Here is a 72,089-nt window from a genome sequence, read left to right as displayed (position 1 = left end):
CATTATACCAAGATTCTTAATAACCCCGAACCCAAACTGAAAATGAGAATTCTACGGCTGGTAGAAACTGCCATTGAACGGGGTGAAATATGCCACCAAGAAGCAGAATACCTCACCCCAACATTCACTAGGTTCCCCATTATCTATGGAGTACCTAAGACACATAAAAATCAAACTGATCCTCCCCTTAGACCAATTGTCTCCACTATTGGGTCAGCGACAGAACCACTGTCGAAATACATTGACAAATTCCTACAACCTATAGTGACCAATTTGGAATCTTATGTCAAAGACACTGGACATTTTATATCTAAGATTGAGGGCCTTCACTTTAACCACCAAAGGGAATTCCTAGTGTCAATGGATATCGAATCCTTATATTCGAATATCCCGCAGAAAGATGCCCTCACTGTCATCAGAGACATTCTGGAAACCCAGACGACACTACACAACAGCAAGTTCCTCATTGACTGCCTTAGAACGGTGCTAGAGGAAAATTATTTTGAATTTGATGGAGACATCTATCATCAAATTAAAGGAGTTAGCATGGGGGCCGCGTGTGCCCCAAGTGTAGCTTGTCTATACATGGGGCACTTTGAAAAAAAGAATATCTACAATGAAGTGGCCCCATACTATGAGAATATCCGACACTGGGCACGTTTTATTGACGATATCTTTTTCGTGTGGCAGGGCGAAAGAGATATCTTAGATCAATTTCTATCCTGGATCAATCTAGCAGATCCCAATCTGAGATTTACTGCCCAGATTAGCAACATAAGTCTGGAATTCCTAGACGTGGAAGTTAAACATGAAAATGCCCAACTCAATGTCACACTTTTCACCAAACCCACATCTAGGAACACTCTCCTTCACTTTGACAGTTTCCATCCGTCCAGTCAAAAAAACAGCATTCCATTTGGTCAGTTTTTACGGTTGCGCAGAAATTGTACTTCTGTTCAAGATTATCTTCATCACTCAGAAGCCATGAAACTTAAATTTATCCAAAGAGGATACCCTAAAAAAGTAGTACGCGATGCCTTCAAACGAGCGCGCTACTACAACCGAGACACTCTGTTTACCCCCAAAGAGAAAAAACAAACAGAACAACTGATCTGTATCACCAAACACTCGGTATTCAACAACAAAATCCGACATATTGTAAATTCCCAATGGCATTTACTCAACCTTGATGCCAACTCACCCAGGATTCCCAAACCTCTATTTGCCTTTAGACGCAACAAAAATTTGAGGAATCTGTTGGTCAAGGCCAAATACAACAGCCCTAAGCCATTACTTGTACAGCAATCCATTACGGGCAACAAACCAGTCCGTGGCCACCACAAATGTGGAACATGCCATGCATGTGCGAATACCATGGTAGGCGAGAGGATCAACTTCCGCCATCGTTCAGTTGAATTGGGAGAAATGACCAACTGCCGTACCACCAATTGTATTTACGTTATCCTGTGCCCGTGCGAATTACCCTATGTTGGGGAAACGGGTAGGGAATGCAGGATACGTATTGGAGAGCACAAATCAAACATCAGACGGAACAATCTCTCAGCCCCACTCGTCCCCCATTGGAAAGAGGCCAATCACAATGAAAGCGATTTACGCTATGCCATTCTGGAAAAAATACAATGCCATAAGGGCGCTAACATCACCAATATTCGCAAGAAACGGGAGGTTTTTTGGATTTTTCTTCTAGACTCCCAGAAAAACGGCCTGAATGAATCCCTTCCATGGGAAAACGCAATTTTATAATTCCATCCTCCTGTTTTCCTCTAGCGATGTAACTCTTTGCAGTCTTGGTTTTTTCCACCCCTCGATTTAACAGGGTTTGTGCTTGAACTTATATTAGGTTTTTATTCACAATTACAGAGGCAGGTCTATTGGTCTCATGGAAGTTTTTCGTTGTTCTAAACCGTTTTTTTATCCTTTTCCTCACTTCTGCCTTTGCCTGCGTAGAAACAGATTTATCGGCGTTTTTTCTGAAAGATCTACTGTCTTGTTTTTACCTCCCTAAGTAGGGATATTACTTACATTCGTGAATCCGTTCAAAACACCTTCTTTTTTGTTATTTGTATTTCTCTCGACCTAGTTAAAGTTTCCATCTTTATCGTCATTGTTACGTTATCCTCCTATTGGCCCATGCACGTCATTGCTCTGCTGTCTTGTGATTGGCCCACGGGCATTTTTAAAGATCTGACGTTGTGATCTGCGGCTCCCGCGGTTCCCTGCTACAGTAACCTTTCTATTTGAACCTCGGCCCGTGTGCCCCTCGTCGGCTCTGGACATCATGAAGCTCACATCCAGGTACACGATTAGAAGCGTAGAAGTTTTCTTTGTCCTCTTGGACCTTTTTGAACCCTGCATCTTGCTATTTAGTCCATCTCCTTACCTGTTTACACCCATACGCCCACGTAGTAGTCTTTCCCGCCAACGAGGCTCCTTTCAATTATGTTTCTTTTCTATCTCTTTCTTCCCATTTTCAGTTACAGTTTCACCGTTTTTGACATTTAACTCCATCCTCTACTGAGTGGCCGGTCCCAGGTTTTATCATGCATCGATCCTACAGCGACCCGAACATGATTATTGCTGGTCTTTGAACATCGTACCTCCTTCCACAAGGTACAACGAAACTGTTTAATTATTCATCATAGCGTTTTGGCAATTTACCAGCATTGTTAGCTACCTCCAACCCGTAATTCTTCTTTTTTCTTGAATATAATTATTCTTTTTCTTTGTTGGTGTAACCTTCTAGCCATTACCGGAATTCACTGTGTCGACTTCCAAACACGGGGGGGGATTCCCTTCAGGACTTAAGAGTTTTATCATCGAGCATCCAGCCGCCCCTTAACCCTTGCAATATCTACCTTTAGGTAAGACTGATTGGTCTCATTATTCTTTTAAACCATCAGCACTCAGTGAATTTCCTTAGCTTATCACCTCTTCCTACTGATCTACACTCCATTTAATTCACTCTCTTTATTTTTAACTGTGAATTAACGCTCTGCATTCTTTCACCTTCAGCCGGCATTCTCATTGGCACTATCTTGTTTCTGTTCTTAATCTCGCAGGTATCTACGAAGCCGATTACCGCTTTCCACTTACATTGTGGCATTTCTATGAACCCCGAAGATTCTATTTATGATAAACTCTGCCGCTTAATTTGAAAGGCAAGCGTAATTTTTCATTGGTCCTACGACTCTGCTTTTAAGACCCTACATTAAGCAAGCTCTACAACGACTCATTTGTCCCACTGTTGAATTGTTTTTCACCATTTAGGATACCTATCGCAAGCGGAACTATCCTTCTCATCTATTGCTACTGATCCTCACCGTCGTTGAGGTTCCGTTCAAATTCGAGCTGGGTGAGACTTCAAAACTCACTAAAAAATTTTCTTTTTATTAAATTATCATATTTCTTTCAAGCATGGATTGTTACCTACCTGTATGTTTTCGGGTATATTTTGTGTGTTCAGTTTCTTAGATTTCTGTCTTTGGTTTGCTCATGGGCGACCCATCCCATGAGAGATGACCAACTTGGTGCATTTTTACTCCAGATTTAAGCTGTCTACCAAATTGTGGTCTAAATGTTTAGCATCCATCTATTCTGCTTCATACCCAATGTGAGTGTCTGCATGCCACTAAAACTGCGGTCTATCGGTGACCTGTGAACTAACGTGTATCATCAAGAAATATGATTTACCCTAACATTGCTCAAGTTTTATGTATAAATTTAGATTTCTTACAATGTGAGTTTTTAATGTGATTTGTTTTTGTTTATATATCCCCTTTTCCTTTGTTATATTTTACTTTTTCTATTTTCACTAATTTGCAGGCCCCCTGAAACTAGAGAAAACGCCCTGAAGAAGGTGGCACCCTATTAAGTGGGTGATTGCACCGAAACGCGCGTCGGCGTGTCCTGTTGTTTCTGATCTGGCGCATCCCCCTTAATTACCTAGCGGTGTCTAACTCTGAGACACCCTCACACTGCGAGGAGATTTTCCCTCCGCTCACCTTTTTTTCTCTTATTTTTTAATGAAGAGTAAATGTATGTTTTACACTTTGAGATTGACTGTGTACGAATGTATGGTGTGCCTGACAATATGATTGTTATTTAATTGTACATATACTCTCTCTATTCCCTGATGGGGGCCCATTTTTGATTATCTTGTGTATATATCACTATCAAAAATAATTTTTTTTGTGTTGTTTATCTCTAACTTATGAGTTATTTGTAGATTCACTAGTTGAACCTTTGTATCAAAAAATAAAGATATAAAAAATATTATCTTCAACCCCAGATTTCTATCCATGTGTTTGTGTTCTCCTCCTAATGGTGGCTGCTGTCAATCAGATTTGGTTGATATATCAGAGAGATCTTTTTGATCCATCTATACACGTTAAGGTAGAGCTATTTTACTTGAGTTATTGACGTTCTTTTTCCCCTTTTGCTCTCCTTATTATCCAAATTGGGGTACCCCTGTTTCTAGAGCACGTGTGAGCAAGTCTGATAGCCAGCAGAGACTATGGTGCCGATTACGATCCTGGAAAAAACGGGTACGAACTGTCGGTTGGAGTGTTTTCTCCGTCCGACTCGTACCCGGTTGTAAAACTTTACAAACATGGAAGTACGATTCGCACGGAAACACCATTTCCGTACGAATCGTAAAAAACACAGTCCGACTAAAATATACATACGAATGTGATCCGGGAATGCCCCGACGTGACGTCGGACGCTGTCAGGCAGCGTTTCACTACCCAGGAAGTACGATTCGAACTGACAGCAGTCAGGACGGCAATATTTGTATGGCACCGAAAAAGTGCCGGAAAAGCGAAGTACGCTGCAAAGTGACCAGAATAGGGGGCCCGGTACGCGCCGTCCCCCCCCCCCCAGCCCCCGTGAGTACGCGCCTTACCCCCCCCAGCCCCCGTGAGTACGCGCCGTACCCCCCAGCCTCCGTGAGTACGCGCCGTAACCCACCCAGCCCCCGTGAGTACGCGCCGTACCCCCCCAGCCCCTGTGAGTACGCGCCGTACCCCCCCCAGCCCCCGTGAGTACATGCCGTACCCCCCCAGCCCCCGTGAGTACGCGCCAAACCCCCGTGTATGTACCCCCTGTACGTGTCGAACCCCCCGTGTATGTACCCCCTGTACGTGTCGAACCCCCCGTGTATGTACACCCCTGTACGTGTCGAACCCCCCGTGTATGTACACCCCTGTACGTTCGAGTCGTACCCCCACCCGTGTATGTACACCCCTGTACGTTCGAGTCGTACCCCCACCCGTGTATGTACACCCCTGTACGTGTCGAACCCCCCGTGTATGTACACCCCTGTACGTGTCGAACCCCCGTGAATGTACACCCCTGTACGTTCGAGTCGTACCCCCGTGTATGTACACCCCTGTACGTTCGAGTCGTACCCCCACCCGTGTATGTACACCCCTGTACGTGTCGAACCCCCCGTGTATGTACACCCCTGTACGTGTCGAACCCCCGTGTATGTACACCCCTGTACGTTTGAGTCGTACCCCCACCCATGTATGTACACCCCTGTACGTGTCGAACCCCCCGTGTATGTACACCCCTGTACGTGTTGAACCCCCCGTGTATGTACACCCCTGTACGTTCGAGTCGTACCCCCACCCGTGTATGTACACCCGTGTACGTGTCGAACCCCCCATGTATGTACACCCCTGTACGTTCGAGTCGTACCCCCACCCGTGTATGTACACCCCTGTACGTGTCGAACCCCCCGTGTATGTACACCCCTGTACGTTCGAGTCGTACCCCCACCCGTGTATGTACACCCCTGTACGTGTCGAACCCCCTGTGTGTGTACACCCCTGTACGTGTCGAACCCCCATGTATGTACACCCCTGTACGTTCGAGTCGTACCCCCACCCGTGTATGTACACCCCTGTACGTGTCGAACCCCCCGTGTATGTACACCCCTGTACATGTCGAACCCCCGTGTATGTACACCCCTGTACGTTCGAGTCGTACCCCCACCCGTGTATGTACACCCCTGTACGTGTCGAACCCCCGTGTATGTACACCCCTGTATGTGTCGAACCCCCCGTGTATGTACACCCCTGTACGTGTCGAACCCCCCGTGTATATACACCCCTGTAGGTTCGACACGTACAGGGGTGTACATACACGGGTGGGGGTACGACTCGAACGTACAGGGGTGTACATACACGGGGGGTTCGACACGTACAGGGGTGTACATACACGGGGGGGTACGACTCGAACGTACAGGGGTGTACATACACGGGGGGTTCAACACGTACAGGGGGTACATACACGGGGGTTTGGCGCGTACTCACGGGGGCTGGGGGGGTACGGCGTGTACTCACGGGGGGCTGGGGGGGTACGGCACGTATGTGGGCACATGTCTCCATGGTTGCAAAGGGAGTTCGGTGCAGACGGTGTTTTTACCATACGGTTGTGACATCGGACGCACGGGATGGATTGTACTTGCGCGGTCGGACTTCACTTTTCACGTTTGTACGGAAATCCTCCGGGGAGGTGTCGGACACATTTTCCGACCCGAGGACGTGTGGGGAATTATTCCCAATCCGACTCGTATGGACTTTTTCCCATGCGAATCGTACTTGGCAGTTTGTACGGCACTTGTACGATTCGTACGGTAAAAAGACCGGATACGAGTCGTACGGGGAATTTTTTTACAGGATCGTAATCGGCACCTATATATCACAAAGCAAGCCTGAGATACGTAAGAAGGCAGTTCAGCTACAAAGGAATCACACAGGAGTCATATTTAGCAAAATCCTATCATAACCTCTCCTGCTCCACTGCCCCCCTGAGCAAAATTGTGGTCGCAGACCACTGATGCGTTAAGGTGCTTTGAGTTGGAGTGGTAACTGGAAAGATGCAAAGGGGAAAGTATCATCTTGTGAACTTTATCAGCAGTCATGGGGGTGAAGGGGAGGCAGTGGTCCTGGGCACCACTGATACTCCCTACCCCCGTCTTTACTAATGGGATATTGTTGTTTGCAGCACCTGTTCTATTCAAATAAATGGGCTTCTTAAAAAAAAACACAATTTGGGAATGCAAACACAGGAATGTGGTCAGCTGTTCCTTGTAGATCACTATCAATATGTTTTTAGGCAGACAGAGGGCCACAATGAGTAATCTGCCTAATTAATATTCATTAGGAAGGCTGTTCTGCGGCCACAGCCACAAGAGTTATTGTGACTTTACCTATTAGTACAACAGATAAAGATAACAATTGGTCCCAGACAAAAATTGCTTACAGTTGAGTTGTAGATGGTTTGGTTATTTGAGAAGATATACATCAAAATGCGATTTAATTTGCATATGTGCATACAAGGCATATATCAGTTACCTCAGAAAAGTGTATATGCGCATTCTATAGTATGACACCAAACAGAAGGCACCCAAACTGAATTGAATTGCAGAGAATAACAACATTTCCATGGAAACGCCTAACTAAAGCATTGCAAGTGGTTTTTTTTAATTGCACACCACCAAGTTTAATGATTACTCCATGTAAAATGTTAAATTTAGCACCAAAGCAACACAAGGGTGCCCTCGGGAGCATCTAAACAGTATAAAAATGTGATCTCTTTAATAGCCCTTAAATCAAATTTTTATGTGTTTTTTTTCTGCAAAGGGATGTCATCACCCATATGAACCCGACTAATGTTCTGTCAATCTCAGGCGCATCAACACTGAACACGCCTGAGACATTCTTGAATGGGTTCACAATCACGACCTAAAGGGTCCACACATGGAGCATCCATTGCCATTCTGCAGCAATGACATTTAGAGACTTTCCACAGGGGTAGAGATTCAGGAGTCTAGTTCAATGTGTTTAGAAGTCATAACACAGTGGGCTCGTGCATTTGCTGCAGAAACGTGCACCGAGTCCAACTAAGTTATGTCAGATCAACCTTCTATCCTTTCAATAGTGATCAATCGATTGAGGTTTGGTGGGTTAATAAACCAATACTCAGTAATAGTGTGGTGGAGCCACAATCCAGTGTCAGCTAACGATAGCTATTGTTTTAACGTAACCCTCTCAAAAGTAAATCTTGTAAAGATCGTGCAAAAATACTTCCAACCTATTTAAAGAGCATTTTATAGGATGTACACATCAGAGACACAAGAAAAAGTGCAATTTGTATTGGACATTGGTGCTAATTTTTCCCTCTGAAGTAGGTAGATCTGCAACTCTCTGTTCCTTTTTTACATGTAATTAGAGAATTTAGACCAACAAAAAATGTATATTAGCATAGGCGCAGAGTAGACCCATTTCTCGCTAAAATAAAACAGCTCGCTCTAACTTGTGTGCAAACACTGAAATTGCAAATGTAGTGATTGGTTAACAATTTGTTAGATCAGGAGTCCTACTGGATATTTTTTATAAGGGTCATGGGCCCAGAGAGGGTTAGGATACCTCCGCTCCTCAACAGACTGTGGTATGTGAAGGATGTTACTGCTTTATTAGCACTTTATGTAGAAATTTTCTTCAAGCACTGTATAAGAGGTTCAGAAAATCTCACTCGTTGAGCAACAGGAGCCTGTGGAAGTGTTGTTGCATGGTTTATTTGGTGGGTCTGCATATGCAAGAAGAAACATTCAATACATCTAGAATGCTCTTTCTCATGGGTACTCTATGTAATTCCAAATTAGTCATATTCAAAATATTTCCTGGTGCCAGTCTGGATCTGGAGAACTTCCTTAGCTGTGCCACTTTACAGAATGGGGAGGTGGAAGAGCAGTGAGGAATTTGCAATTAGATAGAGTTTCAACAAGAAAGAGTATTACTGGAGGTAATTAGAGTCTTCTTCTGATGGATACTTCTAACTACAGATTCCTCACCTTTAGAATAAATTAAGTACCTTCAAATGGTGGATGGTCTGGGGAGTGGATTTGGACCAAAAGTAATGCAGGTTTGAGCGGGCAAATTGACTTTCCGTCCAAACATGAATGTCAGTGTCTTGTGCATGAATATAATGGTGCCCATGTCAATGATTGATAGATATAAGAATTCCTTATGTGCAGTATTAGCAACCTTTGTCCCAATGTAATTGTTTTTCGTTGTCTCTGGGAGCTGCATTTTTGCCAGTGCCTATTAGAGTATGGTGCAGAGGACTATCCACTTTGGTAGGGTCCTCTTTTGAACCACTCAACATATTTCTACACCTGAAAAACAAATAAAGAGCTGATAGTCTACCCAATGATCTTTCACCTGGTCAGTGGGCGTTTCCAAGCAAGATGGCCAACTAGATGCTTCTACAAGATCTCCTGTAGACATCAGTATAATCCTACCTTAACCCTACTGTCTATGTGGCCATCCTCCCCACTTACACTCCTCCAATTGACTACAGTTTTGGGGGTCAGTGGGGAGACCCTGAGGCCCTTGAGGACTGCCGAGCACTGAAGTCAGGTGAGCCACGCATCGGACCATGCATAGCCATCTTGTGTCTGGGCCTGTATACAGCCTTGGCCCATAACTTTACAAGGAGAAACTGGCAGCATACCTGCAATTGTCAAGTGTCTTTCTGTGGGAGCCCCCCCATGCTGGTGTGACATTTTCTGGGGCCCGACCTGTCTGATGGTAGAGAAGGACGGCTGCAGGCTCACTGATAGACGCCGCCCATAGCCCATGACAAGTAACGCTGTGCAGTGACTGGAGGTGACAAGTAATGCTGGGTATCTCTGGCACGCTTGAGGTCCTGAGAGTGAGTGTACGAGTCATCCCGTGATCGGCAACTAAGCAATGAGCCTCCGCCCCCGAGGAAGAGCCAGCGATGCACTGCCTGTGACCCCAGAAAGTGGCCCAAGGAACGAAGCCTACTGAGGAGGGAGAAAGGGCATAGGAGGACACTGAGGCTCTGCGATGGGCCCATACTGAAGCCCTGGGCTGACAGCTCCTTCTTGAGGCCTGAACTGTTTGCAGAGATGACAGAGCGGCTGCGTGGCCTGCAGCGGATGTAAGCTCTGGCCCTCAAAAAGTGAAAGCGCTCCAAGGCTGAAGCATATGGGCCCGCTGCATGCCTGTACTGCACAGAGGGCCCTGCCGGTGCTCACGGGGTGGCCGGTTGGCTGAGAGAAAGTGTGGGAAGCCCCGATCCCCAAGCACGGGCACTGTCTGGTTGAATTGGAGCCTGTTGGAGGAAAGCACCTTACACTGCCCGCGTGACAGAACCGATCGCAGAATGACTATCTGATGTTCTGAGTAGGGGCGGGCGGAATTTGCGTAGTCGCATTACGCAAATCTCCGCGAAATGGTTTAAAATCTCCGCGAACACGCAGAAATTCCGCGAACACGCGGAATTGCTTGTTCGCGATGCTTTTTTCCTGTTCACGACCGCTGTTTGCGTGCTCGGGGGGAAATATCTCGCAAACACGCATTTTGAGATCACGAACAAGCAAAAATTCCGCAGAGCTGCGGAAAGCAGAATTTTGGGCAATTTCGCGTTCTCCGCGGAACGCGAAATTACCTAAATTCCGCAAATTCCGCGAGCGGAACGGAATTTGCTGCCCAGGCCTAGTTCTGAGATGGGCCACATGAACCTACTGCCTAGAGACAACAGTTTGGTTTGTCTGTTCTGTACCCTAGATGGTGCTATGAAAGCTGAGAGCCAGTGGGACTGCTTAGTCTGTCGACAACCTCCCTTGCAGGTACTGTGCTTTTGGCTGGGGATTTTCAATTTGGAGGGACTGCGGTACCCCCAGAGTCCCACTCCTGGTTAACGGTGAGGACAGTATTGGACACGTAAATGATCCACAGGGAGCCTAGGGGCAGACCTTAATGGTAATGCTTTAAGGAGTGCTTGCCTTTGCCTGCAGGAGAGTCAATTCTGGCTTTGTATTCCTCAGAGCTTGCCCGCTGACTAAAAGGATCCACCTTCAGGCACCACCAAGTCTGAATGCCACAACAGCCCAGACTATTGGAGTGTCCAGGTGAGGGAAAGGGTTTGGGGGAGGGACCTGTGGGGAGGGAGACCTGTAAGAATAAGAATAATGTTATGTTAATTAATTTCTAAAGCACACAAATGCCCATAGGTGTCCTGGCGCTGATTAGGTACAGCAGTATAGGTGCAGCAAGAGAGGACTAAGAATTGAAAAACCACGTTTTTAAGTTTCCTAAAAATCACTAAGATGGGAGCTGCTTTGATATTTATAGGCATAATGTTCCAAAGTGAGGGGGCTTCAGAGGAGAAGCAACCGCCCCCCCCCCCCCATTTGAGTCTCTTAAAGCTGTGGTGGGAGACCATCATGGTGTTTTTAGATCATGGGTCTCTGCTGGGTATGTACCAGGTAAGGGACTGTTTGAGGTAACCAGGACCTGAGTCATGCAAAGCCTTATAGTTCAGGTACAGCTCCTTGAATTTAATTTGGTCACTCACAGAAAGCCAGTGGAGTCCCTTAATGGGGGCTGAGACAGGATGGAACTTATGAAGATCAAGTATAAGTTTCACCGCCACATTCTGCGTGCTCTGTAGCTTTTTCACATACTGCTTTTGGAGCTTGACATAAAATCCATTACAGTAGTCCAATTTCTTGAGAAATAGTAAGGAGATGACTGTTTTTCTTGAAGTTAGAGGAATGAAAGGAAGAATCTTCCTGATAATTCTCAAAGTGTTGAAACTGGAAGAGACGACTGAGGTGATATGCTTATTGAAGTTCAGCTTCTCATCTATAGTTATACCTAGATTTTTGGACCAGAATTGGGAGAGTTTCTAACTCTGATGGCCAACACAGTGGGCTGCAGAAATGTGGACAGTTACCGAAAAGTATGACCTCCGTTTTTTCCTGAGTTCAATTTGAGGCAATGCTTGCCCATCCAGTTGCTGATGGCTCTCATACAGTTGTGAAACTGGGAAATGGTGACTTCCACATTATTATAGGCCGACTCAACAATCTGCGTATCGTATGCATACAAATTGGGGGAGAACCTAAAGGATCTGATCAGGGAAGCCAGTTTGGTAACATATATATTGAAGTGCAGGGGGCACAGAGAAGATCCCTAAGGGACACCGCATGGAAGAAAGAAGAGCTTAGATAAGAAATTCTCCAACAAGAGTGCGCTCTTTCCATTAAAAAAGATTGAAGTAAAGCAAGAGCTTTGTTGGTGATGCTCAGTTTTTTAAGGCAACCAAAGAGAGTGGCACGATCAACCGTGTCGAAAGCCTGGAGGATAAGTGCTGAAGAGGCTCCTTTATCCAAAATGTATCTTAATTCATCTGTGGTCTTTATTAATGCCTTCTCTGTGCGGTGTCTGGCCTCAACGCCAAATTGGAAGGAATTCAGTTATTGATTTTCCTAAATGAACAGTGTCAATTGTGAATGTATAAGTTTTTCCTCTATTTTTGCTGGAAATGGTAACCTAGAGATAGGACAATAGTTGGCTGTATTATCTGGCTCTACGTTAGGTTTCTTGAGGAGTGGCAGAATGGAAGCCTTTTTCCACAAATGATATAGAAGGGGGACAAGGGTCATAAGGCGTCATAAGGCGACCCCAATTTTGTGGAATTGACCAAGTCAAGGACTTCTGCTACAGTGGTGATTGAAAATTGGCTAGATTTAGGTGGAGAGCATTTGTCAAGAGAATTGGGGTCATTAGTAGAAGCTTGAGCTGTAGGGGAACTAACGCTGAGGTTGATGGTTATAGAAGTGAATCAATTGTAAATGTGTTCAACTTTGTCGCAGAAGAGAGAGTCTATTTTATCACAAAAGGATTGATTGTTGTTGCAGCCTTTATTCTCTGGGGCTTTGTTAAGTTTGTTTATAACCTGAAAAAGTTCTCTAGCAGAGTGCTTGGATGCTTCAATTTGCTGCATGTAATAGGTAGATTTTTTGATAATGGCTGCCTTATACTTGGACAGAGAGCGTTTGTAAATTACTTTGTCAGAGGAATTGTAGCTTGTTCTCAATTTCCTTTCGAGCCTTCTACAATTTTGTTTTTCAAAACAAAGAGTTTCTGTGAACCAAGGTGCATATTGTTTAGATTTATTTTGTCCACTGCATTTTTTTAGGAACCACTTTGGAGATGGCATTGTTAAGCCAGTTAGTGTAATCTGCTACAGCCTGACTTGGGTTGAGTAACAGGGCAGGATAGACCTGAGAAAGGTATTGTCGCAGAATATCAAAATTGGTTTTAGACCAGAGATAGTGCGGTGAGGGGTTAGAGTCTACTTTTCTGCTTTGAGTAGGGGAGGAGACAGTTAATTCAAATATAATAGCTTTATAGTCAGACCATGTAAATAGAGTGGTAGTTAGAAAAATAGCATCTTAGATATGACCAGCACTGTGGGTAGGCTGATGTAATAGTTGGGGACGGTTGAAGGCTTTTATAATATCAAGAATAGCCTCCGTATCTTTATCCTCCACACAGTCCATATGAAAGTTGATATCCCCAATTGCTGTAAAATCCCTGTTGCAGGCCCCCCCTCAACAAGAGTGTAAATAGAATATAAAAAGTCACGTCTTGAGCCCGGTGGACGGTAAATGAGTACGCCTTTAAATTAGTCGTTTTTTGTTAACTCCAGGCGCAATTCGAATAGATTCAGTTTCACATTTGAAGTGGCTTTTATAAATTATCCCTAGACCTCCACCTCTTTTTACCAATCTATCTACTCTTGTCATTGAGTAACCTTGTGGGGTTGCCATTGGAAGATGTGGGCTGGAATGATTATTGGCCCATGTTTCTGTAATAAATATGACATCCAGTTGATGACTCTCAATAAATTCAGCATGCTCATGAGCATGTTTTACTAGAGACCGTGCACTGATCAGAGCATTGATCAGAACAAGTTGGAATCTAGGGGAGATGTGATACTGAGCCTTTTCAAAGGGAGCGTGTTTGGCATTAGACAACGACTCATCGACGGGGAAATGATATCCACAGTTATTACACAGAGATCTTAAAGGATCCTGACTGAGATCAACTCGTATGAAGCGGTGATCAGGTTTATTGAGGGATTAAAGGACCTAATCCTGGTCTCCTTTTCTGGGGCAAAATGGGCCACATTTCCGGCCCTCTGCGCTATCTGGGCGCAGACAGGCTTGCCTTTGGAGCGCCTTGGGCGTGCCGGTGGAGTGCTCGCTGCACGCGTCCGGCCCAGCATGTAGTTTTGTAGCTGGCCGAGAGCTGACCTGTGACCCCTGCCGGAAGTTTGTTAGGCAAAGGGGGAGGGACTACTACTTTCTGCACAAACGGCGATGCCACGGCAGACCAGGGAAGCATAGAAAGTACAGGAGCAGGTAAAACAATTTAAAAGAAGTTTAAAAAGTGATTTAAGACACTATAAAAGTTTAAAAACTACAAGGAATCGTTACAAGCACGCAGATATGATTTTAACTGATGCGATGTACAAGCGAAGTGCTGCTTCCAAATACCAGACGGCACTACGCTTAACGGGTTCCTCTCACCAACTGCACTGGTGACTAGTAAGTAGTTCAACACACATTCGCCACTTGTTCGTATGGAATTGCATTGGGTAATCACCTGACTACTGTGGATGTAGTCTTAGTGTTGCACTTGCTAGATTGCGTGATGGGCTTTGGAAAGAATAGAATACACATATAGGTCAGTTCTGGGAAGAGCTAGCACCATGTTCATATACGGTAGGAGTAAGTACACATTGCCTCCCACTGCATACTAAACGTACCAAGCTACAACTTTGTTCCTACTGTGTCTTTTATCTTTTCCAGGAGTCTGCAATAAAGGTGAGCAGGTTTAATTGTAACAGCAGTTGAGTTTTCCCCTCTCCTTTGTTCAAGGAATAAACATTGTGGGACCAACCTCTCTATTTACATGTAGTCTAGTTTCTTTGTATCTTTCCTCTGGATTGCGGTTGAAAATCACACTGAAGTGCAGTTGCGCTGACTCTAATTGCGCACATGTGCTCTATTGAGTAGCCCAAAAATGCGCACCTTCCTCACTGAAGGCAATTGTTCTGACTCTAATAGCGCACATGCGCTCTCTTGATTATTTGAAAAATGAGCACCTTCCTGTTACCTCATAACAATTAGTAAAGAAGCGTCATCATGCTCTTACCAGGAGGCCTAACCAACTTCGTATTTATGTTCTCTGCAACATCGGATTGCAACAGCTGGAGGCTTCCTGAAGCTTCTTTGCTTAGCTTCCCCAAAACACCGGCAGAGTGTAGGATTCTTCGCGTTCCTCCTTGGTTCAGCGTGATGCACCTGAATGCTGCAGAATAGCGAGTGAGGAGGAAAGGGCGTGGCTCCCTTTATAGTCCGAGCTATACCGAAGATGGCCACCACTAGAGCGTGTTGAGAAATGTCCCCGATGCTCTAACACCATGGTGGAGGCCAGCACCTGAAAGCAAAGCATAGGCAAATGCAAGGGCAAACAGAAATCAAGAAAACAATACCATAGGTAGTCTTTTATCCAGACAGGGAATGCTGACAGCATAGATAGTCTTATACTCAGACAGGCAGGGGATGCTGACAGCACAGAAAGCCTTTTAATCAGACATAACATGCTGACATCATGCAGCATAACAACGAAGCCAGGGCTCACATCTGGCATAATGCCAGTGGGGTTTCCCGCAGGTGATCAAAGCTATACTATATGAGGGTGAGGGTAAGTCGCTCAAGTCCCAAGTGCCGCCAGCCATGGCCCTGACAAGGAGAGTGTTTATAGCCACTGCAGGACAGGGAATAACTCCCATTGAGACTACAGTGCTCCAGACCCATGTCGTAATAAACTGGTGCATTACTCCTTCTGGGGGAGCGGGCCCCTCTATAGGCAATGATGATGAGGATGGGTGCCAATGGCCCCCTAGGTGATTGCTGAGAATCATGTATGCCTTGCCCTTGACCGCGGTGTCAGTGCACCTACCCCCCGCGTGACGCAGTCTCCGTATGAGGACCTGAACTGTAAAGGGTTTGCTAATATAGGCTAACTTCTGCCGCTCCCTTGTGGTGAGTGCTGGGGGCCCCATAGGTGCTGCTGAATCTCGACCAGTTCCTGAATTATCAGATTGACATTTTTGACCCCTGCCATCATGGCTAATGGTAGGTGAACCAAGCCTGCACAGAATCATCAATTACACTCACATGTTAAAGCCTGCCGAACCAGTCAAAGAGAGAGAAGGGCAAGGTCTGGAGGAGCATGCTGGAGGGGCTATATACTCAGTCCTGTCTCTTGTGGATTTGATGGTGGCAATCCAAGGCTCATGTGCCTAGTTGGTTAACAAGATTGATGCAGTTGTCATAGACTTGAACTTGCTTCAGGCATCCCCGCGAATGGTGTCAGACCTAGTGACCACTACAGAACAGACCGTCGACACCCTACAACAAGAGGTTCGCAATCTGCACACCACATTATCTGGCTTCCAGGAGCTAATAGTCCTCCTAGATGAATGGATAGAGGACTCTGAGGGATGATCCTGGAGAAACAACCTTTGCTTCGTGGGCTTTCCAGAAAGAGTGGAAGGTCAATCAGCTGAGCTTTTCCTTGAGGAATGGATTACTACAGCCCTGCTTTCAAAAAGACTCTCAAGGTTCTTCACGGTCGAAAGCAGCCACACAGCACTTGCTCCCCTGCCAAACCTCCACCCCAAAGAGTCACAATTACCTGCCTGTTTAAATTTCGTGACTGTGACACTATCCTTCAACGGGTCTGAGTGTGGAGCCCTCCACAGTTTATGGGGAGACCCATCTCTATATGCACTACACAAAGAGTACAGGAACAAAGAAAAACTTTTATTGCCATCAAGACACGAGTGAGAGACATGAACTTGAAATACAGCCTGATCTTCAAAGCCAAGCTCTGGGTCCAACATGAAGAATGTTTTTCTTTAGTTCTGGGGAAGGCAGTGACTGGTTGGTCAGTGCAGGCCTCTGGCCAGAGGACGGGATGACAGGATCGGTGTCTTCCAAGCACACAGAGACAATCTGCCCACCTCTAGGTGGAATGGACGGCGGTGGAGTCTTAACGACAGTCGGAGAAAATCGTAGTTTGTCCTAATGGTACACTCCAGGCCACGGATGTGGTCCCAGACTCGAGGGACTCTTTTCAGAGATGCCACAGTGACCCTAGCACTACTAGTGACAGCACTGGCATGGGATGATTCCAATGTTTGGTACGACTAACTGTAAGCACTGTGAGGCCCTGTGGAAGGACACCAAGTGGTGTGACTTCTGAATTCCCTGATGTGAATCCAGCTGGTACTGACTCAACCTGTAAGGTAAAACTACTTGTGGGCAGAGATTATTATTGCAATGTGAATGTGGGAGGGTAGATAGAAAATTATGATACATTATGGTAAAGAAATCTGAAGATTTATTATTATGACGGGTAGATTTAGGAGAGAGATAGGAGTAGACATGGAGAGGGAGATTGAGCATGTTTGGTCCTGCACCCTCTCCTGCATCCTCACCGCTAGCATATGCAAAAAGAACAATTGATGGACAGAATGCTGAACAATGTCAAACATTCACCCCAGTACAAAGATATGGGCCTAAATACATCATTTTTCTGCATACATGCCATACCAGTTTGGATCTAGCCATATGCAAATCATTTTTGACACTGCTCCCCATGGGAACACTCCAGCCTGAACTGCCTGGCCTGGTCCTCCCCAGACTGCAAACAAACATCCTGGGACTGGTTTTGGGGTATCACCCCTCATCAGCCAGTCTAGCTTGACTCCAGTGGCATGGTGAGCATGGGACCCATGTCAGGGCATACCCGTTCCACTATGGGTGACAAATGCAAAAAAAAACAAGTGATGGGTGGAATGCTAAATATTATCAAACAATCATGCCAAGCACAGAGATCAGGGCCTAAATTCATCTTTTTTTGTTCGCCATTCCTGTTTGGACCCTGCCATATGCAAATCAGTCTTGACCCCGCTTCCCATGGGAACAGTCCTGCATGAACTGCCTGGCCAGGTCCTCCCCAGACCTGAAACAAGCATCCTGGGACCAGTTTCAAATTATCATCCCTCATCAGCCAGGCTATCTTGACTCCAGTTGCATGGTGAGCATGGGTCCCACTTCTGGGCATACCTGTCCCACTAGGGGTGACAAATGCAAAAAGAACAATTGATGGATGGAATTTTGAACAATGTTGAACATTCACCCCAGTGCAGAGATCTGGGCCTAAATCCATCGTTATTTTGCTCACCATGCCATTCCACTTTGGACGCAACCATTTGTACATTAGCCTTGACCCTGCTCCGCATGGGTACAGTCCAGCCTGAACTGCCTGGCCAGGTCATCTCAGGACCGGAAACAAGCAGGATGCTTGTTTTCAGTCCTTGGAGAACCTGCCTTGGCAGTTCGGGATGGACTGTTCCCAAGGGAGGCAGGGTCAAGGCTGATTTGCATATAGCTGGGTCCAAACTGGGGTGGCTTGGTGAACAAAAGAACAGTGGATTTAAGCCCAGATCTCCTGACAGGGGTTGAATTTTTGATTTGTTCAGCATTCTGTCATCCATTTGTTTGTGCAGCATTCTTCACCCTACGTGGGAAGGGTATTCCCAGGCGTGGGTCACTTGCTCACTGTGCCACTGGATTCAAGCTATTTTTATTTATTTATTTATTTATTTAACTTGTATGGCGCAACAGCTACCCAAAAAGGGTTTCCCGGCGCCTGGACGAAACTACTGAAAGGAAAGAATTTATTGGTTGAAAAGCCAAGTTTTAAGAGCACAACGAAAGTGGGAATAAGACGGCTCTCTGCGCAAGGCGAGAGGAATCGAGTTCCAAAGAGAAGGACCCAAGACAGAGAAGGATTTACCTCCCATTCTTGAGAGTTTGAACCGAGGCACATCGAATTTTTCGAGTGAGGAGGAGCGAAGGGGACGAGTTGGGACATACTGACAGACAAGAGTCTGTAAGTAGTCAGGTGCTAGGCCCCACTTGATTTTGTGCATAAAGGAAAGAGCTTTGAACTCAACCCGCTTGTCAATACGGAGCCAGTGCAGATCCCGAAGATGGGGAGAGATAGAGGAGCATCTAGGGACTCCGCATAGGAGACGAGCAGCGGACTTTTGCACAAGTTGCAGCCTACGGGAAACCGCCTTGTTAGCACCTAGAAACAAAACATTACCATAGTCCAAACGTGACGTAATAAGGGCATGGACTACGGTTTTTTGGGTGTCTTTAGGCAGCATCCAAATGATTTTATGCAACCACTTCAAAATAGTAAAACAAGTGCCCGAAACTTTAATAGCTTGATGGTGCATTTTCAAGGAATCATCGATGAAAAATCCCAAGTTCCGGACATGGTCAGCGGGACGAGGGAGAATACCCAGCTCGTTCGGCCAGTGACGAGCACCCCAAAGATCTTTCTGCTTACCCAGAATAAGGACTTCAGTTTTGTTTGCGTTAAGCTTTAGATAGTTGTTATTCATCCAAACCGCAATTTGACGTAGGCCCGACTGGAGAACAGAAACAGGAGAGGAAGAATCAGATTTGGAGAGTGAGAAGATAATTTGGGAATCATCAGCGTAGGTGAAAAGGGATAGGCCAGCGTTAACAGCAATGTCCGACAGAGGCCTAACATATAGATTAAAAAGCAAAGGACTTAAAATGGAGCCCTGAGGGACTCCAAAAGGTGAAGGAAAGATGTTAGAGCTGTCTGACGCAGAAAACACTTGAAAGGTGCGATCAGTGAGAAAGGAAGATAGCCAGTCCAGGGCTGAGCCACATATACCAAAGGATTCAAGAATGTTAATTAGGATAGGGTGAGAGATAGTGTCGAAAGCCGCGCTCAGATCTAACAAAATGAGCGCTACTGTCTCACCAGAATCCAATAGGTGGCGCAGTCTTTAAGTCACGCCTAAAAGTGTGGTTTCAGTCGAGAAACCAGCACGGAAGTCGGACTGGGAAGAATGAAGGAGATTATTAGTATCCACAAATTTGGCAAGGTTAGTGTGGATGTGTTTTTCTAAAAGCTTAGAAAAGATGGGAATGAGAGATATGGGACGAAAATTAGACAGGACTTTAGGGTCGGCAGCAGGCTTTTTTAACAAGGGGACTACCATGGAGTGCTTCCAGATTGGAGGAACGATAGAAGATGTAAGGGAAGAATTTAGAACTTCCATGATCACCTGGAGGTGGGCGGGATCAAGTTGTTTCATTATGGAAGCAGGTAAAGGGTCATTGGGAGAACCCGATTTAATAGTACCAAGAGTGGAGATAAAAGTTTCCAGTTTCAAAGAAGGCCAACAGGACAATTTAGGAGAGACACTAAAGTGTTCTTGAAGGGTATCGATCAGAATTGAAGGGGACCTCGGGCAGTTAAGGGGGGAGTTAGCAATTTCAGAATGGATAAATTCAATTTTATCCGAAAAGAATTTAGCAAGATCATCACAAGATTGCTTGTTAAGAGGCAAAGGTTTAGCTATGGTCTGAGCGCCAGCCACATTTTTCACTAAGCTAAACAAAGTCTTAGGGCGATTTGTAGCAGTGTTAATGGTGTCACAGGTGTAAGCAGCACGTGAGGATTTGCATAGATCATGGTACATTTTTAGAGAGTTTTTGTAAGCTACTTTCAGATCTGGGGCATAATTTCGCCGCCATTTTCTTTCTAGTGCTTTGCATTTGGATTTTTCGACCTTAAGGCTATCAGTAAACCAAGGTGCAGGCGGATGGTGATAAGTTGATTTTTTCTTAACAAGGGGGAGACATGCTTCAACAGTTTGGGATAGCCAATTTTGAATGATTTCAGCAGAGACAGGTACCTGCATAGTAACAGGGGGTGTAGATTCCTTTAGCAAGCTAGCCTGGCTGATGGGAGGTGATACCACAAAACCGGTCCCAGGATGCTTGTTTCTGGTCCAGGTAGAGCTTGGCTTGACAGTTGAGGCTGGACTGTTCCCACGAGGAGCAGGGTCAAGACTGATTCGCATATGGCTGGTCTAAACTGGGGTGGCATGGTGAGCAAATGAATGATGGATTTAACCAAGATCTCTTGACTGGGGGTGAATGTTTGATTTGTTCAGCATTCCATCCATCATTTATTTGCGCAGCACTCACCTCTAGAAAGCATAGAGTTTGACGGCATTTAACTGCTTCTTGGTTTTCTTTTGCTTTCCCATCCAGGAAAATGGGGCGGTCTATGCAGCCCCTCGACTGCCAAATTGAAAGGGGGGAGGATTTAGCGCAGCTGCCCAAGGGGAGGGGTAGTTGAGTAACAGTTCTGTTTTTAGAGTTTTGAATGGTTGGGGAATTGCACATCTGCTGCTTCTGGCCCACCTTTTCTAGCTAAGCTGGAAACAAGGCTGTTCCACTAAGAAGGATGGGAGCGATTACTACTTTTGACAGATGGAGGAACATGTAACTAAGCTTATGTCATGGAATGCCTGAAGTATAGCCCAATCTGAAAACCATATAGGGGTCCATGCATATCTGAAATGCTACAAGGTGTCACTCGCATTTTAACAAGAAACTCTCATATGGGGTTACTGCATACCATACCTCCGAAAGCTTTGGAGAGGGTAACTATATGGCACTTTCTACTCCGGATATGCCTGAGGGGTGCTCATTTGGGTGATTCTAGGGGTGCTATTTCTTCATAGGGATCACATCCTGCATACAGGGGGTCGATGCATACTATTACAGGAACCCTGGATGGCTGAGAAGCCTGCCTAGCAAATATTTATACACACAGTAACGATTGCCACAACTTCTACACAAGGGTCACAATGGCTGCCTCGCCCTATCTTGCCGATGACAATATCATGGCGGGTGACTGCAATTGTAACCTGAACAGTTCCCTGCACTGAGACCCACCCAAATGCATACTAAACCCCACCTGACTAGGGCAGTTGAGAATATGATGTGAGAACTGCGTCTTCTCAATATTTGGAGGGACAGACATCCACAAGAAAAACAGTTCTCTTGTTACACCCGGCCACAGGAACCCACAGCCAGCTGGACAATTGTCTGGTCTCTGGCAATATAGAGCAAACAGTGTTAGGAATTTCTTACCGGACCCAATTTCTGTCATACCAGCCCCCAGTCCTTTTCATTTTTGGGAGGACGTGTAGGTATCCAGTGATACAACTCTAGTGCCTTCCATTCTTCCATTTTAAGGCCGAAATGGAGCACCTTGTGAAGTAGGGACACTGCTGGGAAGCGATGAAGTTGGTCCTCGATGAGGTATGTTTCAAGACAAGCTAAGGGGTCAATCAACAACTAGAAAGAGACATTCAGGCGCATGAGCGAGATCTGGCAGACATAGATGGAGCGACTCCTGCACAACCCAAAAGATTAGATGACTGGCGAGAGGCCCTTAAGGATCTTCTAGATGACTGGCCTAGACTTGAAAACCACATTTATACAGCACATCACTAACGACTCCACACAGAAGATGATAAAACTGGAGTGATGATGGCCCCCTTGGTCAGACAGGAGAATTCCCAGGCCCCAATCTTGACTACACATGATCATGCAGGACAACTAGTCTCTATGTAATATGCCATTAATTATGTCTTTAAGTCTCATTTGACTAAAACCTACTCTAAACGGTGTCATGCCAGTTGAGTGACGCTGAGGACTACATAGTAGAGGTCCCGCTCCCATGCCTCACCTCTGATGACTATAACACCCTAGATAGATCCATCACGAGGGAGGAGATTCTCACTGTGATCTGCTTTAAAAACGGCAGAAAACACTGGCTAGTGACAGTCTTCCCATCGAGTTCTACCACAGGTACGCGGATACACTAGCCAATAAACTCCTGGATGCTAATAAGGATGCTCTCCAGAGGGGCAGCCTCTCGTCCACAATGTCCGAGGCCCTGATTGTGATGTTCCAAAAGTCTGGAAAGCAGTGCCCTCTGCATACAGACCTATCTCCCTCTGAAACGTTGAGATCAAACTCCTTAGTAGTATATTAGCTGCTTGCCTCCTCTCTTGTCTCGTGTACCTCATACATACAGATCAATCGGGATTCATCCCAAAGAGAAGCACTCTACAAAACTTGAGATGGCTGACCCACATCTAGAATGCCTGGCAGGATCTAAATGACAGATTTGCCTTAGCATTGTTAGAGATTGAGCATGTGTTTGTCTCCTTAAGCTGTACATACCTCTGGCATGTGCTGAGGAAAGTAAGGATAGGACCTAAATTTATACAAGTGGGCTGGATGGTATATACTGACCATTTTGCAAAGGTGTGCTCAGGATGGGAGGTCTCAGACCAGTTCATCCTTTATAGAGGAAACAGCCAGGGATGCCCTCTGTCACTGTTTCTGTTCATGCTTGCGATGGATCCACTAGCTGAAAGATTGTGCAGGATGATGGACCCCCTGGAGGATTACAATCGGGGAGACCACTCATGTGGTCTCCCTTTATGTGGATGATGCCTTGCTGTACATCAGACAATCAATATACTCTGTACCCATATTTCTGCAAGTGATGGAGGAGTTTGGGGAAATCTCTGGGCTCCGCGATAATCTGACAAAATCCAAATTGTACCTGTTAGGTTCCCTGGCTGGCGTGTCGATTGAGGGGCTCCCAATAGTAGGGCTTTCTTGGGAACTGAGTGATGTCCGATATCTAGGTATCCGACTGGCACTCACTGCAGGATCATTTTTGGAGCTTAGTATTAGAAGGGTGGTGAATGGACTGCATGCATCCATGAGGTTCTTGAGAGATCTACCTCATGGGGAGAGTCGTACTTGTAAAAATGAGAATGCTCCCTAGATGTCTTTATGTGTTCCAAAGTATGCTGTACAAGACTCCTAGGCAGTGCTTTAAGAAGATCAATAGACTTTTTGTCGATCTGCTGTGGGCTACTAAACGGAAATGTGTGGGGCTCTCCATTTTGAAAAGGACATGTAGCCTGGAGGGGTCTGGAGGTTCCCAATGTAGACCTCTACTATATTGTGGCGCACCTACAACACACAATTCACTGGCTCGACCCTGAGGACTTGTGGGAGGAAAACCCTTCTGAGGTCCTCTCATGCAGACACTATGCTTCCTGTGTTGTTAATATGTGAGTCTCGGGTTCCCCCCAAAACACTTTATCTGATATGACATGTGTCAGAGATATGGGAGGGAGCGATTATAAGAGTGATTAGATAAACCCCTTATGGCCTGGATTTGCCGCTAAGGATTCTGCAGTCATTTTGAAGGATAGCAGAGTCCATGTCAGTACTGAGATTGAAATATCAGGGGTGTAATACTTTAGGAGACCTATACCCTGAAGGGGGATTCATCGCACAAGATGATGCCGTGGAGTCCGTTACCCTCAGTAAAGGACAATATTTACAATATGCCAGAATTTGGGCCACAGCACATGAGACTTGGCCCACCTTTCTGGACACCCCACAGAGTTCCAATACCATAGTAAAACTGTTGGAAACGGCAGGAGGAAACTGCCTGATTTCACATCCCTAAAGGGAGCTGTACAGTGACCTTCCAGAGGTGCCCCTACTCATCCAGAATAAATGGGCTGGGTTACTAAATGAACCAGTGATGACGAAGGAATGGATACATATACATGAAAGGATGTGCATACTAGCTCCAATGCTAGATTTAAATTAATCCAATATAACTTTATTCACCAAACATATCTTTCCCCAAAAAACCTTGCATGCTATTTACTCTGCCTGATTTGATATCTGCCCCTGATGCAGGAGTCTGGCGGCTGACTTTATGCACATGGTCTAGTATTGCGCTGTCCTAATTTAAACCCCTATCAGCAGGCGGTATTAGACAATCTGAACAGGACTGCTGGGAGGAAAATACAACTGAAAATGTGACACGTAATATTCGGTCTGATCCCTTCCCCCTCCTGAAAAAATCTTTGTAGGAAGCTTGCTCTACTGGGATTAGTACAGGCAAAACACTGAATAGCTATAAAGTGGATGCGTGCAGAGCCCCAAAGAAATACGGTTTGGCTCAGAGACATCTTTGAATGCATACAGCTGAAGAAATCCGTATGAAACATGTCTGCAGAGATGAAAAACTAGAGGATAACTTAAGAGCGTGGGCTGCCATGTTAGCTGATTTGAGGGAGCCTCCTTTGGAGGCTTCCCCGTGTGAACCGAATGAGTGTGAACACGTCTGAATATTGGGTGAAATATTTTAATGCCACTGACTGAATAGTCTTTCTGCACTGATGTTCAGTTTACTGTCTGGGAATATTTGCGTAAGAGTGAGGCAGTTAGGTACATTTATTTGATCTTATTGATGGTTTATTCATATTACCTGTAAAATGACTTTGATGCCTAACGCCATTATTGCTTGTATCTTTTGAAACCACAATAAAGATCATTTAAAAAAAAAATGTTCACCTGCCCAGTTTAAAAGTTCAACACTCTCTTTGGAAGAAGTAGATGGAGCCTTTCCTTTTTTAAGTGTTGAGGTGGAAAAAAGAATGCAAACAAAGTGATCGATTGGCCAACTTGAAAGAGTGTCATGACCTTTGGAAGGAAAGCCACCTAGGTCCTTTACATCAGCTTGTCCAAAAAGTAGGTAGTACAGGGCAGTTGTACCAGCAGCACCTGTAGTTAACTTTCAAAGCATGCTACCTTGAAGGTGAAAAGGAAGGGCATTTTCAATGAGCTTAAATGAGAAGCTGTGCATAGGCTCTAAAGGTGTGCACCAGGTTAAAGTCCAACAGCGGGGGGGCGTGGCTAGCGCCCGGAAAAGATGGCAGCGAGTCCCTGAATCTGCGGGGACAGTGGTGTTTATCGGCAGACCCAATGTGGTTTCCAGCTCCCAGGTGAACCTCTAACTGAAGGATTATCCACATAAAGAAAAGCGGCATGCGTTGAAGACTTTCATTCTCCTGCACTCCCTGTAAGCGGCATTTTTCTTCGCTATGCGATGTGAAACGGCTCCATCATACTTGCGGCCGCCATTTTGTTTTATTTGCGCTGAAGAAAATATCTGCATGACGCCTCAGGAAATGTGCGTATACAGCGTTTTATTGCCGTTTTTCACCTCGCTTTGTATGGTTTCAATAGTACAGGCTCCATTCTCTAGTCACTTCCTGCTTGTTAATAAAGTCACCAAGGATGGTGTCTTTTTGCATTCACTTTATTTTCATTTTGCTTTCTCAACTAAGAAAGTCATTTTGCCTGCCAACTTAAAATTTCTACTTTTTATGAATGCTTTCAGCTTCTTTATTTCAATATTGGAGCATACATGTGGAATCAATTCCTCCTTCTATACTCTATCATTGGGAAACATCATTTACACTTTCTCTATGAGATGATTCTCATTAATTCCATGGTGGTTTACCCTGGTCTGTCGTTTCATGCTATGTACCAATGAAGAACTCTTTTTGGACTTCCACAACCTGCAAATACTGTTACTGATAAGATCGCTTGCTAATGAGATTCTTGGTTGTCATCTAATGCTCATAAGTGTTTTTGAGACATTCGCTGAGTTTTACCACACCTTTTATGGGGAGGTTAAGGACTCTTGAACATACGGCATCCTCTAGGGTTTCCACGGTATCTGCGTGTTCAGACTCTGACTCAAACCCTAACGGTACTGAAATGGAGGACCTTCCTTCTCAAAAACCTGATATAGCATCAGGTGCTATTTCAAAAATGCGCTCTCTGGTAAGTTACCTGCAATCTCTACCAAAAGACCCAAAAAAGACCCTCCTTCCCCTGATAAATCTTCTACATCAGCCATGGCAGTTATTCTTGAAGAGATCCAAGCTCTAAAACCCTTCATAGAGGAAACCAATAAAACTTTGCAAATCTTAAACGATAAATGGTCCTCTTTGGAGTCATGAGTCCTCATTGTGGAACAACGTACAGAATCTTTTGACTCTTCATGCTCACATATCTCATCTCTGGAATCTGAGTTATCCCTTCTTAAAAGGCAGGCAGAAGATTTGGAAAATAGGAATCGTAGAAACAACCTCATACTTTATGGACTTCCTGAAAACATCGAAGGCTCCAATCCCACTATCTTTTTTCAAACCTTCTTGCCCAAACTCCTGGACCTACCTGCTACCACTTCGCTTAATATTCAAAGGGCTCACAGACTTGGTCTGAAAATCTCAGCGAAACTTTGTGGTGTCATTATGCTTTTTCTACAATATACTGATCTTCTTGAAGTCCTTTCAGCGGTTAAGACTAAGAAACAGTTTTTTTGGGAAAGTCACCGTCTCTTCGTTTCCCAAGATGTAGCCAAGATCACAGCAGACCGGCGGAAATCATTTCTTGATCTGCGTCCTCAACTATGTTTACACAATGCCAAATATGGCCTCCTACATCTGTGTCTCTTCAAAGTTACATATAAAGACAAGACTACAACATTTGAGGATCCTGCAGCACTACAAACGTTTCTTACTCTTCACAGAGCCGATTCTATGGACACTTCGAGACCCGCTTGAATATTATATATGTTTATTATTACGTTGATGTTTCTCTCTTTACTTGTTCTCAATTTGTTTTAGTGTCTGTTAGTTTTGTCTATATATTTCTAATGCCGCTATAATGTTATACTGTTATTTCTTTTTCTTCACCTTTATTTCTCCATAATTTTCTTACATTCCTTGCTTTGTTTGTATTTCTTTCCATAAACTCTTTTTTCTCTCTTACAGGTGTTTTTTTTCTTCAACAATTTGTTCCCTCCTGATCCTCCTGTACTGTTGACATCTTTGGTTGTGGTCCTTTCTGGATTTAATGGCTCTTCAAAGCTGTTGTTGTCTTCTCCTGGTGTGGTCTACCCCTAGTCGTGTTGTTTTGTAGGGATGATGTTCATTCATCTTTGTAAGACATGTACTGTCCCTTTGTTCTCTATTCTCTTCTTTTGTCTTTTTTGTCTTTCCCTTTCCACCTGCTCCAACTTTCCTTCTTTCTTTTCCTCCCTATCTTTTTTACCTAACTCTTCCTCCTCCTCTGCTCTTTTCTTCAAACTCATTTCCCTATATATTTTTCACACTATACCTATTTATATATTCTCTTTCACCTTGCAAATATGTTTTTCTGGTCCATTTATTCTCCTCTATGCTCATGAAGTTAATTTAATTGTTTTTCTTGTAAGCATAATGTTTGTGCATACTTTTCTCAGTAAATTACATTTCGGGTTACTACCTGGAATATTAAAGGGTTAAATAATCCTATTAAAAGGCAACGGCTGCTATCTCACCTTGCTAAATTGAAAACTGACATTGCACTACTTCAAGAATCTCACATTACTGATATTGAAGCCTCCAAGTTAAAAAGATGCTGGGTAGGCCATGTGTTTAATTCCCCAGCCCTAGGTAAGAAAAATGGTGTTTTAATTTTTGGTCACAAGAAGTTGAATGTTTCTGTAGTTCCTCACGAAGTTGATGCTGAGGGTCGTTGGGTTATTGTTAAGTTACTTATAGATAAGATTCCTATCATTATTTTCAATGTATATGGTCCTACTTCGATTGATAAACTTTTTTGGTCTAACCTATCAGACAAATTACTTATTTTTTATGATGATTATGTTATACTTGGTGGAGATTGCAACCAAATTCTAGACCCCATTTTAGACCGACACTCCACTGTTAAATTCACACCTTCTAGAAATGCACACTCAATTTGTTTCCTCAATTCGACGTAAAGCATTAGTTGATATTTAGAGATTGTGCCATCCTGACCTTAGAGAGTACAGTTTCTATTCGGTTGCACATCACTCACAATCCTGTATTGACTACCTTTTCTTAAGTAAGTCCCTGTCCCAACATGCTATTTATTCAGAGATTGGTTCAATCCTAATATCTGACCATGCCCCAGTTTTTGTTGATATGGACTTGGTCCCCATTTCCCCTCACCCTGGTAAATGGCGTTTTAATAATTCCCTCTTACTTGACCCTAATTTTTGTCAAAAGTTCAATTCCTTTGCCCTCGAGTGTTTTGCCATCAACAACACTTCGGAATCTCCTTTTGTGATGGTATGGGATTCCTTTAATGCGGCTGCCAGAGGTTTTATTATGTGTTTTGTATCACAAAAGAATAAGTCTTTTGAAGCTCAGTCTTCTCATTTACTTAGTATAATTAAACAATTGGAATATTTGTATTACCACTCTAATAGTGAGTCTGATCTGAAAAATCTTCTTGACGCTAAAATCACTTTTAATAAAATGTCTGCTGATGCATCTTCCAATTACCTCCTGAAAAGTAGTTCTTGCGATTATGGCGGCCAAAACAAGATGGGTAAATTATTGGCTAATTATCTAAAGGTAAAGAAAGATAGAACTAAAATAGAATCCCTACAAGGCCCTGCTGGTAACCCTATTTATAAAGATAAGGACATCTTAAATGAATTTGTTTCTTTTTATAAGACTCTTTATATTCCTGAATCTTCACCGGATAATTTTGATCTTCATTCCTATTTTCGGTCCTTTCCTTCTCCACCATCTAATCATATTGATTTTGATTTGTTAGGAGCTGACATTTCCCTAGCAGATACAACTCAGGCTGTAGCAATCCTTCGTTGTGGAAAAGCACCTGGACCTGATGGTTTTACCATCGAATTCTATTCTCATTTTCCAAATATTCTTTTACCTAAGCTTTTATGTCTCTTTCAATCCTTTGGGATAACTGGTACTTCCAGTGGTACATTCCAGGAAGCATTGATCTGCTTGATTCCCAAAGATGATAAAGATCACTCTTTTTGTAAGAATTACCGGCCTATATCATTAGTTAACACCGAGTACAACCTATTCACGAAGATTCTGGCTTTACGTATTGATCCTATTTTACCGGACCTCATTGGTCCTGAGCAAGCAGGTTTCGTCAAAGGACGACTTGCTTCTGATAATTCTCGAGTCTTTTTTAATATTCTAAGCAAAGCCTCTTTCTTGGATCATCCGCTTGTGGCAATTTCTCTAGATGCTGAGAAAGATTTTGACAGGATCGGTTGGGACTTTATGTTTCAAGCTTTAAGGTGGGCCGGTTTTCCTCCTAAACTGATAACTTTGATTTCTTTATTATACTCGGACCCCCGTGCTTCCATATTTGCTAATGGCATTACCTCTGAATTTTTCTCACTTCATAGAGGGGTGAGACAAGGGTGCCCTCTGTATCCTTTATTATTTGTCATCGCTCTAGAACCTTTCCTAACCAAAATTAGACAAGATGATCGTATTACAAATTAAGTAGTCAGTTTATGCTGATGATATTCTTCTCTATTGTTCCAATCCTGACACGTCCCTTATTCCCTTTCTTCAACAGGTTTCCTCTTTTTCTAAAATCTCGGGTTATCGTTTAAATGTTGATAAATGCGAAATTCTGCCTTTAAATTTTCTTTGTCAAAAGCATATCTTTGATTCTTCTGGTTTTTCCTGGCAACCCATCAAAATAAAATAACTTGGATTATGGTTCACACCTTCTTAAGCCAACACGCTTAAAGTAAATTTGATTATATTGTAAAAAATTTAACTGATAATATTAATCGATGGCATCCTCTATTTCTCTCTTGGTGGGGTCGGTTAGACTCTATTAAGATGATGCTTTCCCCTTTGGTGTTATACACTATTTCAATGATTCCTATTCATATCTCCCAATATTATTTCAAAAGAATTAATTCCATTTTTATGGAAGGGTAAATCTTCGCATGTATCTTTATCTTCTCTTAAAAAGGATAGATCTAGTGGCGACCTTAAGTTCTCCGACTTTAAAACTTATCATTCTGCTTTCTCACTAAAACAAACTGCTAGATGGCTTTCTACAGATCTCCCCTTACACCCTCCTTTTTGGTTACAATTAGAAAAACATCTTATTGCCCCATTTGGCTTTCAAGAAATTCTAACTTTTACTGCCAAAACTGCTTCTCTACGCTTTCCGATCATCTCTCACTCTCGTAAACATTTATCTCCTCTATTATCTTAATCACCTCCATCCATTACCTCCCTCCAGAACCAGCCTATTTGGCATACTAAATCTTTACGGATTCGTAACCACACTATATATTGTAAATCATGACATTCTAAAGGCTTATGCTGGATTTCATAACTTATAACTGACAATAAACCCCTTTCTTTTTTTGATCTTCAATCTAAATTTTCTTTACCATCATCCTTTAGAACACAATATAATGCTATCATTCTTTCCCTCGTCCATTTCCTTCAAAATCTACCTGCTTCTCTGGACTCTCCTATATCTTCTAAATCTATTCTCTCAACTCTTGAAAGTTCTCCATCAGCATCTACAATTTACAAATCTTTACTATTCTCCTCAGGAAGGCCTAAATCAAAAACTGAGAAGATGTGGGAAAAGGACTTCTCTCAAGAATGGTCAATTGCTACTTGGGATAACATTTGGTTTAAACTCCATAAGACCTCTCGTGCTGCAAATACCACACAAACCCTTTTTTTCATTTATCACAGATTGTTATTCTCTCAAATGTCCTTAGCTTCCTTTTCCTCAAACTCATCCTCTGTATGCTGGTCCTGTCCGTGTCCCATTGCAGGCTTAAAACATATGTTATTTGAGTGTCCCTCAATCCATCAGTGTTGGCAATTAGTTTGTTCCCGAATTTTAAAACATTTTAGGGTCCAAATCCCATTTTCCTTTGCTAATATATTTCTAGGTACTCTATCCCCCCATTGGCCTCAAACACCACTAAGTTTTAAACTTTTAGATTTGTTAATAGCTATTGCCTTTCATTTAATTACTTCCAATTGGAAACAGGCCGATAAGATCACCTTTAGAGCATGGTGGAATGCTGATTGTTTTCATCATAGATTAGATACTAACTATGTTATCCCCATTTCTCTAGCAATTGAAAGAGATATGTTATGGCTCCCCTTAACAACTTATTTATCTCTCTCTGCCCCCTCTTTTGCTGCCCTTAAAAACATCCCTGCTGAAGTATGGAAACCACCTTAATCTTTCTCGTTTTGCCTTTTTATACTTATCTGTTTGACTTATTCCTCTCAATTATTGAAAGATTATTACAGTGTTCCTTTTACTTTTTCATTCACTGATATGCTTGCAATGTTATATTATCTGTATAATTATATATTACTTTGATTATTTTATATTGAAAATATATGCTTTCCTCTGCCCTTTTTCCCCTCTCTTCCTCCCTTTTTCCCCTTTTTGCTCTCCCAAATAATGTCTTTCTTTTTCTTATATATAGGTATACAGCTAATTCCTATTTTGTTCTTCTATTTTTGCTTCATTATTTTATTGCTCAATGGGATGGATTTTGTTACTTTTCTTGATGTTTGTTTCTTTTGTTATCCTTTAATAAATCAAACTTAAAAAAAAGTCCCACAGAGGCATTGCAAATGGTTTGGAGATAAATATATGTGTTAAACCTTTAACGAAACACATCACCTCTTGTGATTTAAGCAATGACGGTTGGTCCATTAAACACAGATAGTGCAATAGGACAGATAAATAACCTTTCACTGTCTGTAATGCATGGGCTTGTGCCAAAGAAAGGACATGGGAAAGAACATCTTAAAGTTTGGCCTAAAATGGTTACTAAATCAAGCAACAAGCTTCTTCTAGAGCCCAGCCTAGATAGATTTCATGGGGAGATACCTGGACACCAGAATTGTATTCTCCTCTTCATCCACCAATCAGACATATTCATCTGCTACTTGTCAATCTTCAAGCATGGATGTGTAAGCTATGAAGATTAAGATTCAGGACCCTGTGTGTTGCTGAAACAGCAGATCCTCCCAAGGTAGAAACCTGATTAGAAGGCAAATGCTCTGGAGTTCTGGGTACCACAGTCGCCTGGACCAATCCAGGGCAATAAGAACAACTTGGGCCCAGTCTGTTCTGATTTTCTTCACTACTCGAGGCAGGAGAGGTAGCAGAGAGAATGCGTACAGGAGTCCTTTGTTATTTTCCAACCAGAATTCACTGCCTATAAAATTGCTTAGAGGGAACTTCAGTGTACAAAATCATTGTACCTGCACTTTCTAGGTGGGGGTGAATAGATCTAGCCACATTCATCACTGATCACAACACCATGCACCACGCCAGCATGGAGTTATCAATTGTTATCTCTCAGATTCTGCCATTTTAGGGTTTAGTTTGTCCTCTCTGGCATTCAGGGACCCTTTTAGGTGGATGACAACAAGGATAATGTTATGTTGGTTCAGCCAAGGTCCCATCACCCCACTTTGCACTGCTTATTAGTACCACATGGCAGTAGTGTTTCAAGAGAAACTGCACCAGCCTCCCTTTGACGAATGGGTGAGAAGGCTTTCAGGTCACCAGACAAATCTCCATAAGCTTTAGAAAATTGATCTTGAGCTTGATCTCATCTGGAGATGGCCCAGGACTGACTGCAGAGAGCCCACTTTTAGCAGTGTCTTTGAGGTACAGGAGCACATCTATTCCCAATCTCTGAGGATGAACAATGACAACTGACATCATCTTGGTGAACACCGAAGAGCGAAGGTAAAGCCGAAGGAGAGTACAGCAAATTGAGACTGCTCCTGACCAACCTCAAACTGCAGCTAAATCAATCAGTAGTATCGACACCTGCATGTGCAATAGCTTCCGTTTAGACTTTGACTTACCTGAAGAATCATTCGTGGAAGCAGCCTTGGGACGGGGTCCATGACTTAGAGCAGGAGCAAGATCTATGTTTCAACCAGGACCTCTTCGTATGTTCTTTGATGTAGAGGTTCACCTCCCTGTCTTGGATGTTCTTGGGGTGCATAATAACATTTTTTGTATGATTTGGAGTCATGAATGGAGCCCAGACAGCAAAGACTTACTGCATGCAGTTCTGTGACTGACATGTGCCTCTTGCGGTCTTGACAAAAACTGATAAATGTAGATTTCAGTGAGGACATTGTAATCTAACACACTGCTCTTCAAAGGTTGGGAAACTGTTGGCAAAGGAAGAAAAGTTGGTATTGGAGTTCTGAATCTGCATTGTAAGGCTCGGAAAGAAAGAAGGTGAAGTTAGTGTGTAGGGTTGGTGCTTACATACGCCACCCCCTGTCACCTCTGGGGCAGTATGAAGCCATCGCAGAGCTACATAATGCCACATGTCAGCATGTGAGAGCGCAGCTATCGAGTTTCTCCTGATCCATTCTGGTGCTTGAAGATATCGTAAAGGTGAGGTTTTTGTGGTTATATGTATCCATTAGAAAAGAGAAACAGACCTAGACTTCACACAAAATGTCTAAATGAAACAATACACAAAACATCTCTGCAAATGTCTGGTCTGGGACATTTAGAGAGACATATGTGGAATCCAGTCCCTGTGCTTGAAGCTCTTTCTGTACAAAAGGGCTAGATGGTTTTGCAGCAATGCCAATGTATTACATACTATGAACATCCTGGTAATAGTGTGCAAAGTTGCAGTAATAGCAGATGATGAAGTAGCCAGCTTGGGTTTTTCTTGTCCTCTGACATCCTTTGTTGTTAAGGTCAGTGAAGTTTGGACAGATTCCAAAGAGTGGGAGTAAAAAAGTACAAAGTTATTAAAATACAACTACCGGCAACAATGTTAATAGGAAGATTCAAATCTCCAAGCGTGATATAGTCAGAGACGTGCCCTCAAAGAAGTCAGAAAATTCACTTAGGTTTTCAAAGAAATGAGCAGCCTCTCTACTTCTGACATTGCTGTTCTCCTCAAGAATTATGTGACAATCTTTCTGATATTTTCTGATTTTGTCTGCACTGAGACCTCTAAGATACTTAATTATATTATTCTATTAACTCATCCCCTGTTATTACAAGAAGAACTTTAAAGAATAATTTCAATCATTCATTCTCCTTGCTGACCAAAGTAAGGCCATTTAATCCCACATTAGGGGCCTCATGTAGGAAGCCAAATACCGGTCGGTAACGGCCGATTTTCGGTAATTATACCGTTACCAACCAGTATTTTGGCTTTTGAGATGTAGGGGGAGAATTTCATGATTCGGTATTTACCGAATTGGTAAAATTACCGAATCGGTAATATTACCGATTCGGTAAATACCGAATCATGAAATGAGATGTAGGGGGAGTGTGTTGTGGGTGTGGGGATTCGTTATTTACCACCAACTAAAGATTGGTGGTAAATGACGAATAGGTGAAAAAAAGCATTTTTGTGCACGTTTAAGTGTGCAATGTGGCAGACATTCATGCCCTTAGGGCATGTATGTGCGCCACATGTGCACACATGGCCGAATCAGGGGTGCAACAGGGTGTCAATGTGACACCCTGCCACCCTTGCATGTGCTCCCCCATTACCGAATCGGTATTTACCGATTCGGTAATGAGGCATACCTTCCCATCAATGGGAAGGTATGCCTCATTACCGAATCGGTAAATACCGATTCGGTAATTACCGAATTTTTCCGATTCGGTAATATTTACCGACTCATTACCTACATTGCATTTACCACTTCATAAATACCGAATCGGTATGATTCGGTATTTATGAAGTGGTAAATGCCAGCCCACCTACATAAAGCCCTAGGTCTTTCTAAAATATCATCTCACGCTTCTCTTCATCCCTGCTCTGCTAGGTTTCTCTCACTACTCAATGGATCAGTCTCCAATCAATTAGTTCAGCTGCCGGGTTCTCAGGAATGCTTGCTTCCTCTGAATATGAAATGTTGCATGTCATCTGGCTACATCTTCTGTTTTCCACATTGTCCACTGAGCTTGCACTCATTACTGTGCCTGGCAGAAGCGCAGACAGCAGTCCTGGATCAACGCTGTCCTGATCAAACCAATCATGAGTGTCTCTGTTGTCACCGTCATGATAAGATGCTCTAGCTGGAGTTGGCTGTCCTTGCTGGTGCTAGGCGTAGCCTTTCCTGGGTGATGATGACTTCGGCAGACATAGCCTTGCAGGAGCAAGGCACAACAGGATGCTGCAGCCAAACACATTCCAATCACTGGCTTGCAGCTGTGGCCATGCACAGGTCAATTACGACACTACACAGTTGTGGCCATACACAAGCCAGTCCCAACAATGACCAGTTGTTGCTTTGCAGAGGCTAATTGCGATGTTCCACAACAGTGGCCACTCACAGGCCAAACAACTTGAGCAGGCATGGCAGCGCACAGGCAAATTCTTCCACTGGTGGTTGTGGCCCTATGCAGGCCACTTTCAACACACAACATACAATCACAGTTCTGACTGGGCCTCTGCAACTAACACCATGATTTCCATGGTTCCTGCCAAGAATCAGACTGGAGAGACAGTGGGCCCACAGACACCGGGTTTTCAGTTTACCTTCATTACTCCCACTCTTCTGGAGATCCCACAGACACTTGGGACTCACTTCACATCACTTCTCCTAGACAGACTCTAATTCTGCAAGATTTGCAGGATCCTTCACATTCTCATCAGTCAGTTCAGTTCAGTTCAGTTCAGTTCAATTAACTTTATTCGATTCAAAAGAATCATAAAAGTTTACAAGAAATTCATACGTTCATTTTAAAATACAAAATTTTTTAAAATACAGAAGGTTTTAGCAGACAATACACAAAAGTTAGCACCAAGATAGATAAAAAACAATAAAACTATTCATAATTCATATCGTTTCCTAATTAAAAGAGAAATTCTAATAAAACTGAGCACAGAGCTACAAATAGTGGTAGTTGATAATGACCTCAAATGTTCGAAACCTTCTACAATATATCCTGTAAAATTGGTTTAATGAAATGGGCTCTTGGGTCTTTCTAAAGTGAACAAAAAAGCATAAAATGCATAGTGCTCTGTTGGGCTGTATTATTACATGGGCAGGGAGGAAGTCTCTCACACCACCCCCCCTGTTTCGGAAAAGCCACAAGAAAGTGCAGTACATTTAAACAAAATCTCGTCATTAAAAAACGCCAATGAACCCGAGTGGTAAAAGACAAGTAGAATTGTGGTTGTTTCAAATCTACATATTCCACTATATTACTATCCTGTCTAGACAAACTTAAAAGAGTATGATATGTATTCTTAATGACCATCTTCATATTAGGTTGGATAGACTCCGGGTTTTCATAAAAATTATCAAGGCCTATCTTATGAAAAGTTTCCTTGACATAGCGTAACCATGGAACTGCCATTGCATTGTCAAGGTTTGTGCAGTCTCTTAAAATGCCTCTTGAAAATAACAGATCTTCTGAGGTCCAAATTTTCCCCCATAAAAGCAATGGTGAAATATGGATTCTGTCACTCACAAATTCTAAACCCACCTCAGAATGGCAGAATAATGTTTGAGAACTGCTGGGGATAGATAGGAGGCGTTTAATAAATGTATTCTCCAATATTTGAATCTGGGCACTTTTATGGTATCCCCATACCCCTGCCCCATAGGTGGCTACTGACAGGCATTGGGAATTGTACAGTGTTATCATTTCAGCTATCGGTTTATGGCCAAGTTTACTGGCAAATCGAAAAAGCTCCTCTATGGTTCTACTAGTTTGTTGCAATCTAGCTGTAATCAAGTGATCCCCGCTCAACTTTTTATTAAAAAGATTCCCCAAATAAGTGAAATTTGATACTTTGTCAATGGCTGTGTCGTGGACCATATAATTACGCGTTTTAGTTTTATTTAGGCCACACACCATGATAAAAGATTTACTAAAGTTGACCTTAAGATCCAATCCTGACATGAACTCATTAAAAGCATTCAAACATTTTTGTAAGCTGTTTGCCGTTAAAGTCATCAGCACTGTGTCGTCCGCATAGGACAATAAGGGTACCTGTTTGCCATCTATTCTTGGAAAGTCCAATCTTTGTTGTAATAAAAAAATATTCCAGACCATTTGTATATATTAAGAATAGGAATCAAGTGATCCCAGCTCAACTTTTTATTAAAAAGATTCCCCAAATAAGTGAAATTTGATACTTTGTCAATGGCTGTGTTGTGGACCATATAATTACGCATTTTAGTTTTATTTAGGCCACACACCATGATAAAAGATTTACTAAAGTTGACTTTAAGATCCAATCCTGACATGAACTCATTATAAGCATTCAAACATTTTTGTAAGCTGTTTGCCGTTAAAGTCATCAGCACTGTGTCGTCCGCATAGGACAATAAGGGTACCTGTTTGCCATCTATTCTTGGAAAGTCCAATCTTTGTTGTAATAAAAAAATATTCCAGACCATTTATATATATTAAGAATAGGAATCAAGTGATCCCAGCTCAACTTTTTATTAAAAAGATTCCCCAAATAAGTGAAATTTGATACTTTGTCAATGGCTGTGTTGTGGACCATATAATTACGCATTTTAGTTTTATTTAGGCCACACACCATGATAAAAGATTTACTAAAGTTGACCTTAAGATCCAATCCTGACATGAACTCATTAAAAGCTTTCAAACATTTTTGTAAGCTGTTTGCCGTTAAAGTCATCAGCACTGTGTCGTCCGCATAGGACAATAAGGGTACCTGTTTGCCTTCTATTCTTGGAAAGTCCAATCTTTGTTGTAATAAAAAAATATTCCAGACCATTTGTATATATTAAGAATAGGAATCAAGTGATCCCAGCTCAACTTTTTATTAAAAAGATTCCCCAAATAAGTGAAATTTGATTCTTTGTCAATGGCTGTGTTGTGGACCATATAATTACGCATTTTAGTTTTATTTAGGCCACACACCATGATAAAAGATTTACTAAAGTTGACCTTAAGATCCAATCATGACATGAACTCATTAAAAGCATTCAAACATTTTTGTAAGCTGTTTGCCGTTAAAGTCATCAGCACTGTGTCGTCAGCATAGGACAATAAGGGTACCTGTTTGCCTTCTATTCTTGGAAAGTCCAATCTTTGTTGTAATAAAAAAATATTCCAGACCATTTGTATATATTAAGAATAGGAATGGAGCCAATATCATCAGTCAGTTTCTAGTCTCTTCAGGACATGTATAGAGCTCCGCTAGCAAGAGATCCAGACTCAAAAGATGTTCCCTCACCTCTTGTAGACTGATTTCCAAGCAGAAACAAGTTCTGGTTGCACAGCAGTCCTCTGACACTCTGCTGAGCGCTATTTATCTTGGCCATAGAGTAATTTGGTGTGAGGTGCCACTTTTATACATCAAAATCAGAGAGTAGGTATGTATCCACTGTCTGCAACTGAAGAACCAACTTAAGGTGTTCCCTTTCAAATATCCTTTTCAGGCTGCTCTTCAGACACAGCCTTTGTGTAGAATGATGCTTGTCAAAGCCAACCAGCAGTCCTCACAGCAGAAGCATGGAGAGGTTTGAGGTTTCTGCACCTGGCTGTCATCAGCCAACTGAAGGAACAATGAGGGGAAGACCAAAGTCTGGGCCTTACCTGAAGGCTTCCTCATAGCTGCACAACAGACACTGCTATCGCAACTCTCTTCCCTACCATCCATCAAATTGCTGTAGTCAGGAAAACTAATCACCAACTCTTGGCTGGCAATATAACCTAATTGAATTTCTAAAGGAAAACCCTGCCCACTCCGCTCACTTTAATTAATGCCAAGATCTCCACCCTCCAGCTTCATGAATGTGGGCAACACTCTTCCTCTATCTGGGAAAACAACATCACCTCCATCTTGTGCAAAGGCCATGTCTGAAGTATCCAAAATGGATCCCTCAGGCTTCCATCACTCTAGCTCACTCTCACCATGCATGTACCATAGAGGCTGCATACATCAACATGACTAACACGCACTTGTGATGTTAGGGCTGTGTAAGAGCAACTTTACACTATTAGTTCAGTAGGTATCAGCTCCAGTAACAAGGATAATAAGGTCTGGTTACAAGCTTGATTCACAAAACACGGTGCACAGCCACTACTAGTATATGTCTTAAACCTAAAATAGGGACAGTATTCCATTGTCAGTCTATAAAAGCATCGCTTGTTGAGACCTTACTGGTTAAAGGGACAAGTCCAAGACATTACTCAAGTCAGACGACAGGCCTCGGCCTCAGCGCACCTTATAGATGAGTGCGATGCCCAGGCTAAAATAAAAAATCAGGACACCAGATACATGTGGTCCGGCACTCAGGGCATGGGAACACTACTGTGTAGCATGCAGGGGATATTTCCGTTCCAGCAGAAGTGGATAATCTCACCTAGCATATTGTATGTCCTTTGTCACCTCACACGAAGGAAACACGAAAATGAACATAAATATCTATCCTAAGAAATCAGGTAATTAAATGGACTAATTCAACAACTCATTTACTTTCCGAGCATAAAATACCGGGACACTGATTATGATCTTGCTGGTAAGTACAGAGATAATGGCTGCTGCCATATATATTACGACGCTGCATGTTGAAACTGTATGGTAAAATGTGGCATCACGACCAAAATGTCTTTTCAACATATTCACCTTAGCAGTAAAAGCTTGCCAAGCAAATTTAAAATAAAAATGACTAGGAGTGTACAATATTGCTTTCACACAACCCGATGATTTTCAGTACTACCATAATTCTGCAGAGTGAAAAAAAATGTCCCATAAACAATACATGTTTTTTTTTATTTGTACTGTGCAGCACTGCCAAGATACTTGCATCATCTTGTAACAAAACAGAGGAACAGATCTCGGTGGCTTGAACCGGCTGAGGAGTCTTACTATGCAGATTTTTTTTCCAGTAGACTCCTTTCATTGCAAGAGGTCCAGTGCTCCAGTGATTAAGTAGAGGAACTTAACCTAACTCATAAGCTTTCCTGCAAAGGGTCTTGCTCTATTAATCTCACTAACCCTGACTACCTCTGGAGTAAAAAATGTGTCTGCAAGGTAAGTGGAGCAGCCTGAAAGGAGAATATTTTTAAGTAACTGAAGCAAAAAGTGAGTCAGTCAAGAGACAAATGAAAATAAATGGAAAGCAAGCCACTATTCCTCATTTGTGCCCCTGGGGTTTTCTTATGCAGTATATTAAATCTGCGACAGCACTTTGAAAATTGCCTCTCCTGTCTTACCACTCTGTATGGGAGGCGTTGCACGAGCCAGGGAGCTATAACACGGAAGCGTACTTGATTTAATTTCAGCATTTATGCCTTTCACAAATATTATCTGCGTTAATCAGTTTATTTCAGTTATTATAATCGACATACATATGCAATGTGTGCCATAATACTCGATGAGGATCATCAGTATTGAAGCTATAATGTCTATAAAGGCAGCGCGGACCGTGCCTTGGTGCAAGGATGCATGAATGTATGTGTGAATACAGATCAATTCACCACTTGCTGACTCCATTCCCAGTTACCTATGCTCCACATCAGGCTGTCACTCTCTTGATGTTCCCAATGCTTTATAAACGGTGCTCCAGGCTAGGGCTTGATTGACATAACTGGTTGCCTCTAATCCAAGTAAGGCTGACTTCTTTAACTATCCTATAAACACAGCTCTTACAGTGCATCAGCCAATAAAGTCCATTTATGGAGTCCGCGCACGCGCAATCAGGAAGCATTGACCATTGTTTCGCATCTACAGCCAGGCCCACATTCAGTGCAGTTTACATGATACCTTTCTTTTGATGATACAATTATATAGTGTCCTGACATTTTGCGAGATTAGTTTTAAATGATTTATCTGCATGATCCAATCGTCCATGGCCAATTAACACCAGATGTTTTGTCCTGACGATGACCCTCTCAAACCCATTTCTCTCGTGTCGAAATGTAGACAACTACACTAGTAGACTGATATTTGTTACATCCATGGACGTATTGTACTTTTAATTTGAGTCATGCTGGCAAAGCTTGCATTTACATCAGCCCCTAGTTCTGTATATATTTTGTATTATTGTGTTTATAAACTGTGAACATAACCATAACGGTATCAGAGCACTGTACAATGAGAGAGAGTTGATGAGCTGTGCGGTACATTAAGAACATCTGTCACTTAAGGTATGTTGTACATAGAATTCGAAGAGCATGATATTACACAGTAGGATACAATGCCAAATAGAGTGACATTACAGTTTCAAAATAGTTCTCTAAGGGGCATATGTATCAAACGAATTTTTAATCGCAAACGCTGCGAATCGCAAAAAACAGCGTTTGCGAATAAAAATTCGCTAAAGGGTATGTATGAGCCAATTTCTCATCGCAAAATTAAGGAATCGCTAACTTAGCGATTTCTTAATTTTGCATAAGAATTTAAGAAATCGCAAATTGCGATTTCTTAAATGCTATGTAACACGCACCAAAGTTATGCAAATTCTCCTTAAGAAATCGCAAATTACCACCAACTTCTAGTTGGTGGTAATTTGCGATTTCTTTGAATAATACACGTTTTGGAATTTTTCAAAGTGCCACGTGGTGCACATACATGCCCTTAGGGCATGTATGTGCACCATATGTGCACACAAGCTTATTTCAGGGGTGCATCAGGGTGTCATCATGACGCCCTTGCACCTTTGAAATTATTCTCAATTTGCGATTAGCAAATTGCTAATCGCAATTTGAGAATTACTTCCCAATCATTCCTATGGGTCTCCTGGCCATAGGAATGAATGGGAAGGTATTCCTTAATTGCGATTTCGCAATTTGCTAATCGCAATTAAGGAATTTTAAGAAATCGCTAAATATTTGCAATATTTTAAATACATTCCGTTTTGCGATTCTCAAATAGTGATTCTCAAAAAATCGCTATTTGAGAATCGCAAAATCGGTTTTTGATACATATGCCCCTAAGTCACAAGTTTTTCTAGTAGTACAGCTTTTGCTTCCTTCTTGAAAAGCCTAAGTGAGGTAATTGCCCTCCTTGAGGGTGGTAGTGAGCTCAACATTTTTGGGGAAAAAGCTAATGAAAGTACGGCTGTGATTTTTCTTTTTTTTAAATCTGGGTGGTTCTACCATAAGGGATTTAGCACTTCTAGAATCCCTTCCGCCTCCTGATAGCTGGAGCCTATTCGCCAAGTATTTAGGACCAGAATTGTGTAGAGCTTTGCGTGTTCTGCATGCAAACCTTCAGTTGGATGCTAGCTTCAACTGGGACACGTTGAGGGCTCTGAGTGATGGGGGAAAGTTGATAATATTGACATGTGCCTGTTAAAAGTCTTGCTCCTGCATTTATTGTGGCTTTCATTGGGTTGGGGGTGGCTTTAGGTAGACCTATGAGTGTGGCATTCCCATAGTACAGTCTTGAGGGCACTAGAGATTGCACCTCTGTTTAGAGGTCTCCTAGCGGCATGACGGGTTTTAAAATTGTCTTAGAACGTGCAGATGTAGGTTAGCGCTTCTGGTTGTAGCTTGTATGTTGAGCTTGTATGTTTAGATTTGAGTCTAGTGTGATGCCTAGTGATTTCATGGAGTGGGAGATGGTTGGGGTGCAGTTTAGCAATTTCATTTTGAGAGGGTGTGGTTGTGGTTAGTGGGATCCAAGGGTTGGGGCTAAAAGAATGAATTCTTTTTTTAGCGGGCCTGATTAAAAACTTGGCAGACAGGGTTACTCCGTCACAACACCCATTATATCCTATTGTACTTGTGATATGGTGAACGGGATCGACATTTGTGACGGAGTATCCCATCCACCAAGATCAAAATCAGACCCTTAATTTTAGATGGTGGTGTGCCAGCCAGTCCTGAGTTATCCTCAGGGTGTTATCCAGTTCTCTGGATATCCTCTTGAGAGGAGAGTTTGATGTATAGCTGAGTATCATCAGTGTACATGTGGTAAGAATTTTTTGATTGTGTAAGAATTTCAGTGAGTGGGTCAGTGTATAGATTAAAGTGCATTGGTAAAATTGTAGAACCCTGTGGGACACCCCTGTAGATGTCTGCTACATCAGATGGGAAGGTGCTGTTTTTTACTCTTTATTGACTCAGTTTAGCAAGAAGGAGGTGAACAAGTTCATGGAGGCTCCTGATAGGCCCATTCCGAGTTCCAGAGTTTCTCTGAGGTATTTGTGGCTGACTGTGTCGAACTCCACTGATAAATCTCGAAGTGGTAGGAGACATAACTCGTTTTGGTCTATTGTAGGACTTGGCCTTTTTGGCCAAAGTTCCCTAAACTTTTTGCTTTACCCCTAGACCATTTTCCTGACATAGAGTTTCCAATTTAGATGCTTTGGGTACTTTGCCACTGCTGATCAGTGTCAAAGTACAAGTGTTCCCTATGTAAAGTGTAATAGTAATTGGTTGGCCATGATTGATATGTTTGCCATACTAGTAAAGTCCCTAGTGATGTGCACTGTGTGTGCCAGGGCTAGTAATGCAAAGGTGCGCGAAGAAGGGAACTCAGGCCTGCAGTGTAGGGCCTGCGCGCAGTTTACTAAGTTAGCATGCTGTCCTGACAAGTGCAACGACTTGTCAAGCCTTACTTTTCCTTTTGCGTACACAGTGGGCACCCCTGTGGTAGGTCCCGGGTAACCCCTGGGCAGGGTGCAGTGTAAGTAAAAGGCAGGACATATACTGAGGTATGTGCTATATCCTGACAGTGAAAAACACTCCATTTCTTTTTTCACTGGTGAAAGGCCATCCTGCCCATAGGACAGAATGGGGGAGGCTGGGTATTGTGTTTGTTAGCCTAGTTTCCCATAGGTTTAAAATGGAGAGGTGAAGTTTAGTATGTATGAACTCACAGTGTCATAACACATCTTTCTATGAAAGTGGTTTTGTCACTGTGTTTTCAGAAACCACTCTTTTAGAAAGTGGCTGAGTTTTGTGCTTTAAGCATTTCTGTGTGTCTCTGCTGAATGTGGATTGACTGTCTGTATCTGAGAGGTGAGAGGAGCTGGGGGAGGTCTTGACCCAGGGAGGGATTGAGATGGTGCCAGGCTGACCGGCATCTGGAGAGTAGGGGGGAGGAGAAGCCTAGGTTGCTGCTATAAAACAATTGAAGAGGCCTGGGCTTCTGGTATAAAATAATTGACCTGTCTACTGCTGAGTGATTGAGGATCCAGACCCCCAGTATCAAAGGGGAAAGGTGACACTGTGAGGAAGACACCCATAACTTATTTAGGCAGGGGTCAGGGACCCCTGAGCACAACGAACTTCAAAGACATTTAGGGGTATAACTATGATAGCTGAGACCCCTGAACGTTGGAATAGAAATGGATTGAGACTGAAAAGGCTTGGACCCATTTCGTGGTCAAGAGGAACCTCAGCTAAGGAAGGAACAACTGAAGAGACTGCTGGAAAGGATCGACTCTTGCTTCGTGATCTGGGGCTAGTCTGCAGTTTGCTGTTTTAACCAAGGAAGAGGCTGTTGTGCGCCGGGTCCCCCTGCTTGAAGAAGAGTGTGCTTTGTGCTGTGTTTTGTTACCCCAAGGGCCCGAGCTGAGCTGGCTCCCTGTTTGGAAACACAGGAACATAAAAGTGTCCGGAGAAGTTTCAAGCGACACGGTGGGCGCATGTTGTGGCAGCTTGAGACCCTCAGAAGGTGTGCCTTGTGATTTTGGACACACGGAGGAGAAGTGAGTCTCGGACGCGCTGGGTGCGTGTCATGGTGTACAGGAGGTGTTGGTGAAGAGCGCCTAGGCAACGTGTGCATCGAAGGTGAAGTGAGACACGGACATGCTGGGTGTGTGTCATGGTGTACAGGAGGCATTGGTGAAGAACGCCTAGTCAATGTGTTCATCAAAGGTGAAGTGAGTCTCAGACGTGCTGGGTGCGTGTCGTGGTGCACAGGAGGTGATGGTGAGGAACGCTTGGTCAGCGTGTGCATCGGAGGTGAAGTGAGACTTGGACACGCATGGTGTCTGTCGGGGTACACCACAGGCGCTGGTGAAGAGCGCCTGGTCAGCGTGTGCATCGAAGGTGAAGGGAGTCTCGGACGCGCAGGGTAAGTGTTGTGGTGTATAGGAGATATTGGTGAGGAGCACCTGGCCAACGTGTACATCAGAAGTGAAGTGAGTCTCGGACACGCAGGGTGCGTGTCGGAGTGCACCGGAGGCATTGGTGAAGAGCACCTGGATATCGGGGCACCGGAGTTCGAGCAAGTCTCAGTGAAGCAGTGTGCGTGCTTTGGTGCAACTTGGGACTGGGGAGGTGATCGGCTGATCATTGTGTGCACCAGAAGAAAGTGAGTCTCTGCAGCGCGGTGTATGGGTCTTGGTGCCAACTGAAACCGCAGGAAGGAGTGCCTGGTGAACGTGCACTGGGAGTCAACATGAATTCCCATCAGCGTTGTGTGTGTGGCTTTGTGCCAGAGGAGACCCAGAGGGTGCTGTGGTGAATGTGCAACTGGAGTAATGTAATCTCAGAGGCATGGGGTACGTGTGACCTGCAGCCACCTGAGACCTTCCTAACAGTCACGGCCCGGACCGGCAGCCCCGGAGGAGCAGAGCTGCCAGGCTGAGCCACTGAGGCCCATTGAGAAAGTTCCGCACGGAAGGCCCAGTTCGCTGAAGGAGGAGATGAGAGTGGGGTTGCACCCCCAGGTAATGTGGATCACTACCTGGCTGGGGTGCGGGCTCAACGGGACAATCTCTCTGCCTCTCATTCCTTCTGACGATGTGAGCCTTTGCTTCGGCTCAGATTGGGGCCCGTACTGAACAAAGGAGTGGCTATACTGGGGCCCGAGTGAGAAGCTGTACTTTATGTCATCGTTGATACATGTGGGGGACAACTGGTATCGAAGAGCCTGATTGTCATAATGAACTGCCGGACTGTCTTATGACGCCTGACATTATTTCTGCATAACGAGGTACACAATTGTAGCGCTACACATTGCATTATTTCTCCTTTGTAAAGTACAGGATTGCAACGGCCCACATTGCATTATTCCTTCATTGCAAAGTACATGATTGTAGTGATGCGCATTGCGTTATTTCTTCATTGCAAAGTACGCGATTGGGGTGTGATGCATTGCATTATTCCTTCATTGCGCAGTACATGATTGTAGCGATATGCATTGCATTATTTCTCCCATTGCAAGGTACAGGGGTGCAACATTATTCATTGTATTATTTCTCCTTTGCCAAGCATAGGATTGTATTGTTACGCAGTGCACTGTTGTTTGTCCATTGCAACATGTGTGATTCTAGCTTTACAACCACTATAGCATTTGGAAAGCTGTGGTTGGGATTTGAACCTACCTGCCAGCCGGAACGAATATTACCCTTTATTATATGTTGGCTTTTGTATCGTGTGGTCTGATCGTATATCTTTTTATATAAAGTTTCTACTCCTTTTCGAAACTAGTGTGGAGTCCATTTGTGGTGTCACCAGTGGGTTGCTGTGAGTGTGGTTGCGCATACTGTACACTTGTGCCTTGGAGATAGGCCTGGCTGCTTGTGCCAAGCTACTAAGGGGGTGAGCAGGGCTATCTCAAACGGTGTCCATACTTGGCCTAACGTTGAGTGAGGAGTACCGGGTCTCGCATTTGGTGACAGCGGTGCGGGACTGGGACTCCGGCTTCCAACATCTAATGATTTTTGTATGTCATCTATGATGTTTAGAATGGTGACCATGGTATTGTGTTCAGGCCTGAAACCTGATTGGTGTTTGTCCGATATGTCAACATTTTTGATGTGTTTGCATAGCTGATCTTGGACAATTAGCCAGGAAAGGCAGACTGGATACTGGTCTGAAGTTGGCAGTGCCTATTTTGTTTAGTAGGGCAAATACGTGGACCATCTTCAGGCATTCAGGGAGGGATCCTTGTTGGGGAAATGCATTTATGATTTTGGTCCATAAGTGAGTGACAGATTGGTCGATCTCTTTCAGTAGGTGAGAGGGAATGGGATTGTCAAAATGAGTGGTAGGTTTCATTGACTGGATGGTTTTCTGGATTTCCCCCTCAGATAGAGGTCTGAAACTGTTCCAGAATACTCTATTTTTTCTTGGGACAGTTGGGGTGTTTTGGCCATTATTGTTCCTGAGTACTGTGAGAGTGGGATTGATGGATTCTCTAAGTTGGGCGTTAGCTTGGCTGAGAACTGAGTTGCTAATAGTTTCGATTTTTTCTTTAACAAAGTGGAGACTTTGTTAGAGGTGTCCATCCAGTTTTTTGCTATTGTGGGTTCTGCAAGTTTCCTGATAGTTGTTTTTTTATGTCATAGAGCTTTCTTGGCCTGTTCTTCAAGCTGTCTAGTTGAGACCTTATTGCTGTTGTTTTGGCTTTCAAGATAGCCTTTTTGTATGAGATTCTGTGCATTCTCACACTGCTATAATCCCTCACCCATGTTTTTTACCCTCCTTGTTTGACCCTTGACTTTAGTTTCTTGTGCGGAGATTGTGAAATTAATTTGATGGTGGTCTGATTAGTCCATAGGGGTGATCTCTAGCATGTTTATTGCACCCAGTTTAGCGATGATGAGGTCAAGTGTGTCACCTTTGTTGTGGGTTGGACCATTGCATGTTTGAATCATGTTGAGATCCCAAAGCAGGTTACTGAGTGCATCCACTGTGGGGTCTTTATCATTGTTCCAGTGCAGGTTGAAATCTCCTAGTAATATTGTATAAGAGAGTGAAGGAGTTTCGGAGCTGGCCCTTTTTGCGGGCTTATCCCCTAACCTTTTGCCTTCTTCCTCCTATTTTCTCTGACCCTTTTTCATTGCCTTTAGGACTCTGGGCACTTTACCACTACTAATCATTGCTAAAATGCATATGCTCTAGTCTAAATTGTATTGATGATTGGGTTTTCCATGACTGCCATATTTGGTTTACCAGTAAGTAGCTAGTAAAGTGCACTGTGTGTGCCGAGGGCCTATGAATCAAATGTTACAAGTGGGCTTGCAGCACTGATTGTGCTACACACATGAGTAGCCCTGCAAACATGTCTGAGACCTGCCACTTCAGTACCTGTGTGGTCAGTTTCAAGCTGTCATTCAACCTGGCAAGTGCACCCACTTTGAATAAAAAGAAAACTTTGTTTAAGTGGCACACTCTGTAATTTTTTAATAAAGTTCTCTGTATATAGGTCCACCAATCAACTAGGTTAGCACTTTCTGCGTTCTACACAGTATTTGAGGGCTGCCAGTCCCCCATTTGGAATATATTCGAGCAGTGTGTCAAGTAAGCATGTACCTGAGTAACTGTTTGCACAGCTATGTGTGTTTAACATTCACAAAGTTTTACAAAAACACTTTTTGATATCAAATGAAATTTCAACAACTTAATCATCAGTTGATTTATCTTTCTCTCAAGATTATTACATCACGTGCAAGATTGTGAGTTATCTACATAATATAGTTCATATCAAATCAACTTAATATATACAAAAAAACAAATATCAATGCAAATCATATTGTTGATGAAGTTTCTTCTTAGTTTGACTCCATCCTATTCGCATGATGCCCTATGCATTTCAGGACACATGATTCCTTCCTCAGGGGCCTCTGAAAACATAATAAAATAAAACCAACATCATCAGTTGAGGTACACTAACCTCCAAAAACTTTCAACATCACATTGAGCCAATTGCAGGAAAACATCCACGCTCGCCACCATGCAATTGCAAAGTTGCTAAATTGACATTCATACTACATGCCAACTTCCATCGATGTTGCTGTAAAAGCATGGTGTCATGGATGATCTTCCTTATGTTTCTTAAATGATCACCACTGTGACCCTGACCAACTTTATATGACCACCAATTCTTCAGTTGTGATATTCACACAGCATAATATACTCACTATAAAACAGAGGGGTACATTCACAAGAACGTGTGATAACTACCGCAAGAGTAGCTTAATGCAACTCTCAACATTGCAGCCTATCGCGGGATAATCACGCCGTGCCAACCAAGTATTCACAATGTGGCGGTAGCATGCGATAGTCACCAGATAACGTGTCAAATGGCCACGCAAAAATCAATGCCACGCCACAAAAATGTGAAACGCAATCGCAAAAATTCATGCGATGAGGCCAATCGCAGTACAAAAAGTAGCAAAAACCAGCCACATGCCTCCAGATTCCACGTGTCTGGCGGGAAAATGCACCATAAAAACCACAGAAACAACACACAAGAAACAAGCCAAAGCATGTAGCATCATGGATGCACCCTGACCGTGCACAGAGGCCAACGCGAACCCCACAACCCCCACAGACCACCAGCAAGGAACAACGGGGACAGCCGAGGAGAAGAGGGAGAGGAAGACAGGGTGCAGTCCGCAGCAAAACCAGATCAGCGTCACGGAGGTGACAGAACACTACTATCAACTGACCCCCAAGTACACCACCTGGACTGCAGTCGGAGTGCCGAGGAGGCCAATCGAGGAGGTCAAGAGGCGCTGGCATGATGTGACAATCTAAACCAGGCACAAACCCGCTGCCAACAGGAAGGCTGCAACGGCGACAGGAGGTGGCAGTCCTGTGCCACAGGAGGAGCTGGAGGAAACCGAGGCCACAGTCATCAGTGTGGAGACGGTGCAAGGAGTAGGGAGTACGAACACAGCTTGAGAGGACCTGACACAACATCAACAGGGTGAGTAACAACCAGGGACCGGGGGAAGGGGAGATGGGCACAATGGCACACATGCACAACGAGGTGTAGCACACTGCACACCCACAATTACCCAGGATCATGTCCCTGATCCCCTTGGCACACTGCAGCACACACACATAGCAAGATCAGCACACCCACATTGACGACAATGTGGTACAATGCGCTAAGCCGACACTGCAGAACAGAGGACACAACTGGCTCCGCACATGCACAGAAAGATGCCTACTACATCTGACAGAGCAGGAAACTGTGACATGGAAATGTACGAGTACGAACTCACATCCATCATGTAGTCCAAATGTACACTGTCCCGCAGCAGTATTCAGCACCTTCCAAACAGTCACAATGTACATTGTCATACAGTCTGCATGTAAACCAGAACAATGCGCCAACATATATGTCAACACAATGTCAACATGCATCTCTCCTTCACATTGCAGAGGGGCACACAACACCTCCAGCAGAGCACAGAAGACAACACATCTGTGATGCCGGAGAAGACCACCACACCTTCGACACTGATGCCCTACAACAGCCCATGGACATCCCACGCAACCCACCACCAGGACCTGGGCAGCCAAGCTACTTAGAGGAGAACACAGAGCCTGCAACGGACCACACAGCAGGAAGCACCCACAAGCACAGCTGGCTCATGACACTTCACCCACCCTCACATGGCACCCTAATTCCATGTGTCAGCACACCAAAAGGAGGTGGCCGAACAGGTGTGGGTGGGATCCGAACCCAAGGAAGGTGAACTAGATCACATACGTTGGTGTCTATTACCCTTCAGGGTTCACCTACACCCCACAAAGGAGACCCACACTGCCATAGAGACACATGCAGATGCACATTCACAGTACAGAACCACGCCCTGGGTCACGCAAATAGCAGTCACAGACCCACGAAGGCTCTGCGTACGATGGCCCAGGCCACTCCCCTAATGAATTGAGTGGGTGATAATAAAGCTACAGGTCCAAGCTCTAACCCGCTGCCTGCGGTGACATGTCTGCAGCCGCTGTACACAGCACAATGTAATGTCGTAGGGCCCTGGGCCCTCACGCATACAACAAGACCACAGGGACACCAGCAGATATTATGTTGAACTGGCTACGGGCACGTGCGCCCGGCCCCTTTATTGGCAGGGCCACATGTACAGTGACGCCTGTGCTGGATGTGTGTGGGGTGAGTGTAAGCCAGCCCGCATGGAGTGCTTGGTGCTGGCAACCACTTGAACAGTGGACACCAGTGCAACGGAAACTGAAAACACCTACATAACAGAGTCAACTGCTGAGCAACATGGAGGGAGCCGGAGAAAGTCCAGAGGACACCCAACATGCAAACAGAAGTGTCCATGAGTTGCAGTGCACTGAGGTTGGGGCACCACAGCTGAGCGTGCCCATGTGAAGAAAAAGTCTCAGATTGTGTCCCTTCGAGATATTCCTGATGCAGATGAAGTGGGGTGTGTTAGACCTGCATCATCTTCCTCATCAATGTCCCAGGTCTCCCACACTGCTTGAGGTGACATTGCTGCGCAACCTCTCCACAGCACAAAACACAATCAGTAACGGCCGATGGCTTGCGGTGCACTGAGTCAGTGGCACCTGGAGTGTAGAGCAGGGTATCAGGCGGATGATGGCATCCACAACAGGTGTGAGCAACTGCGTAAGTCTGTCAGGACCACCGTTTCGACTCTGGCAGATGGCGGTTGGAGGTAGTCCAGGCGGTGGTGGCGTGTGCCTCCTGCAGTGATGCGACGTCCGGGCCGTTCAATGTGTGAGCCCTGGTGGACCGCAGTCGAGGCCGGAGGCAGCGGACAGCGCAGCGTCACAGACACATGGCATTGATGACCCTAAGTCCATCACCTCAGAGGCTATCCAATATCTCAGAAGAAGGGTCCCGGACCTGACCAGCACAGAGTTAGTGGCCCCAGATGCACAGCGGTGGGCACAGGCACCCTGCCACGGGACGGTGACTTGCGGTGCACTGAGGTAGGTCCACGCACAGTGAGCAGGTCCTCATCGATGTAGAAGGGGAATGTGGCGGAGGCTTGCAGGGGACAGAGGACAGTGTCCTCCAGGGCATGATGCAGAAGGTCTGATGTTATCCGGAAGCAGCAAATGGTGGTGTGGAAAGCGACAGCCTTGTTTTCACCACCAATTCGGTATCAGCTACATGAGGATGAAAACTAGCCCCTAGTCCATAGACTCAGACGCCACCAATGTAGGACCAGAGAGTGTCCATGAATGTCGGTGAACAGACTTAGTGGCACCCGTGCTGTGAGAGGATGCAGTCGGCGATGATGCTGGTGCACTGATATGAACTCCGCCATTGCTAAATCAAGACTCAGTGACCTACTGGACTGCAGTGTAGGCCGGAGGCAGCGGTCAGTAGTGGCCCACAGCCACCTGTTGTTGGCTCATGATGCACAGAGTGACACCAGGGCTGTTGTCAGTAGTGTTCGATCACCTCCTTAACGATGATCCTATTCCCTCCAGACTGCAACGCGTCATCCTCTTACGCCTCTCCTTGCGTGCGATGATATGTACTCTGCCTTTGAATAATCGAACTTCAGTTCCAATTCTGTGACCCACTCATGCGCAGCGTAGGCCGAGGGTAGTGGTCCGTGTAGGCCCACAGACATGTGTGGTTGTAATGCTATGTGCAGACTTGGTGGCACCACATCGAAGGGAGTATAGTGACATTGACTCTGCCTTAAATAATATTCACTGCCATGGTGTAATCAAGACTCAGTTCCAAATATGTGACCTACTTGACTGTGGTGTGGGCTGGAGGCGGAAGTAGAGTGCGTCAATGAGAAAGGACTAAAGCGAGCCTGTGTCATGGAGGCCATGATGATCTGAGGAGGCTGCCAAGGTCGCGGGTCTCGTGCTTGGAGCTTGCGCAGGCACAGGGTGGGCCCTCCTTGACACACGCCGGTGTTGGAAATTGATCAGTGTGGCCTGGCTGCACAGGGGCGGGCCTGATGGGTTCGGGGTCCAGCGGGCCGAGGTATGGCAGGCGCACAGGATCGCAGGCAACTCCGCTTATGAGGATGGCGTCGACCTCGTGGCATGGTGAGAGGTGCTACACTGGCAGAGACGTTGGGCTCTCTGGAAGAGGACCATGCCCAGAGCTATGTGCTTTTTAATCACACCTCTATGCTGGCCTGGCGTATGCCGGGCCATCCCACTCCACTGATGCTTACGGGAGGGGACGTAACAGGCAACATTTCTGCGAACTCCCCCACTGGCTGGGGTAACATGGTTGCGTCCACTGTTCACTACACTCCATACACCAGAGGTGTATGTCGCCATGGATATGGGTGTGTTCTGTATACTGCGATCTGTCCAGCACATCTCCGCCACTCTTGGCATTGTGTACTTTCCCAAACATGGTTCTCCTGCATCCTTCACACATGCCTGGTTGCCACCTCTCCCCACATTCAGCTAGTGTGTGGCTGAGGTGCCATGCCGTTGATGGCTCATGTTCGCGGCTTGCCCAGGTTACCACTGTGAGTTGTTCTGTCGTGTCTGGTGGGTGGGCATGTTGTTTTGCATGTTGATTGTAATTTTGTGACGTCGGCATTGCCAGAGTTGTGAGTTGCATGGTTGTGGAGTTGAGGTGAGTGGGGTGTTCATTTGGAACTTGCCACGGGCCGTGCATTTCCCTTGGTGCCATCCTGGGAATGCTGGTTGCTGATGGACTGTTAGAGGATAAAGGAATCATGCATACTGGCTGGGTATTTGGAGGCGACATTGGTGGAGATTCCACGGTGTTCGGATGTTTACTGCACATTGATATGAGACGTGTGCTTTCTGATGCAGGGTGATTGTGTGCTGTGTCGGCAGGGGGCACAGGTATGACATGTGTGCTGTGGATTGCCCTCAACACTTGCATCCAGCTATGGCGTATGGTCCTTGATTGGTCTCCAGCGGATCCTGCGCATTGTGTTGGACGTTTAGGGACTGGGGTACCAGGCTGATGGTGATGTCCAGGACAGGTGTGAGGGACTTGGATGTGGCTGACTGTGAGACTCCTCTGACTCTGGCGGGTGTTGGTTGGGGGGTACCAGGGGCCAACAGGTGCAGCATAGCCAGCAGCTTTGTGTGGGGTGGGATGTTGGTTGTCCGCTGTGTTGGTGCCGTCGGCCTGTTGGGCAATGTTGGTCAGGATGCGTACAATGGTTGTCCTTTTGAGCCTGTAGTGGGCAACGACATTGTCAGGTGTTGGGTCTGTGAGGCTGGGGTGTTTCCTTGGGGTCCGCTGTCTTTGTCTACGCTGCCCCTGTGGTGGTCCGGGGGGTTCCAGGTGGGGGTTGGGGTCCTGGGGTGGTGGTGGTGGGTGTTGTGGCCCTCTTGGGTGTCCGGGCCGCATGACCTGTGGCTCCATGCCATCTGTTGCCCTTCCGATGTGGTTGTGAGCTGGGCTCCCTTTTGTGGTGCAGGCTGTCGTCTGACTTTGCACCAGGTCTGAGCAGGTGTTAGTTTCTGGGTGCTAATGCACCTTATCGGCAGTTTTGTGTTCTTATCGCCGATCTGGCTGGTCGTTGAGAATGTTGAAGTGTGATGTTGTCGCTGCTTTTCACACGGGAATGCCTTCTCTGCATGTCATTAGCGATAGCTGCAGGGTTCATCTGTGGTGATGTTTTTTGCGGCTGCTATCACGGGTATACTGGTGCTGTGGGCTGATAACACCAGCTTGTGATTGGGGTGATAAGTTTATCGCAAATTTGGCTGCGATAAAGTGCCATTAACCCAGTGATAGATCCTTGTGAAGATGCCCCAGAGTCTTTAAACACAATGCTAGGAAGTGCAGACTCCCTCCTAAGAATCTGAGAGGATATATATATCATCAGTATTCCATAGCAGCTAACCAACCCAAACATCTGTAGTGTTCATGCAACACAGACATACCTTACAAGATCGCTGTCTTTCAAGCGTTTCAATCACCAATCTGGACCTGGACTGAAAACAAACCAATGCGATAAGGACCTAGATTGCTTAGAAAAAAACGGACTCAGAAAAAACATGCTTTGTCGCGTTCTTAGAGCCCAGTGAATTACCTACCAAGTTGTTTGAATCCTAACTTCACTAGTGAGCCAACCTTCCCGTCTAATGGCTTCCTGACAAGCTGTGAGTTACCAATTTACTTCCATCGTTATGAAGCATAACATCAGATGGACACTGACAATGGCCCCTCAAATACCGTGCTCTACTCAAGTTTCTACAGGTTCCATCTTTACACTGTAAACATCCACCTCATTATGGCATACAACATCAGTTGCCTTCAAATTGAGAATACACGTATTGGTCCCATTCATAAGCATATTTATGATTAACAGAATTTACCATCATACATTTATTCGGCCTCGACGATGTACCTAAGAATTTCCTCAACTCATAAGTTCCTGAGTGGCCATTTTACCATTGTACTCTTTCAACCGACTATGTGTCCTTGTTTACAAGAGTCAATAAGTTTGGTACACAACAGCAGCTGCCTCTTAATGTGTGCACCTGCTCAACACATTTCACATGACAGTCAGCATTTTTAACATATCATATTCCTTTGCATGTCTACACAATAAACAACCATAGTTTACTGAGGGTGTGTGTGCTAATATTTGTGATATTGATTGCAAAAGTAACCTAGTTAGTATAGCTGCTATCTTATAGTTTTATGAAAAGAGTATACCTATATGTAGGCTGTATCTATGCTTCAGATAGATATTATATACTCGTAGGAAACGGTTCATGTCAATATCTCTACTCATAGGAAACAGCTCATATTGAGTTTGCCATTTAGTCCAAACGGCATCATAGTATTGATTTTTTGTATCCACTGGATATCCTTATGTAGCAGTATTTTACTCAAGTCTACATCCTTCTTAAGTCTCATAGTTTCCAAAATCGGGAATCGTAATTGCGTGATGTTATGTCGCTGCTCCAACCAAGGTTCAACTAAATTTGAGTTGGTATTATTGTGAATCATACTCTTGCGATCGCTAGTCCTGATTTTAACTTTGCTTTCCGTTTTTCCACTGTATAGAAGTCCACAAGGACATTTGCTGCAGTAAATAACGTTCATGGTGTTGCAGTCTGATGTATGTTTAAGTGTCAATTTCTCTCCAGTTCTGGGATGCATAATGTTGTTGCTCTCAATAACATTGTTGCAGTGTATGTAATTCGTGCATTTCTTCATGTCTTGATGGTTTGCCGTGGGTGTCTCATGCCTCGCAGGCAACAATTCTTTCAGGTTTCTAGTTCTTAATGGTCTAGACTTAAAAATACCTTTGAAGTCAGGTTCCATTTGTAGTAACTCCCAATGTTTACAAATAGTTTTTTCGAGGCACCTGGATTTAGTTCAAAATTTGGACACAAACATGATCCGGGTCTTATCTTGTTTAATTTGTTTGGTTAATAAATCTCTGCATTCTATCAGTTGGATGCCTTCCTCAGCTTTCTTGACTGTGGTTAACGGATATCCTCTTTGTAAGTATCTCAGTTTCATTCTAGTTATGGTGGTATCACACAAGTCTTTGTAGGAAGAAATTTGTTTGGCTCTCATCATTTGGGAATATGGGAAATTTTCCAAAAGTTGTGTGTGTGGGGGGGTGAAAGCTCTGACAATGTAAGGCTTTGCTCCTGTCTGTTGGTTTGATATGTACACTGGTGTCCAAACTGCTTACTCCTAGTGCACATTTAGTGCCTCTTGGCTGTTCAATTCTGGCCAAAGAAGATCTTCAACTGGACACTGCCCCTCACTAGGGGTCATTTGTAGAAGGAAATGTTGGAGCACAGAGCTGCACCAAATTTGGCAGTGCCACGCTCTGACATCTCCAAATGCAGGGTTGCGCTGTATTTACAACAAAATGGCACACCCCTATAATTTTCCCAACACGGGCACAAAAATGAGCTGCCTAGCACCAACACAGACACCCTTGCACCATAGTGTAAGGGTGCCTGAGTTCAGGGAATGATTGTTTATATACAGAAAGGTGTCCCTTCCGGCACATATACAATTAATAATGGTGATTTGTTACTTCAATGTGTGCTGCAGAATACAGCACACATAGAAGTAGCACATTGTCATTATTATTTTTTTTTAATAAACAATTTTATTGATGAACAACAACCTTCCAGGCATTACAGAATCAGCAGTGGCAAAGCAAGAATCAGTTTGAATTGGCAGTACATCAATTATACAGAGTGAGAGGATACTTTACACCTTGCTTAGTGCTGTATTGAGTCTTCTTTGGCGGTGGATAACATCTGAAAACTGGAAATATGTGTGAACCCTCCACGTCGCAGAGCTCTAACGGCGTACACCCAGTGGGACAGGTGTTCCTATCCCATCCTGTAGAGCCAGTAGTGTCCGCCTCTCCCTCCTCAACTCCACCGTAGGAGAGATGCATATATCACCCCTATACTCATTCCACTTCCCAATTTACTGTCCCATTTTTTGGGGCACCCACGCCCCTTGAACACCGTCTTTTCAGCCACCATAGCGTAGTCCATATCAGAGGCCCAGTCTCTCACCTGTGGCAGCACCCCTGAACCCCATTTTTGGGCAATATTACATTTGGCTATAATCCAACCCATTGTTACCCAGGATTGTTCCATCTGGTAAGGTCTGTTGCATCCCACATGTTAAGGAGTCAAGTCTTGGGGGAGGGATGAACGGGTTTGCTGCAAGCCCTGGACATTTGTCGGGTAAGGTCTATCCAATACGTATGTGGGGCAGTCCCAGAGTATCTGTGTGAACGTGCCAGTCTGGTTTCAGTATCTAAGGCAGAGAGCGTCCATCCTCCTACCCAACCTAAACAATAATGAGGCATCAAAGTTAACCCTGTGGAGTACCTTTAACTGGACAAGTCATAGCCTCTGTGGAATGGCCACCTCCCGAGGGGAGGCGAGCGCATCTCTCCAATCATCATCCTCCATCACACCAAGGTCCCGCTCCCAGCCCACTCTTAGTTTCAGAATCGGGTCAATCCGGTTATTTACTAATTTTTTATAGGTTAGGGATATTGCCTTGCAGTCCATCGGGTCTAATAAGAGCCAATCCTCTGGGGGGAGGAGTCTGGAAGGGGCAATCTCTGGGGAGGGCTGAGTCAATCGCATGGCTGATTTGTAGATATCTAAAGGTCTCCGTAGGGGCGAGTTGGTATTTCGCTTGTAGATCTGTGAACGTGGCTTTCCTACCCTTAACCCAAAGGTCCCCAACCCTGGAAATTCCAATCATGTCCCACTTGTCAAATCCTGGGCATGCACTAAGGTGTCCTAAAAGATCCGGCTCCCATAGCGGAGTAGCCTTCGTGAGACGGTTGTGCCACCCCAATTTACGTTGCACTGTGTGCCACGCTTCGACCGTATGGGCCGTGGGGCCAGTCAGATGCAATTTACGGGGATTGGTGTAGAGAGCCCTATTGTAACCTCCCCTTCCCATCAGCCAGTGGTCCGTGCGGAAATTGGGGTCTTCGTGAGAGCCAAATGCCCATCTATTGATGGGTGCCAGTTGCGACGCCCGGTAGTAAAGGCGAACATCTGGCAGCTCTATACTCCCATCATACCACCCCATGGTGAGTTTAGTTATAGCAATTCTAGGGGCCCGACTGTCCCAGAGCAACTCCCGTACTACCCCTTCGATTTGGGAAAAGTAGGAGTCAGAGATCCGGTATGGGGTATTCTCCAGGGCATATAAAGAGCGTGGAAGCGCAAGCATCTTAAACAGGGAGGCGCGTCCCAACAACGTCAGGGGCAGTGACCTCCAATGCATGACATCCGATCTCAGACGTTCCAGGGGCTTTTTGAGGTTACGTTCATAGAAAAGATTCTCGTCAGGCGTGAGGAATAAGCCCAGGTATACAAAGCCCTGATCCACTACTGGGATGCTGTAACCCCTTGGGCTGGGCGGGTGCACGCCCCAGAGGACATACATTTGTGATTTGGACCAGTTGGTCTGATAACCCGAGTGTGCCCCGAATATGTGGAAGATATGGAGAGCCCGACGTATAGATCGTGCCGGTGAGGCCAGATACAGTTATATATCGTCCGCGTAGAGCGATATACGATCCTTATGGTCGTGGGTCCATTTAAGCCCCTGATCTCAGGGTTGATCCTTACCTAGACTGCCAGAGGCTCCAGCACCATGGCAAAAAGGAGGGGCGACAGCGGGCAATCTTGCCTCGTGCCCCGCTGGAGGGGGAAAGAGGTAGAATGATGGTTATTAACTGAGACATGCGCTGTGGGTAGCCCATACAGCAGCCTGATCCACCCAATCAATTTAGGGCCCAGTCCCATTCAGGCAAGCACAGCGAAAAGATATTCCCATTCTACCATATCAAACGCCATAGTGGCGTCAAGTGACAACAAGATCGCTTCTTCTTCAAGGCTATCAACCCGTCCCAACACCCCATTAACACGACGGAGATTCCTGGCGGTATTCCTACCCGGCATGAAGCCTGACTGATCCGGATGGATCAGGTCAGGAAGATAGGAGAGTAGGCAATTGGCCACCACTTTAGCCAGGATTTTTGCTTCTACCGGCAACAGCGAAATGGGGCAGTACGATTTGCATTCTTTCGCCGGCTTGCTAGGCTTCTGGATCACCACAATCACCGCATCGCGGATTTCAGGCGGCAGACGGCTGAGTTCGGAGCATTCGTTATATACGTTCAACAAGTGGGGTGCCAACTTCACAGCCATAGGTTTGAGGAGCTCAATGGGCAGGCTATTAAGGCCCATCGCTTTGCCCGACCTGACATCTACTATAGCTTTTTGGACTTCTGCCGCTGAAAGGTCAGCTTCGAGTGACTCGCAATCTTGCGGCGACAAACATTTATAGTGGCAAGGAGGTCTGTGGCCCATCGGACCTGAGAGTTCTGTGGGACCCAGTAGCCTTCTTCAAAATGCGCGGCAAACACATCAGCAATTCCCTGGGGGTCCGTGACGAGCTTGCCACCCTGACCCGTTATCGCCTTAACCCACCTAGCCGTCTGTTCCTTGCGCTCCAGCCACGCAAGAAGCTTACCCGTGTGCTCCCCCTCCTCATATATATGATGTCGCGTGGCAGAGTAGCGTCTTCTAGCAGGAGCTGTTTGTAGTCGTGCCTCTTAAGGCCGATACTATGTTGAGTCTCCGGATTTGGGTCCGAGGCAAGGGCCCTTTCTAATTGTAGAATATCAGTTTCCAGCTCAGTCACCCTCTTGTTGTGTTCACGTTTATCCCCACCATCCGCGACAATGCACTCCCTTTAATTACCGCACCATACGCCCCCCAAGTGTAGCCGCCGACTCGACTGACCCCATATTTTCTGTAAAGTAAAAGTCGGTGTCTTGGCAGAGCCCCTCTCTAATGTGAGGAACCTTCAACGCCCACGGCTGTATTCTAATAGTGGCAGGGCGTTCGAACTGTCGGGCACCAAAGACCGCCATCACCAAGGAGTGATCAGAAATACCTTGCGCTAGTGTTGTGGGTTTCACAAAATCTTGTATGTTTTGTGCATGTGTGAATAAATAATCGAGCCGGGATTGACTGCCATGTACTCCCGACTGGAGTGTGTAGTTTGTGTGTTGAGGGTTTAGCCATCTCCACACATCCACTATCCCCAAAGCATCAGCGAACCTCTGGAGCTGGGAGCTCAGTGGTGGATCTTGTCTAGGCGGGAGTCTATCTCTGAGACCATCCATAACTAGGTTGAAGTCCCCCCAGTATCAAAGAGCCCATCGGCAATGCCAGGACCAATGTTACAATCTCCTGCAGGGTTGGACGCTGCAAACCCGGCAGTGCATATACTGAGATGACATTTACAACTTTGCCCTCCCAGAGTCCCGAGGCTGCTGCGTATCTGCCCAGTGGATCAGTCCAGGTGCGCTGTATGATGTAGGGACAGCCCTTACAAAGAAGTATCCCCACTCCCCGGAAGCCTGTCAAGAACCCAGAATGGGCGCACATGCTGTATCCCTTCTTGTTGAGTGCCATACACGTATTGCCTATCAGGTGAGTCTCTTGCAGTAGTACTATGTCAAGGGCTGTCGATGAATATATTGTATGACTATACCTCGTTTGATTTTATCTCCCAGGCCGTTAATATTCCAAATGGACACTCTAAGTCCCTGTCCTGGAACCATCAGGACACAACCATCCCCCTCCAATTGACCTGAAAGGCGGGGCAACCGCACCCCACCCATCAGTCTCCTCCCAGGCCAGCCCAAAGCGCTCCTCAACTCTGTACCCATCTAGAAATAGAGTACCTCAGATCATCTTACTAGTGCCACATAGGATAAGCTTAATCAAAAAAACACAGTTGCCTGGTGAACACCCTCAAAAAAGAAACCCCAAAATTACCCCAACCCATGAAAACACACCCCCCTCCCTGCTTCCCTGCTTCCCTGCTTCCCTGCTTAGCGGGTCCAAAACCGCCCGCCCCCCAACATGCAGAGTGCCTGTCGCCCACCCGTAAACAACTTCAGGAAACGTGCGCCACCCCCCTCCCCATCCGTTCACTCTAAAACTGAAAAAAACTATTTCCCCACGGCCCGGTCCTCCCCACAAATCATTATACAGTATTGATGCTTAAAACAGTCTCGGAGCAGTCTTTTAGTGCCCAAATCCTGGTGCTTCCACCCCTCATGCCCCTGAGTTCAAGGTACAGTACTTGCATATCTGGAAACCGGTGGGCCGGCCAATCAATAAGAGTCACTGGTAGGTCCATGGTGAGCCCTGATCTGTCCCCTGGGTCATGGTCCACTGCACCCCACGCTGATCCCAATGCACCTATAATGTCCCATCTGAAGCAGCACCTCCACGATCCCTCCACCCGGGGGTTAAATCAACACAAACATGCATATCAGAGTTCCAGAGCACCCCAAGGGGTCAGGACCCATTTTGTGTAACCTTACCATACCATGAGTTAGCATCCGCCCGTGGGGCCCTGGGAATCAGCATCGGAGATTGGAGGAGAACGTCTCTGTTAGCGCCAGTATGCTGCATCAGAGGCCGCCGAGTGCCCCTTCCTTGATTTCTCTTCAGCCACACGCCAACCTTCCAGCCAGTCCCAGGCGTCTTCTGGGCGAGTGAAGAACCACGTTTTCCCATTCGATTCCACCCTCAACTTAGCGGGAAACATCATGGCGTATTTAACTTCCTGATCACGCAGGGCCCGCTTCATGTCCAGGAAGCTATGGCGCTGCTTCTGCACCCGTAAAGTGAAATTCGGGAAGGACATGACTTTGCTATTGTCAAGAGTTAATGGAGGGGCTGCCCGCGCAGTCTGGAGTAGAACGTTGCGATCTCGAAAGTTGAACCCTCGAGCCAGGAGGGGACGGGGGGGTGCCACCGGCTTCGGATGAGCTCGCTCAATCGTGAAGCATTTGGAAAGTCCTCTGGGCTGAAGGTGTTTGAGGACCAGCTCTTCGACAAAGAGGTCCGCCGCCTGCCCCTCCGCTCGCTCCGTAACTCCAATAATGCGGATGTTATTGCGTCGCATTCTTCCCTCATAGTCATCCAGCTGCAGGACCATTGCCTCATGTGCGGCACGCAGTTCGGAGACCTGGGTTTTAAGCAGGGCGGAGTCACTGACCAAGTCTTTAGTAGTGCTCTCGACTGTGGCCACCCTTTGCACCACTTTTTTCATATCTTCCCGGATCAGTCCCACATCCATGGCTACCGTATCAATTCTTACCTCGAGGGAGGTTCGTATCGCTGTAATGGCTTTGAGGAGATCTCTATTCGAAGGGTCCGTCACTACTCCCGGGGTTGCCGAATCTGCCCGGTCCTCAGTCTGTTGTTTCTGCCAGGCAAATTTATCCAGCTTAGACTGGGTCGCCTTCCGGTTGTTGCGTCCTGTTGCCATGGTTCTTTTCACGGCCGCCCCACCCAAAGTCAGGGAGCAATCGCTACTCCCCGCCGCCTGCGGTAAAAATTCCACCCGGCCTGTAGGTTTTCGCGTGCCACACCCCCCTCAGAGCGGTGCAGCACAGGGCTCTTCTCTTCAGCTAAGCGACTATGGGGGCCCCCGACACCCAGCTCATTTTGATAGAATGTCAGCCCAGAAGATGGCCTCCATCGCCAGGGTAACCACCCCCTTCGTGGAGCTCCTGTATCCAGCCAGAGACCAGCGGCCTAGCCACCGTCCCAATCAGTGGTGCCCAATTCGCAATGGAGGGGAGGCGGCAATGAAACGGCGTATGTACTATTAAGGAAGGCACCAGGCGTTAAAATCTCGCCCCAAATAATGCGGTTCTCCGTGCATCCAGGGCTCCAATGTTAGATTCCAGGTGACTGCGCCTGCCGAAGATATTCCCTTCATCGACTGTGCCCCCAACAAATCAGCAAGTCCAGCATGGAGAAGGTGTCATCCTTCAGAAGCAGTGGGCAGAGCCGGAGACACGTGACCTTCACCCTGGAACAGCCGGCCGCAATCTTTGCCTCCTCAAAACGCAGCCCCGCACCACAGGGGGTCGCTCTCACACTTGACCCTCTCTTCACGCGCTTCCAGGCTCGTTATGTCCATCAGAGCTTGCACCCACAAACCATGAGGCCTCATCCAAGGGCCCGGGCCCGACAATGCGCACTCCAGGCCTCAAGCGCTCCACCCAGGGCCGCGCGGAGCGCAGGCGTTCAGCCGTCAGGTCTCCGGGACCCTCACCACTCAAAACATGAAGGGCCAACTCACTCCGGCTCCCAGGGACCTGCACCAGTATCTGGAGATTTTACTGACCTGGACACCGGAGCTGCGCCAAATCCCTCGACCAGACCGACTTCAGGGCCCCAACCGCCACTCCCGGGCTCTCGATCCTCCAGGGGCCTTCCAGGGGCCCCAACCGCCGCACCCAGGCTCCGGGCGGCAAGCGGTCACGGTCAAGCCCAAGTGCGGCGCACCAGGAAATCACAGCCGAAATAAGCCAAAGCCGCGGCTTCGCGTGAATTGGGCCCGCCGAGCCGCCACCCTCTCAGCGGCGGGCCTCTCGGCCAGAGTCCGGTATGTGGAGCTCCACAAAAACGGCAGCAGCAATCTGCTCCAAACTCGGACCGAGTGTTGGTGGGCACCTACTCAGCACTTCTAGGGCAGTGGGGCATGAATCAGGCCGGCGGGAGGCACAAAAAAAACGGATGGTTCGGGAGTGGCGCCCGGAGCTAAGCTACCGAGCAGCCATTCCCTTCGGTGGTTGCAAATTGTCATTATTAAATGGTTGTTTATGTGCCGGAAGGGACACCATCCTGCATATAAAAAATCATTCATGGCATTTTGCTCTTTCTATGTGTTCTGCAGAATGCAGCAAACATAGAAAACGAAAAAACAAGGAGAAATAAAAGTATTCCTCTTCGTATCACCATTCTAACGTCTGCTGTTAAATTAGTTTTTGGCACTGCCTCAGCTTTACAGATACTTGCAAGTCTGGGGCAGCATCAAAAAGCCATGGGTGTTGCAATGGAATGCCCACAGCAACACCCATTGCATGCCTCTTTCACGCAGATACCTGTGTGAAAGGGTACCATAATTACAAAGTGGCGTTACGCCTCAAAAAGTGGCTCAACGCCTCTTTGTAAATATGGAGCACGGCCTATGCGCCACAAGAACAACGCTAAAAGTGACGCTCCTGTGGCGCAATGCCCTTGTAAAAATACCCTCTGATGTGCAGCTGCTGGAGACTATCAGGTCAACTACCTTGAATCAACAGCCAGTGGCAACCTATTGCCTAGCATCTGCTGAGCTCACTGAGATGCCCAGGTCACAATAATAATAATAATAATAATACTGGATTTTATACAGCGCGAACAGCTACCTCACGAGGAGGTGTCCCGGCGCTAGTAGAACACAGTAAAACCTGGGCAAACAAGGAAGGAGAACTAGCGTGGATGGGTGAAGAGCCAGGTCTTTAGCATCTTCTTAAAACAAGGTTCGGATGGGGCCTGTTGGATTGCTTGTGGCAGGGAGTTCCACAAAGCGGAGACATTTGCTGAAAAGGTTCGACCGCCAAGTCGAGCCTTTTTTGCTCGCGGGACGACCAATTGGACACGGTCATTGGACCGTAATGCGCGGCTTTGGGAGTATTTTGGAAGGCGTTTTTTTAAGTAATGTGGGCAGGAGCCATGTAAAGATCTGAACGCAAGCGTCAGAGCTTTGAATTTTATTCGGTTGGCCACTGGCAGCCAATGCAGGGTTTGAAGATGCGGAGAGACTGACTGCTTGAAAGGGATTCGCAGTAGCAGTCTCGCAGCCGCATTTTGAACTACCTGTAGTTTGTGAGTCAGGAATTTTGGGAGGCCCAGGTACAAACCATTGGCATAGTCCAGCCGTGAGGTGACAGTTGCATGGACGACCGTTTTCCTGCAGCTCTCCGGTAGAAGTCTAAGAATTTTTCGGAGGTTTCTTAGCTTGCTCAGGCAGCATCCGGCCACTTGTTGGATATGGGATGTAAAGGACATTTTATCGTCCCATCTCACTCCGAGGTTTTTTGCCGAGTGACTGGGAGAGGGGGGGGGGCCCATCTCCAAAGGCCACCAGAGATCAGGGGTGGGGGTGGGACCCTTGCCGAAGAAAATGACTTCGGTTTTATTGGCATTAAGTTTTAGTTTATTAGTGTTCATCCAGTGAGCAATGTCCTGGAGACAGCCTTTAAAGTTTGAGAAAGAGTCCTGCGTCATCTCAGAGTATGGAAATACCAACTGGGTGTCGTCGGCATATGAGATTGCCTTGACACCCCAGTTGGCAATTAGCGTAAATAGGGGGGCCAGATAGATGTTGAACAAGAGAGGGCTGAGGGCCGATCCTTGCGGGACTCCACAGCTGAGGGTTTTGGGTGTGGAAGAAATCATCCCTAGTGCCACCTTCTGCGTTCTCTGAGATAGGTAGGAGTTTATCCACCCCAGCGCTCTGTCTTGAATGCCTATCTCTGCCAGCCGGCTGAGTAATCTGGCGTGGTCCACCGTATCGAAGGCGGCCGACAGATCCAGGAGTACCAGCATTGCTGATTCTCCTGCGTCCATCGACCACCTCACTGACTCGGCTACCTCTATGAGCGCTGTTTCTGTGCTAAAGCCGGGCCGAAAGCCAGATTGAGTTTCATGTAGAATGTTGCTGGTTTCCACAAAATTACTCAGTTGGCGTTGTATAACTTTTTCCAGCATTTTTCCCGGGGCGGCTAGGAGGGATATTGGGCGGAGATTCGTGAGGTCATCTGGGTCCCCGTTTGGTTTTTTCTTTAGGGGAAGGAGAGTAGCATGCTTCCAGATGTCTGGGAAAACGCCTGATGTGATGGAAGAGTTCCAAATACATTGCAGTGTGGGAGCTACCGAGTCAGCTATGGCACTCCATAGTTTAGCTGGACAGGGGTCGTCAGGGGAGCCGGATTTACAGCGGCTAAGTTCATGTCTTACCTCATTCAGGGAGATATGCCTGAACTGGGTGAGGGTCTCTCCTAGCACACCATTGATCGCTGTGTCCTGCTTCACAGTTTTTATTACTGGACCAAAAGAGTCGTACACTTTTTTAATTTTGTGATCAAAGTATTCTGAAATTTGCTCACATAGCATAGCCGTGGGGACAACCTCTCTTTCAATGCATTTAGGTTTGAAGAATGACTGTACCACTTTGAAGACTTGTTTGCTCGACTGTTCTGCCTGGAGAATCGAGTCCGCGTAGAAACGTTTTTTATTGTTTCTAATGGCTTTCCGGAATTTTTTGGAAGCTTCCTTATATCTGTTTTTTTCTTCTAAACCGTAGTTAACTCTCCATAGTCGCTCCAATTTTTTACAGGCCGCTTTCTCATTCCTAAGTTCCTGCGAGAACCAGGGAGCTGAGGGGGAGTCTCTTTTTGATAGAGCCCGAGAGGCTGGGGCAATGGAGGAAACCATCTTACCTATCCATTCATTGAGGAGTATAGCATCCTTATTGGTGTTATTTGTCAAGGAAGGGATGGTTTGCGCCAGGACCGGGCCCATGGTGTCAGGGGTCAGTTTTTTCCATTGCCTTTTCATGAAGTAGCATTTGCTCGATGCCGGGATGTCATTCAGAATGTTCAGAGTAAATGGGACAAGTGAATGGTCTGACCATGTCAGGGGGAGGGGTGTTTCAGATAACACATTCTTGATATTAGAAAAGATGAGATCAATAGTGTGGCCCCCAGTATGTGTAGGGCCCTCATTGATCAGTCTGAGACCGGCAGCATCTAACGTTGTTCTGAGCAGCTCTGCCATGGTACAGATAGCTTTATCCATGTGGATATTGAAGTCACCTACCACTAAAAAAAGGGGGTGGAGGAGCGAGCTCTGGACAATCGTATCTAATAAGGTAGTTAGGTAGGGGTCCGTGCCGACCGGGGGGCGATATATCACAAGTCCTGCTAGTGAAAGCTGAGGGCTCACTTGGAAGCAGAAGTGGAGACCTTCGACTCCTAGAATAGCAGTGGGAGCTGAGGATGTCAATACTAGATGCTCTTTAAAAATAATAGCTACACCACCGCCTCTTTTTGTCCCAAGGCGGTTGGCGAGGCATATTTTAAATCCCTGAGGGATTGCAAGAGCGATGGAGGTCAGGTTATCCTCCTTGATCCACGTTTCAGTTAAGAACAGGATATCCCAATCCTGCTCTTCTAGTAAAAGCCAGACTTCATCTGTGTGTTTGGCGAGGGATCTGCAGTTCAGTAGGCCCGCCCTGAGGTTTGTTTGAGGTGGGGATTTGGGATTAGGAGGTAACTCGGGGGCAATACTGCCAATTGCTATCCCGCAATTGCTACAGATCTGAGGGGGGTTGAAGGTTATAGGATCTATGGCGTGAGGGCAGCATTTAGATGGGAGGTCGAGTGCTTTTAGGTCCTCATCTGACCACGCTATCTTTCCACCTTGTGATCCACCACCGGCAGCATGACTGGCCCCGGCCGCGGTCTGGTCGCGGACGGGCGCAGACGGGCTTGCCTTAGGCGCGCCTTCGGCGCGCAAACGGCGCTCCCGCTGCGCTCGTCCGCTGCGCTTCCGGTGGCAGCACATAATATGTAGAGGTGGAGGCAGGGGTGTGGCTTAACGGGTGGTGGGCGTGGCCTGCGTGTCCCCGGGGAAGGCGTCCACACCAGGAGTGTCACGTGGCCCAGGGGATCGAGGTACAATTATTTAGCTTCCCAAAATATACACTCAACAAGGTAAAATCTGTATTTAAAATCACAACAGTTTACACAAGTTTTAAAAATATCGCTAGGGCGACTCTCCCGGCTTCCGCCTCAAGAGGTCTAAAGGTTCTGCCTTGCACTCTGCTTGGCGCGCTATTTAAATGCGCGGCGCAAAAGGGGCGTGGCTTAACGGGTGGTGGGCGTGGCCTGCGTGTCCCCGGGGAAGGCGTCCACACCAGGAGTGTCACGTGGCCCAGGGGATCGAGGTACAATTATTTAGCTTCCCAAAATATACACTCAACAAGGTAAAATCTGTATTTAAAATCACAACAGTTTACACAAGTTTTAAAAATATCGCTAGGGCGACTCTCCCGGCTTCCGCCTCAAGAGGTCTAAAGGTTCAACAAGCATCAATCTGTGTCTTGACAACACAAAAGTCTGGTGGCTTAGAACGATATTTCAGATGTGTCAATGCCTTTCATGTGGTAACAAGAACATTCATTGGAAGCTGTCAAGATCATTTGTGCAAGCAGATCGCCTGCTGCCCCGATTAATACTACAAATGCCTAATGTGCATACACACACTGGTCACGTGACCACAAACATGCATTCTGATCATTGTTTACAAGTCCAGAAACGTGTAGATCCAATATGTACTGCTGCAGTGAGAAAGATTGTGAAGCAGCAAGCTCTTTGTGAATCAAGCTCTTTCTTCAGCCTTTGCATGCAACCAGTGGAACTCTATCTACTACTATTTTAGGCGGGGTCAAGTGAACATTTACTTCAGAAAAGTTTCTGTAAATGCTTTCATGATGCAGATGTGTGAAGGCTATTACCAAAGTATATTTACTAAGATTAAGGACATTGTTTGTGTCACAAAAAAGTGATGCAAATAGACAAATTCTTTTTTACTAATTCACTTTCCAGTGCCAAACATGTTTTGCACTAGAAAATTACTTGAAAGTAGCACAAAGCAGTGCATATCGCTGCTTTGCATTACTTAGCACAAAGAGATAATTCCATGGGTAATGCATGGCAATTCTCATGCAACCACCCAAGGTTTCTGATGCAAAATTATATTTATTAAAAGAAAAGGTAGACAGGGTTTGGTGTCAAAATATAGTGCCAAACTTCAACCAGGCACTATCAAAGAGAAATGTTTTTATTTCTCCTTTCTTTACTGACTTTGTATGTGTGCTGGACTGTACAGTACTCATACAAGGTGGGAAAAATTTTAAATGTAGTCTAACATAGTATTTTGCCATGGGAGGGTATAGTTTCTGTACAAATCCTATGCTACACTCACGCAGACATCCTTGCACTATGGTACAAAGGCGTTTGCTTGTCGAATGGCAGCACATTTCTGGACCAGCGCGAGGGAAAGGGAAGGATAACGCCATATTCATGTAAATAAGGCACTCTCCTGCTCTCCTTCTTATACAGCACAGTGTAGAATTTGAGGCTGCTGCACTGTGCTGTGTGGCAAATAAGTAAATCTGGAGGAAAGTATTTTACTGGTGATTAAAATAATGACCTCATTTGCTTGGAATTTTGCACCCAAACCGGAAACAAAAGTGTAGTGACCGTATCATTAAGCACTATCTTAGCTGGAAAATGCAGAAGGAACTGAAATGTACCTCTATTCTGTTGTTTAGAAAAACAATATTTGGGTGGTCTTTATTCCAACGTATAACCACCTTACCTATTAGGCAGTGAATCATTTCCGTTAAAACAGACTATATCACATGAGTTGGCCACCTGGTTCATTTAATCAGGATTTCTACTTTAGCAGTTAAACAATCCTATGTTACATACTGTGCTCACATTTCTCACTGTATATACCCACAAACGTCTGCACAATTTTATTCAAAAGTAGAGAGAATTTGAGGCAAAAGTAAAAAAGTAGTCGTATGACGTCTATACCTATATTAGAGACTCCTCTCCTAGATCAGCTTTTCTACGTTATAAAGCATTTTTTCACCCTTCAATCTTCTCTGGTTCACACTGTGCTTTAGCTGTTTAATCAGTTGCCAGCAATGGTGGAAGTTAATAACCCTCCTTGTAGCTGAGGGCCAGAGAAGGAGGTATGGGCCATTAATGTAATTAACAAGGGAAAATTTCGGAAAATCGCGGTCAGAAGCATCGGTTTTGACTACGCAAGCTCAACTACGTTTGCCTTAACCACGCATATGCCGTAACCACACATATACATTGTTAAGGCAGTGCGCGGTGTAGCTGCTGGAAGATGGAAGAGGCCACAGTGAGGTAAGTGGGGCTGTTTTTTTTTAGGGCTGGGAGGGGGTTGGTGTTGGTTTTAGTGCCGTGGAAGGGGTGAGGTAGATTAAGGGACAGCACAGGGTGCGGGGATGGCTAGTGTAAATTAGGGTGCAGGGCGATAACTTCAGTTTAGGAACAGATAGAGAAATGTTTCTTCCACTCAAATGAATTTAGATTTACAGTCCTCTTTATTGGTAAAGGCGGATTTTAAGTTAATATTCTGAAAATTGCACATTTAGTTCTTTGGCATTTTTCTGCCTGAACCACATGCATCTTTCTATCACTGTCCGGTGTCACAGGAATGTGAATGTCTCTCCTGTGGTGATTTTTGTATTCCTTCCAGACATGGAGACAAAAGGGCCTTGAGTGCAGGGCAGGATGTCCTGGTGAGTTTTGCTCAGCCTTCCTGAGCTTCAAAGGGTAGCTCCAGGGCTTGCCCACCCCCTTGCTGACTTCTAAGACCTATCTGTCCTGCCACAGAAAAATGCAGCTAACACCAAGGCCCTGCCAGTCCTTTGTTACTCTAGCCAGTTTGGAACTAGTCCCAGGGAAGGGGAAGGTTTGACAAAAGGTGAATCCCCCATCCAGAGGCTGGGAGTGTGGATAGAAGTGACACCTCCAGAACCTCTCATCAGGACACTCCTGGGCTTGTGGAAGATTCAGAAGAAGGACAATCCTGCTGTTTAACAAAAGAAGATTGGACCTGCTTGCTTTGACCTCAGGCTGCCCAGAAGTGACTCCACTGGTCAGTTGGCTGTCATCCAGTTGGAGCTACAGGGGAAAGCTTCTAGAGGCCTTCTGCAACTGCTCATCTGACCAGTGCGAACTGGACATGCATGTACCTGCTTGAGCCCTGCTGATTGTCTCTGCAGGAGTGAGTCCTGATCCCCAAGAGGTACCCCGGGGCCTGGATCTATGGCTGGCATCAGAGTGTACTCACCCTGAATTCAGGGTGAAAATACAGAAGTGCTTGGCTGCTCATGACCTTGAAGTGGCCTCTTTGTGCCAAGAAACTAATGACCATGATAACTGTCAATGCGAATCTCCAGTAGGATCTGCATTTAATGCCAACAGCCACTGTCCACAATGACCACCAGTGCAAGCGTCAGTTAGACCTACACTTCGTGCCGAAAGCAACAGCCTGCAAGGACCACCAAGGTGAAGCTCCAGTGATGACTGGCTCATTGTGAAAATTGGCGAATTCAGACCTGCTCCTCATGCAGACAACGACCATCTCGAGGCTCCTGCCAATTTAAATAGCAGCAACTCTTACGGATTTGCGGAGATAACAACTATTCAGCAGTCCAAACTTAGGGGCATATTATCAAGAAACGGCGTTAAAATTATCGCCACTTTAGCGGCAGAAAACTGCCGCTAAAGCAGTGATAATGGGCTTGATAATATGCCCTTGAGAATTCCCATAGAAGCTCATATTCTGGTGTCAACATGGGCTTCTATTGGAATTCTCT

Source organism: Triturus cristatus, chromosome 11 (assembly GCF_964204655.1).
Source record: "Triturus cristatus chromosome 11, aTriCri1.1, whole genome shotgun sequence".
Taxonomy (NCBI): domain Eukaryota; kingdom Metazoa; phylum Chordata; class Amphibia; order Caudata; family Salamandridae; genus Triturus; species Triturus cristatus.
This window is presented reverse-complemented; position numbering follows the sequence as displayed.